Raw genomic sequence first — 72,089 nt, forward strand, 5'->3', positions numbered from 1 at the left:
TGGCTGTTAACCCTTGCTTTGTAACTGGAAAAAAAATATTAAAATGGAAAATCTGCCAAAAAAGTGAAATTTTGAAATTGTATCTCTATTTTCCATTAAATCTTGTGCAACACCTAAAGAGTTAACAAAGTTTGTAAAATCTGTTTTGAATACCTTGAGGGGTGTAGCTTCTTAGATGGGGTCACTTTTATGGAGTTTCTACTCTAGGGGGGCATCAGGGGGGCTTCAAATGAGACATGGTGTAAAAAAACCAGTCCAGCAAAATCTGCCTTCCAAAAACTGTATGGCATTCCTTTCCTTCTGCGCCCTGCCGTGTGCCCGTACAGCGGTTTACGACCACATATGGGGTGTTTCTGTAAACTACAGAATCAGGGCCATAAATAATGAGTTTTGTTTGGCTGTTAACCCTTGCTTTGTAACTGGAAAAAATATATAAAAATGGAAAATCTGCCAAAAAAGTGAAATTTTGAAATTGTATCTCTATTTTCCATTAAATCTTGTGCAACACCTAAAGGGTTAACAAAGTTTGTAAAATCAGTTTTGAATACCTTGAGGGGTGTAGTTTCTTAGATGGGGTCACTTTTATGGAGTTTCTACCAGGGGTGCATCAGGGGTGCATCAGGGGGGCTTCAAATGGGACATGGTGTCAAAAAAACAGTCCAGCAAAATCTGGCTTCCAAAAACCAAACGGCGCACCTTTCACTCTACGCCCTGCTGTGTGGCCGTACAGTAGTTTACGGCCACATATGGGGTGTTTCTGTAAACGGCAGAGTCAGTGCAATAAAGATACAGTCTTGTTTGGCTGTTAACCCTTGCTTTGCTAGTGGAAAAAATGGGTTAAAATGGAAAATTAGGCAAAAAAAGAAATTCTCAAATTTTATCCCCATTTGCCAATAACTCTTGTGCAACACCTAAAGGGTTAACGAAGTTTGTAAAATCAGTTTTGAATACCTTGAGGGGTGTAGTTTATAGAATGGGGTCATTTTTGGGCGGTTTCTATTATGTAAGCCTCGCAAAGTGACTTCAGACCTGTAGTCGTCCCTAAAAATTGTTTTTTTGTAAATTTCTGAAAAATTTCAAGATTTGCTTCTAAACTTGTAACATCCCCAAAAAATAAAATATCATTCCCAAAATGCTACAAACATGAAGTAGACATATGGGGAATGTAAAGTCATCACAATTTTTGGGGGTATTACTATGTATTACAGAAGTAGAGAAACTGAAACTTTGAAATTTGCAAATTTTTCAAAATTTTTGGTAAATATGGTATTTTTTATGCAAAAAAATTTACTTTTTTGACCCAATTTTAGCAGTGTCATGAAGTACAATATGTGACGAAAAAACAGTCTCAGAACGGCCTGGATAAGTCAAAGCGTTTTAAAGTTATCAGCACTTAAAGTGACACATTTGCAAAAAATGGCCAAGTCCTTAAGGTGAAATAGGGCTGAGTCCTTAAGGGGTTAATTTGAGTCTAGGTGTGGCAACGGAAAGAGTGCTAACCTGGGGCTCCAGGACTTCCAATTTCTAGCTATCAGAAGCTTAGCAGTCAATAGTATATGACATATCAATTTTCGGTGAGAGTATGGAATCCTGTCTATCCCTAAAGATAGTAATGCTAAGCCTGGCGATAGTTTGACTTTTATAGCTGTCACAATTTGAAGGAGCTTTTCTATTTCCAACCAGTAAGCTATTTCCAACCAGTAAAAGTTAAGTGTAGCACAGCTCCAGAATATGTGGAGTAAATTACCAGGGGATCTATGACATCTCCAGCATCTGTTTTCTACATTCGGGAAAAATTGGTTTAACCTGGCGGGGGTAAAGTACCATCTAGTCAACAGCTTATGGTACCCTTCCAAGAGGTTTGAGCAAGCCGTGGACTTGAGGGTATTTTTTATTGCTGCCTGCCATTCCGTGTTTGGATATGTCTGCTGAAGATCTCTTTCTCAGTTTAGCATGTGTGTTCTTTTAGTGAAAGAGAGATTGCCCAAAATGCTTCTATATATCTTTCTAGTGGGAGTTTGCATGTTGCCATTCGGCAAATAAAGGAAGGTATACAGGGCAAGTGGGAGAGAAACCTTTCTTGTAGAAAGGCTTTTCAATGCCTGGGAAATACGGAGGTAGTCAAATTGCTTATTTCCAGGGATAGCATAAATGGCTTGTATAGAGGAAAAGGATCTCACCTCATACCCATCATAGAAGTCCTCAAGGAGGCGTATACCTCTATTTTTCCAAATTGTCGTAGATAGGTCTGGTACAAGGTATTCTAATATTTATAAAGGTAGGGGAATCTCTTTTTTAGCCTCTATATGTTGTGTCTTCTTAAGTACAGATAACTATATTTGAATCGAGGCCTTTAATGGGAGGGCTGAAGGCAGAGGGTGTTTCGGATCAATAGCGTGAGTTAAGAGGAGGACTTCAAAGGGCTTATCTGCATTAAGGTCCCTTTCTATTCCAATCCATCCTATGCCATTTTCTCGTCTGCACCAATATCTCAGCTGTTTAAAGAGGATCGTCTCGTAATATGCTTGGAGATTTGGTACCCCTAGTCCACCATTTCCCCTATGTGAAAATAAGATAGAGGCGGCTACCCTATGATTGCTATTACCCTAAATGTAAGAGAGCATTTGTTTCTTAAATTTCTACAGTAATGTATATGGTACAGGGAGTGATAAAGTATGGAAATAGTATAATAGTTTCGGTAGCACAATCATTTTGTAAATCGTTATACGACCTAACCAAGATAGTTCTATTTTGGAGTATTTATCAAGTTCCGACTGCAGGGATTTGAGCAAGATGTCATAGTTGCAGAAGAGGAGCCCAGAGAGAGGGAAACATAATTGTATCCCCAGGTAGGTTACAGAGGGTGTGGCCATTGGAAAGGGAATTCTCCTCTGAGCACCTCCCGCAACGACAACGGGATCTTAATAGCTAGAATCTGGGACTTATTCTCATTTATCTTATAATAAGAGACTTCTCCAAATGATCGGATAATATCCATGGCTGTTCCCAGGGATGTTAGTGGATCCGAAAGAGTCAAAATTACGTTGTCCGCAAAGAGACCTAATTTATGTTGTCTATGACCAATCGGGATGCCTCTAATGTCACTTGACATTCTGATCTTTTCTCCAAAAGGCTCTATCACCAATAGGAATAGAAAAGGGGAAAGAGGACACCCCTGGTGCGTCCCATTAGTATTGGGAAACGGCACGGATAGGGTACCATTAACTAGAAGCCGGGCTGAGAGCTGGGAGTATAGGGCCTGAATAGCATATAGGATAGGGCCCCGAAATCCAAATCTACTCAAGACTGCGAATGCAAAGTCCCAATGAATTCGGTCAAACGCCTTCTCTGCATCCAGGGTAAGGAGCAGAGAAGGCGTCCGTAAGCCACCCGCCTTCTGCATGATCCCTAAAATACGCCTTGTACCATCTGAGGCTTGTCGCCCTTTTGTAAATCCCAACTGGTCACTATGAATTATCAGTGGAAGAACCTGCAAGAGTCTATGAGAAATGATCTTGGCATACAATTTGACATCACTATTTTGTAACGATATAGGGCGGAAGTTAGCAGGGGAGTCCGTCGATTTACCGGGTTTCGGGATGGTGACTATTGTAGCTTGGAGCATATCTGCTGGAAACAGTTGACCGTTTAGGACAGCATTGAACATGTCTACTAAATGGGGAAGCAGCGTTGAAGCATAAATTTGATAATATTCATTTGAGAAGCCATCAGGCCCCGGGGCTTTGTTTAGTTTAAGAGTTTTTATAGCTGCCTGGACTTCCGTTAGTGTGATAGCAGAGTTAAGGGCAGTAAGTTGGCTATCAGTCAAGGAGGGAAGATGGATAGCATCCAAAAAGGATGCTATTTTCTCAGTCGTGGTTTGCGGTGTCAAAGGGTTCCGATTTAAAATTATATAATCTTGTGTAGTATGTGCTAAAAGCATCTGCTATATATTTGGGGTGATAAAGTTTGGTGACGCCATCAACATCTAAGATGTATGGTATGTTAGATTTTTGCACCATTGGTTTCACTTTTCTCGCCATTAATCTGCTAGGTTTATTGTGCGATGGGTAATAGAGCATGTGTAGGGAGGTAATCTGATGCTCGTAATCCATTTGTAGAATAGAGTGAATATCGTGTCTGAGAGTGTGTGGGTAAGTCTGTGTAAGTCTAATATGGGATTGTCCTGTAGCATGCCTTCTAATTTGGTGACTTCTAGCAATAGTGAAGTTAGTTTGGCTTCCTTACGTTTTTTAAAATGTGAACTTTGTTTTAGGAGAATTCCTCTTATAGTAGCCCTGTGAGCTTGCCAGAGAAGGAAAGGGCTAATATTTAATATCTTGTTAAAGTGAAAATAATCAGTTAAGCAAGACTCCGTTTGACCTTTGTAGTTGTGATGTCTGAGCAAGTATACATTATTTCTCCAAGACCTCTGAGGTGAGGAGGCCGGAGATATAGAAACAGTACAGAAGATCGGAGCATGGTCAGACCAAGAAGTTATTCCTATCTTTGCCGAGCATACTCTAGAGAGCAGAAGTCTATCCACAACAGCTAAGACAATACGAGAAAAAGATCTATGGCGTGGGGAATAGTAAGTAAACTCTCGTGAGCATGCATTCAGACAGCGGAAAGTATCATATAAGCCGGAATCTCCCAACCATTTACTAATGGTAGGGGAAGGAGTCTTGCCACTTCCTGTGGAATCAATCATTCTGTCAGGGATGATATTAAAGTCTCCACATAGAAGTAAATAACCTTTTTGGACACTCCTGATCTTTTTCAGTATTTTGTTCAGGAAACGTATCTGAGATTTATTTGGAGCGTAAATATTTGCCAATGTCAGAGTAGCTGTTCCTATCCTGGCTATTAGTATGATATATCTGCCTCTCTCATCTATTTCCTTGTCTATCTGAATCCTTAGGGAGTCCCTCACCACAATAGCCATGCCAGCTTTCTTTTTGTCTGAATTAGCTAGCAATACTTTAGAAAAACCTTTTTGTGAAAATGCTGGATGGTTTAGTTTGTCAAAATGGGTCTCTTGTACGCACACTATGTCAGCCTGGTTAAGACGAGCCTCCCTCCATAATGAAGCCCTCTTGTAAGGGGAGTTCAGACCTTTAACATAAATTTACATAATTTTAACCGCCATACCAAACCCATCTTAAAAATGCTCTAATTAGTATAAAAGCACCTGATACTGTGAACTGCCAATAGTAAAAATAGATATTTGGAGATCCAAGGAGCTAAAGAAGACAAAACAGAACGATGTAGATCAAACACATAATATAGAACATTATTTTCTAACAGGGACCCAGGTGTTGTGGATCCTAAGAACTTCACGGGGTTCAGTTAGTTCACTATGGAGCTTCCCCCCTTAAGACTAATAAAAGTCTGTAGTACCATCCCAATTCACCTACACATGGAGAAATCAATCTCCCACAGTAGACCAATCTGGTGGCAGACGAGAAGGATTCTTCGCATTACGGTGATCCCTAATGGAGGAAACCGGGATGTTCCACTCCTTCAAAAGGCTTACCCCTTCGTCCATGTTTTTGATAACATGGATTTTGCTATCTTTGTAAATCAATAGCTTGAGCGGGAAACCCCATCTGTAGACAATTTTCTTCTCTCTCAGGACACTGGTTACAGGAGAGATGTTTTTCCTTGCTTGTAGTGTAGCATGAGAAAGGTCAGAATAAACTAGTTTTTTCTGGTATGGATGTGGTAGACCCTTATTTCTTCTTACCACAGAGATTAGGTCCTCCTTGATATGATAAAAGTGAATTCTAGCATTCACATCTTTAGGGAGAGCTTCAGCTACATGCCTCGGTTTGGGGAGACGATGTGCGCGATCAATGACGAAAAACGGAGGATCTGAATCTGGTAAGGCAGCATGTAGAAGGTTTTGCAGGTATCTATTGAGGTCCGGAGAAGGCACCGAATCTGGAATACCTCAGGATTTCAGGTTATTACGCCTATTCCTGTCCTCCAGGTCAGCCATTTTAGTTTTCAAAAGAGTTGAAAACTTTGGTGCCCGCCCCAATCACCATCACGTAATAGTACTGCAAAATGCGGCAAGTCACTTGCTGCCATGACGTACTATTACGTCATATGTCGCGAAGGGGTTAAAATGTATTTGCTCCGTGGAGCTAAACTTCGTCTCGTCCGACGTTGCGCAAGACTTCAGTGAATTACCACTGTATTCATATCTGGGTATTTAAAAACAATTTAAAATAGGAATCTGATGTGGACTTTGGCACCGAGGTACCAGCAAGTACCAAAACCAACTTCAGATTTCTATTTTAAATTAAATACAGTAGTAATTCACTGAAGTCTTATGCGAGACGAAGTTTAGCTCCACAGAGACAATACATTTTAATGCTGCTCGGAAACAGCAATAACATTGAAGTATTTGAACAAATAAACATCGCATCTATGATCCAAAGGTTGATTCACTCAAGCCTAACTCTAACCACTGAGCCATAGAGCTCAATGCTAGAAAATTTTAAAGGCTATGTACACGATTGGGGGCATTTTTTTTATTATTGCATTGTACTCATTCTGAGCTAAAAATCACCTTTTCAATTGGTCTTTATTAAAAAATATGGAACCCTTTTTTCTGTACAGAGTTGACATGCTATAGTAGCATCCTTTGGATTTTCTTTCTTTTCCGTCAGACCAGGAGCAGATGGACTCCTTATCTCTACTCTCTGACCTTATAAACACTCATTATAGCCCAGATCTTATCTTACTGATAAGAATGTGGCTTAAATAAGTGTTTATGACCTCTCAGTAGTTTAGGGATAAGGGTAATTAGATGAGTGGCATAAAGTGAGAGTACCAGTCAGACGGCTAGAAAAACAGTTAACCCTTTCTGACAGAATGGCTCAATATTTTTAATAGGGGCCAGTTGAAAATGTGATTTTTAGCTAAAAATAAGTTAAATGCAACAATATAAAAATTGCCTCCAAAGGTGTACATAACCTTTAAAGGGGTTGTGTCACTTTAGTACGTGGCATTTATTATGTAGAGAAAGTTAAAGGGGTTGTCTGGGTTCAGAGCTGAACCCGGACATACCTCCAGTTTCACCCAGACAGCCCCCCTGACATGAGCATCGGAGCAGTTCATGCTCCGAAGCTCTCCTTTGCCCTGCGCTAAATCGCGCAGGGCAAAGGCATTTTTTGGAGATCCGGTGACGTACCGGGGCTATCCATGGGGCTGCCAGGAACCCCGGTGACGTCACCGGCACTGATGGGCGGGATTTAGCGCTGCCCTAGCTAGTAAAATGGCTAGGGCAGCGCTAAAACACGCCCATCAGAGCCGATGACGTCACCGAACACACTGCTGGGTGGAAGTTTCCGCCCGGCAGTGTGTTATTGAAAACAAAGAGACCTTGCCCTGCGCGATCTAGCGCAGGGCAAGGGAGCGCATTGGAGCATGAGATGCTCCGATGCTAGCCTCAGGGGGGCTGCCTGGGTAAAAATAAGGGTATGTCCGGGTTCAGCTCTGAACCCAGACAACCCCTTTAATACAAGTGTTAAAGGAAATATTAATTATTGATAGCTCGCCAATCTTAAAGGAAATATTAATTATTGATATTTTGTGTTAATCTCAATAATTTATATTCATAAATACGCGTGAGTCGTCTATTGATGACTCCGCCTATTTATGCTATAAATAATAATTACTTCTATTACCTCAATCTACACTGAACTACGTGCGAATTACTACTACGATATACTACGGCGGTGACTACTACAATAAATGACTATACAATGTATGTTGAACAATAAAGTATTTATTAAAACAAATATAAGTCTACTATTATGATATATATATATATATATATATATCAATGGTTATAAATATATATACATATAGACGCATGCACCACAGTACAGTAATAGTACTACAAAAACAACACTACACAATACAATTCCACCCCACAAACTAACTAAATAACACACTTACATACAGGTTATTTAGCAGCCCACCTTACCTGGCTACACACTGTCCCTATGGTATGGCACTGCAAGGGTTAACACAATGCAGGCCAGGGACATTTACAGGGAGTGGCATGGCAAGGGTTAACCCAAGATTGGTGGGTTAACACAGGGTCAGGGCTGGTATAGGGGTTCAGCAGAAATAGAGCAGAAGTGAAGGCGTTAAACACTGAGGGTTTAATGCAGTAGCCTAGAAGGGGTTACTGCTGCAGGGGTAAAGGAGGAGGCAGGGCAGGGAAAGCGATACTTAGCCAGCTGGCTGCGGGATCCTGCACTCTCCTCTGTGGGCTTACTGAGCGCAGTGTCGCCTGCCTTCTTCCTCTTCTGGGGGGATCTTCTCTGAGCACTGCCTGCGCTCTTCTTCTATGACGGGCTGTCGGGATGTTGACTGGGCTGAGCGCTGGCTGCATTCTCCTCTCCTGTTATTTAAACCCGGTGCACTCGCTTCCACCTTCCCGCGCTGCAGGCGTGCACGCCTGCAGACAAAGACACGTGGGCTGGCGCGGAGAAATGACGTCACCGCACCACCCGTGCGTCCCTGCACGCGCATCTAAGCACCGCTTCCAGGCGGGGATCTCTTTGATCCTCCCGCCTGTGAAGCGCCTGCATATCCCAGGTGCTGTAATTACCGCATCGGGGATATGCAACAAACAGAGGGAGGGGAACTTTTGTTCCCCTATCTCTGTTATGTTAACCATCTCCAGCCCTGCTGGGGATGTTTAACAAAAGGCACCGGAATCTATTGATCCCTTGCCTTTTGAAGTCACCAGAGACTGGACATAATTGTCCGGCCATCTGATACCATCTCCACCTCCTGCAGGAATGCAGGAGGAGGCAAGCATATATAGCCTGGGGCACATCTACATACATATATATACTCAATATAAACCTGGGGCATAAATGGGCAGCTATAAGCCCATATACCTATACATATATACTGTATATTTACACTGCTCAAAAAAGGGAACACTTAAACAACACAATGTAACTCCAAGTCAATCACACTTCTGTGAAATCAAACTGTCCACTTAGGAAGCAACACTGAGTGACAATCAATTTTACATGCTGTTGTGCAAATGGGATAGACAACAGGTGGAAATTATATGCAATTAGCAAGACACCCCCAATAAAAGGAGTGGTTCTGCAGGTGGTGACCACAGACCACTTCTCAGTTCCTATGCTTCCTGACTGATGTTTTGGTCACTTTTGAATGCTGGCGGGGCTTTCACTCTAGTGGTAGCATGAGCATGAGACGGAGTCTACAACCCACACAAGTGGCTCAGGTAGTGCAGCTTATCCAGCGTGAGCTGTGGCAAGAAGGTTTGCTGTGTCTGTCAGCGTAGTGTCCAGAGCATGGAGGCGCTACCAGGAGACAGGCCAGTACATCAGGAGACGTGGAGGAGGCCGTAGGAGGGCAACAACCCAGCAGCAGGACCGCTACCTCCGCCTTTGTGCAAGGAGGAACAGGAGGAGCACTGCCAGAGCCCTGCAAAATGACCTCCAGCAGGCCACAAATGTGCATGTGTCTGCTCAAACGGTCAGAAACAGACTCCATGAGGGTGATATGAGGGCCCGACATCCACAGGTGGGGGTTGTGCTTACAGCCCAACACCGTGCAGGAAGTTTGGCATTTGCCAGAGAACACCAAGATTGGCAAATTCGCCACTGGCACCCTGTGCTCTTCACGGATGAAAGCAGGTTCACACTGAGCACATGTGACAGACGTGACAGAGTCTGGAGACGCTGTGGAGAACGTTCTGCTGCCTGCAACATCCTCCAGCATGACTGGTTTGGCATTGGGTCAGTAATGGTGTGGGGTGGCATTTCTTTGGAGGGCCGCACAGCCCTCCATGTGCTTGCCAGAGGTAGCCTGACTGCCATTAGGTACCAAGATCCTCAGACCCCTTGTGAGACCATATGCTGGTGCGGTTGGCCCTGGGTTCCTCCTAATGCAAGAAAATGCTAGACCTCATGTGGCTGGAGTGTGTCAGCAGTTCCTGCTAGACGAAGGCATTGATGCTATGGACTGGCCCGCCCGTTCCCTAGACCTGAATCCAATTGAGCACATCTGGGACATCATGTCTCGCTCTATCCACCAATGTCACGTTGCACCACAGACTGTCCAGGAGTTGGCAGATGCTTTAGTCCAGGTCTGGGAGGAGATCCCTCAGGAGACTCTCCGCCACCTCATCAGGAGCATGCACAGACGTTGGAGGGAGGTCATACAGGCACGTCGAGGCCACACACACTACTGAGCCTCATTTTGACTTGTTTTAAGGACATTACATCAAAGTTGGATCAGCCTGTAGTGTGTTTTTCCACTTTAATTTTGAGTGTGACTCCAAATCCAGACCTCCATGGGTTGAAAAATTTGATTTCCATTTTTTTTATTTTTGTGTGATTTTGTTGTCAGCACATTCAACTATGTAAAGAACAAAGTATTTCAGAAGAATATTTAATTAATTCAGATCTAGGACGTGTTATTTTTGTGTTCCCTTTATTTTTTTGAGCAGTGTATATTGTGGTAAGGTGAACAGAAAAGTGTATGGTAAAGTCCTGGAAGGGGTGTATATCCCACCCAGCTTCCTCAACTGGGTGAGGTAAATAAAATCCAGAAGGTTAAAATGGTCTCAGCAATGTGTAGGTTGCTGAGACAGTTTTGTTAAGTTTATGGGCTGGATTTTATTGGACTGGGAGAAGGTAGGATTGGTAGAGGGACCTCCCCAGTCCACCCCATTCTGGGACAGGTTTTCCCCTAGCCTGAGGGATTCCAGCTGAAGCCAGCTGGGATCATCAAGGGGAAATAAAGCACAGTCCAGGCTGTCAGTCTGGAGAGAGTAATGCCTGGAGAAAGTCTGGGAAGCTGGCTGCCCTGCTGGCTAGAGAAGCCGAGTTCTCTGTGTGACCTGTGTTCAATAGGTGAGCTAGGATCCTTACTGTATTAGCCAGGGCCCAGACGGGCAGGTGTCTATTTCAGTTTGGTTTATGTTTTGTGGTGCTGGACCTTCACCTTACCCAGTGAATTATAACTGGGGTGCCTGTATTGCCGGATTCTAGTGAAAACAGGGCGGCACTACCTTCTTGAATTCGCGGTGCACGTGTCCGTGGAATGGCGTCCAGACAAACGTTTTAAAGAAGAAGACCGGCACTTCGCAGATGTAGATCACAATGTAGATTTATTCAGTCACATATTCAAGTGGCATAGTGACGCGTTTCAGCACAAGTGTGCTTTCATCAGACTGCAATGAAACATCTTACACTCCAGCTATTTATACATAAATGAGACACTAAGGAACTGACATCATCAGAGGAGCTCCGCCTCCCTCATTAAATAAAAATTCGCATATCAAATAATCGCAATGAAAAATTCACATTAGAAAATTCGCAAAAAAAATTCACAAAAACATATCCACTCTGTACTGGCGAAGATTTTCAGTCATATAGTCCATTTTTGCAGTGATTAATCACGCTGAAGAAAGAAAGAAATATATTTATCTGATTGCATAAAGCCGAATGCCTTATAGGAAGCAGGACACATTGTACTCACGATTGAGGCCCCTGGGCTCCATTGTCTGAAGACGATGGATCCAGTAAGCCTCTCTTTTCAATAACAATTTATTTCTATCACCCCCTCGATGGGGTAATGATACACCTTCAATGATCTGATACCTCAACTGCGAGATATTATGTTTTTTATCATGAAAATGAAGGGGTATTGGAAGTAATAAATTCTGTTTGCGGATAGTAGATTTGTGTTTACTTAGTCTGTCCTTCATTCTCATCGAGGTTTCCCCCACATATAATAATCCACATGGACATTTAAGAATGTAAACCACAAATCTACTATCACAGGTGAACATGCCCCTTATTGGAATATTTTCACCTGAGTGAGGGTGGGAAAAACATGAACCCTTTATGACGCTGGAACAATTGACACAATTTAAACAAGGAAAAGTGCCCCGTCTAGGTGTAGATAAAAAACTCTGTCCTCTTTCTATTTTATATGAGGATGAGGCACGAGACATTGTGTCGAAAATTATCGCTCCCTCTGATTTTCTGAAAATCCCTCCTACTGAGCTAAAGAGCAGGAGCCTGATTAAGGAGGCGAGACACCTTGTTTCACTTGAATTACATGCGGCAACATTGGCTGAATATCACCGCACTCAAAAGATACCACGGGGTCTGCGAGTCAATTTAAGACCAACTCTTTTCTGTGATAAAGTGGACTATTGTACCCGTTTTGCGAATATTCTTAATAAATGTTCGCTGGACCTTATAGTCCTTACGCTTGAACATTTATCCATCTCCATTACTGAATGCAACGCTAATATTGCGACTATAAAAGAACAGTTGAGAGATAATCTAAAATCCGACGAATATACTACCTTACAAGAAAACTTGGAGAAACAATGTACCGAGTTAAAAAGCAAGATCGAACAGACCAAGAGATCGAAATATCTGCGAGATACAGAGGATTATACATCCCATCGGGTCTACAGATGGCAGGACGCTTCCGGTACTGCAACTCCAACGTCACGTCCGAGATTTCGTCAAACCGGTTCTTTTTCATCGGGGTCCGGCAGCGAAACTTCAGGTGGCTCTCGGGGGCCTTTTTTAGGCCAACGCCGTACAAGAAGACCAAGATTAATACCCGGCGAGCCGGCCGTCATCATCGGCGAGGCAGACGCACCGAGGAAAACGCGGTCACAGGTACGGGAGAAAACTTAGTGTTAAACTTATCATCCAAGAGCCTCAGTCCTGCCCAGATGAACTTATTGAAAAAGGGCTTATCTTTCAGCCCGACCGGGAACTTTGATACGTTCACCTTGGACACTGACTTACATCGTTTTTTTCGCAATCTGCGTCTAAAAGTTCAATTTGGTGGTAATGAAACTACTGGTGATGTGGAACAGGTGGAGGATAGCTCTGTTACTACTATGTTAACTGTTAAACAGTTTAATTTGAGAGTAAAAAGTAATTATACACCTCCCAGGACATATCATCCAGTTGAGACATTTGTTAAATTGGTGCAAAATGATGTCGATAAATTGTTGCAACAATGTAAACAAGGAAAGTTACATGTACATTATAATTTACCTGTGGAGGAGAAACATGCCCTTGACTCCTTATTAAAGGAGAAATCCTTAATAATAAAACCTGCAGATAAGGGGGGGGCCATCGTTATCTTAGACAAAGAATATTACGTTAGTGAAATTTTACAACAATTACAGGATAGTAGTACTTATAAAATACTAAATAGTGATCCAGTCTACCATATCAAAGAAACTTTACAGCGATTGGTAGATAAAGCCAAAGAGAATGGAGTGGTGGACGCCAAATTGGGGGACTTTCTTATAAATCAACATCCGATTACCCCGGTGTTTTATACTCTACCAAAAGTGCATAAGTCACTAATTAATCCACCAGGTCGCCCGATAGTGGCGTCCACCGACTCCATACTTTCAAATCCAGCTATTTTTTTGGAGAGGGTATTAACCCCTCTAACTAAACTAGCACCATCGTATATCCGAGATACTGGCCACTTTCTATCTGAAATTAGCTCTCTCCAGGTGGATGAAGGCTGCATATTCGTCACTTTAGACGTGTGCAGTCTTTATACATCTATTATTCATGAAAAAGGAATCAATGCAGTCGCGGGTCTCTTAGGCACAAGCACATACAAAAAGGCAGAAAAGGAATTTTTTCTGGAACTTTTGAAAATAGTCCTTGAGCAAAATTATTTTTTGTTTCAAGATTCTTTTTACCAGCAGTGCCGTGGGACCGCGATGGGATCGAACGTCGCGCCGCCATACGCAAATACATATATGGCTTCTTTTGAGTGTCAATTTGTTTACTCTAGCCCTCTATATCATCAACATTGTATATTTTGGCGTCGATTCATCGACGATATTTTTTGCGTATGGCGAGGCGACGTCCGATCCCTTACGGAATTTACCACGTATTTAAATTCCATCTGGGATGAACTTAAATTCACTGTACACCATAGTTCTGATAAAATTTCCTTTTTGGATACCTGGGTGACTAGGGACAAAGAAGGTAAGATACAGACGGATTTATTTGTGAAATCAACTGATAGGAACAGTTTGCTGTCCTTTTCAAGTAGTCACCCAGCAACCATCAAGGAATCTATCCCATATTCACAATACCAGAGGGTTAGACGGATCGTTAGTGATAGGGATATGTGCCAAACAAGATTAGACGATATGACCAATAAATTTAGAGAGCGAGGCTACCCCTCTGATCTACTGAAAATACAGCGTAATAAAGCTCAGACTACACCACCGGATGGAACTAAGAAAGAAACAAGGATCCCCTTAGTGATTAAATACCATCCCTGGTCCCAGCGCCTGAGGACTATTGTCAATCAACATTGGCACATATTATCCAAGTCCTATCCACGGATAGGAGAGTTCCAGAGGCCACCCATGATATGCTATAAACGGGCAGAAAATATTAGGGATAAAATAGTCCAGGCAGATGTGGGAAGTAATAAAATAGAAAGAGGACAGAGTTTTTTATCTACACCTAGACGGGGCACTTTTCCTTGTTTAAATTGTGTCAATTGTTCCAGCGTCATAAAGGGTTCATGTTTTTCCCACCCTCACTCAGGTGAAAATATTCCAATAAGGGGCATGTTCACCTGTGATAGTAGATTTGTGGTTTACATTCTTAAATGTCCATGTGGATTATTATATGTGGGGGAAACCTCGATGAGAATGAAGGACAGACTAAGTAAACACAAATCTACTATCCGCAAACAGAATTTATTACTTCCAATACCCCTTCATTTTCATGATAAAAAACATAATATCTCGCAGTTGAGGTATCAGATCATTGAAGGTGTATCATTACCCCATCGAGGGGGTGATAGAAATAAATTGTTATTGAAAAGAGAGGCTTACTGGATCCATCGTCTTCAGATAATGGAGCCCAGGGGCCTCAATCGTGAGTACAATGTGTCCTGCTTCCTATAAGGCATTCGGCTTTATGCAATCAGATAAATATATTTCTTTCTTTCTTCAGCGTGATTAATCACTGCAAAAATGGACTATATGACTGAAAATCTTCGCCAGTACAGAGTGGATATGTTTTTGCGAATTTTCTAATGCGAATTTTTCATTGCGATTATTTGATATGCAAATTTTTATTTAATGAGGGAGGCGGAGCTCCTCTGATGATGTCAGTTCCTTAGTGTCTCATTTATGTATAAATAGCTGGAGTGTAAGATGTTTCATTGCAGTCTGATGAAAGCACACTTGTGCTGAAACGCGTCACTATGCCACTTGAATATGTGACTGAATAAATCTACATTGTGATCTACATCTGCGAAGTGCCGGTCTTCTTCTTTGAAATGTATTGCCGGATTGTGATAAATAAAGCAGCATTTGGACTTTAACCCTGTGGTCTGCAAGAGAATCTGTCATCGCCACCCAGCCTGAAAGTGTAACCCCTTACAATTGGTCTCGGATGCGGGCAAGCGTTCCTGCTGAAAAGGCAATAGCAGGTTGCTAAGGGCAACGGCTGACAGTTGATGATTTAATATCCTGGGTGAAAGCTGCTGCAGCTTTGCAAAGTTCACCGAATACCATGGAGGAAATGATGAAGATCTTTTTACAGGCCAATCTGGAGGAAAGAAAAAGACATGCTGAGGATAAAAAGGACACGAGGAGGCCCAGGCCCGGCAGCAGGAAACCAATCGTTTACTGGTGGAGCAGATTGCTGTATTGAGAGAGACTGTTGTATCTCCAACCCTGCGTGTGGAGGTAAGCCCCCCAGAGACTTTAAATGTGAGGAGGGCTGTGCAGCGGGCTTTACAAAAACTGACACTTGATGATGATATCGAGGCCTACCTGACCGTATTTGAGAGGGTGGCGGAAAGAGAAAGGCTGCCAGTAGCAGAGTGGGCAAAGGTCCTTGCGCCCTTTTTGTCCGGCAGACCACAAAAGGCCTATGTCAAATTAAAAATGGAGATCCTGGCTCGTTTGGGCGGTTCGTGCCCGGAGGGTCCACACGTGGAGCTACACCATGGACAAGCCTGCCCGATCTCAGATGTTTGACCTCCTCCATCTTGTACGGAAGTGGCTGGAACCTCAGACTTCTACACCAGACCAGATTGTGGAGAAAGTAATGGTGGATCACTACTTCAGAGCCCTCCTAGCGGAGCTGCAACGGTGGGTCGGACATGGAGACCCCAAAACTGCGGATCAGCTCGTAAACATGGTGGAAAGGTTCCTGTCAACTGAGGACTACCTCCATGATGTCCCTACCGCACAAACACCTCCCCGGAGTGCCCAACCTGTGTCCTCTGTGGGTAAGAGAGTTCCAACTGTTGGGGGTGTGTGGAAGGGTGCAAGAGGGAATAAGGCTCTAGAGGTTGGGCGTGGGCATAAGGCTGAGTCTCCCGGGCAGTTCGGACCCGGAGAGGTCTTCTCACCTAGGAGACCCGGGGTGCCCCAGTGCTGGAGGTGCCGTGAGTGGGGACACGTTGCTGCCTATTGCCCTCTGACCTCAGAGCCCATGGAGTGTGTCGGGGGCCGGAGACAGTCACTGTATGTGGTGCCAGTGTGTGCGGCCTCCCCAGGACTAGAGACTGAGCCGCAGATGTGTACCCTGGTGATAAATGACTGCTCCGTCAGGGCTCTGTTTGACTCCGGTAGTCTGGTCACCTTAGTGCATGCCAGCTTCGTGGCTGGTAATTATGTGCCGGACAAAAGAGTAAGTGTGCTGTGCATCCATGGGGATGCAAAATCATACCCGGTGGCTTGCATTAAGCTGGAGACTCCGGCTGGGACTGTATCCTATGAAGTCGGGGTCATAAAAAGACTTATGCATGATATGATATTGGGCCGGGACTTCCCCTTGTTTTGGAAGTTGTGGGAGAAGAGAAACATTCCTGCAGAATCTGTGCCGTCTCCTGTAAATAATCATTGCTATGAGGGGCCATTTGAATCCAATGGTTTAAAAGAAAAGACCATTGAAAACAATGGTGCCGATAAGGTGCAAAATGAAGATGTCATGGTAACTGAAATGTCTGATGAAAATGTGGGGTTATGTGACGTACCTGATAATGACATTTTTCCATTGCAGGTGTTAGCTGGCGAAGATGAAGCTTCCCCAACTGGGGAAAATGTGTTGGATATAGGAGTGTCTCAGGGTAACTTTGGTACAGAGCAATTGAGAGACCCCACTCTCATGAGTGCTCACGGAAATGTTACTGTGATAGATGGTGTACCAGAAGCTGACCAGAAATTTCCGCATTTTGCCATGAATGGAAACCTGCTGCATCGAGTTATTAAATGCAACAATGAAATTGTGGAGCAGCTTCTGGTGCCAAAACCCTATAGACGGATGGTACTAGATCTCGCACATAACCACGTACTTGGGGGTCATTTGGGTGTTAGCAAAACACAGGAGAGGGTACTAAAAAGATTTTTCTGGCCTGGAATATACAAGGAAGTGGAAATATACTGCGAGTCGTGCCCAACCTGCCAGATAAGTGCCCCGACCTCACATTTCGAGTCCTTTGGTGCCTCTTCCCATCATTGAGGTACCTTTTTAAAAGAATTGCCATGGACTTGGTGGGTCCCATTGTTAAGTCAGCTAGGGGGCGCCAGTATATCTTGGTTGTGTTGGACTATGCCACACAATACCCGGAAGCGGTACCCTTGCGAAACATGGCGTCCAAAAATATTGCCTGGGAATTATTTTTCATGTTCTCCCGCACGGGGATCCCTAAAGAAATTCTCACGGACCAGGGTACCCCCTTTATGTCGAAGGTCATGAAAGAGTTGTGCAAGTTGTTCAAAATCACCCAGATACGTACCTCGGTGTACCACCCACAGACAGATGGGTTGGTCGAAAGGTTTAACAAGATGCTGAAAAAGATGTTAAAAAAAGTAGTAGAAAAGGATGGTTGCGACTTGGACTGTCTCCTGCCATACCTTATGTTCTCTGTTAGGGAGGTGCCTACCAGATTTACCACGTAAATCTGATCAGTGGTGGCCGCACAGACCATGAGTAAGGAGGTGTCACCACCAATTCGTCCGGTAAAAATTAGTGAGGCATTGTCAGTACCCCAAAAACAAGAAGTAAAGGAGTTTCTGCAGAAAAACAGAGGAAGGTTTTCTGACCTACCAGGCCGTACCCACCTGATAGAACATTCCGTGAGAACTGAACCCCACAGTAAGGTGAATCTAAAGCCCTACAGGATACCAGAAGCACGCAGAAAAGCGGTATCCTCTGAGGTCAGGCGCATGCTTGAGTTAGGGGTCATTGAGGAAACTACCAGTGAGTGAGTTTCTTAATCCCGAAGCCTAATGGGACTTGGAGATTTTGTAATTATTTCCGGAAGCTAAATGAGACAGTCACTGTATGTGGTGCCAGTGTGTGCGGCCTCCCCAGGACTAGAGATGAGCCGATGCGTACCCCATGCCCAGAGTAGATGAACTAATTAAGAGGCTTGGGAAAGCAAGGTACATCACGACCCTTGACCTTACAAAAGGGTATTGGCAGATACCATTATCAGATGATGCAAAAGAAAAGACGGCATTTTCCACTCCAGAGGGGCTGTTCCAGTACACAGTGATGCCGTTCGAGTTACATGGAGCCCCTGCTACATTTCAGAGGTTGATGGACCTGGTCTTGAAGCCACATTGTGACTATGCTGCCGCTTACCTTGATGATGTGGTCATTTTTTCATCTGATTGGAGAAGTCACCTCTGGAAGGTACAGGCCGTTATAGACTCCATTAGTGATGCTCGCCTAACCATAAACCCTGAGAAGTGTGCAGTGGGTCTACAGGAAGCAAAATATCTGGGCTACATTATTGGTAAAGGGCTGGTTAAACCCCAGATCAATAAAGTAGAGGCGATACAAGACTGGCCTAGGCCCTTAACGAAGAAACAAGTCAGGGCCTTCCTTGGCATGACAGGGTACTACCGCCGGTTCATACCGAATTTTGCCTCGATGGCAACACCATTGACTGACTTAACGAAAGGCCCTTAGTCAGTAATGGTGAAGTGGACCCCAGAGGCAAAAAAGGCCTTTCAAAGCCTAAAGTCCGCTCTCTGTCAGCAGCCAGTGCTCATTTCCCCGGATTTCAGAAAAGAGTTTCTGGTCCAGACTGATGCATCTGAGACAGGCTTGGGAGCGGTCCTGTCACAGGTGATAAATGGGCAGGAGCACCCAGTGATGTACCTAAGTAGGAAGTTGACCCCAGCAGAGAAAAATTAGGCCATAGTGGAACGAGAGTGTCTAGCCATTAAATGGGTTCTGGAGTCACTTAAATATTACCTGCTGGGTAGGAAATTTCTGTTGGTAACAGATCACGTTCCTTTAACTTGGATGAAACAAAACAGGGAGAAAAACGCAAGAGTGACCAGGTGGTTTCTCTCCCTGCAAAATTTTAATTTCAAGGTTGAACATAGGCCGGGGAAATTACAGGGGAACGCAGATGCTTTGTCCAGGATACACTGCTTGTTGGCTAAAAATATCCAGACCTACGTTTTTTTTTGGGGCTAGTTAAATTAGTTATATAGCAATATATGAAAATATAATTGTGTTACTTACATTGATCCAGCAGTTTATTCAAAAAACGAAGTTTTATCATATGCAAATTCGGTCTCTACCAGCAAGTAGGGCGGCTACTTGCTGGTAGCTGCTGCAGAAATCCGCCCCCTCCTCTTGTTGATTGACAGGGCCAGCCGGGATCTCCTCCTCGGGCCAGCCCTGTCGGCATTTCAAAAATCGCGCGCCTGTGTTGATTCGGCGCAGGCGCTCTGAGATGAGGAGGCTCGTCTCCTCAGAACTCCCTCAGTGCGCCTGCGCCGATGACATCACCGAAATAGAAGACGTCATCGGCGCAGGCGCACTGAGGGAGTTCTGAGGAGACGAGCCTCCTCATCTCAGAGCGCCTGCGCCGAATCAACACAGGCGCGCGATTTTTGAAATGCCGACAGGGCTGGCCGGAGGAGGAGATCCCGGCTGGCCCCGTCAATCAACAAGAGGAGGGGGCGGATTTCTGCAGCAGCTACCAGCAAGTAGCCGCCCTACTTGCTGGTAGAGACCGAATTTGCATATGATAAAACTTCGTTTTTTGAATAAACTGCTGGATCAATGTAAGTAACACAATTATATTTTCATATATCGCTATATAACTAATTTAACTAGCCCCAAAAAAAAAAATCACTTTAGTGGGGTGACAGAAGCCCTTTAACCCTGTGGTCTGCAAGAGAATCTGTCATCGCCACCCAGCCTGAGAGTGTAACCCCTTACAATATATATATATATATATATATATATATATATATAGACATGCATGCTGACAAAGGGGCATACATACATCTCTATATACATATACACACCACCCAGAGGCGGCTCTTCCATTAGGCCACTTAGGCCGCCGCCTAAGGCCTCGCGCTGGTCGGGGCCTCGCGCTGGTCGGGGCCTCGCTCTATCTCCCACCCGACACCACCGCAAGTACAAATTGTACTTGCGGCGGTGTCGGGTGGGAGCGTCCTTAGGTCAAAACATTCGGGGCTTGAGCCCGGATGTTTTGTCCAGTGCCCCGAATGCTATTCCCCACCCACCTTGTACTTGTCTGCTGATCTGCTAGGCTGCTGCACTGCACGGTCATGAATTCAGTCACTTCAGAGCGCAACCCTGTTCTGCGGCGCGTGATCCCGTGAGACCCGCCGCGGGAGGTCACGGGTCCCGCAGGACGGGGTTGCGCTCTGAAGTGACTGAACTCATTATGCCCGCGCAGCAGCCTAGCAGATCAGCGGACAAGTACAAGGTGGGGGGAAAATTACATAATATGAGGCAGTGTGTGGGCAAATTTGTGAGGCAGTGTGTGGGGCAAATTACCTAATGGGGCAGAGTGCCAGACAATTTACTTAATGGGGGCAGTGTGGTGGACAAATTACTTATGGGGGCAGTGTAGGGGGCAAATTACTTAATGGGAGGCAGTGTTGCGGACAAATTACTTATGGGGCAGTGTGGGGGGCAAATTACTTATGGGGGCAGTGTAGGGGGCAAATTACTTAATGGGAGGCAGTGTTGCGGACAAATTACTTATGGGGCAGTGTGGGGGGCAAATTACTTAATGGGGAGCAGTGTGGCGGACAAATTACTTAATGGAGGCAGTGTGGGGGGCAAATTACATAGTGTGGGGGGACAAATTACATAATGGGGGCACTGTAGGGGGCAATATTACTAATGAGAGCATTCTAGAAGGGAATTACTATTGTTGGGACTATGAAGAGCACTATTACTATGGGGGCACTATTATTTCTTCAGGATAGTATTTGGGGGTATTGGGGCCGGGGCACAGCGAGCAACAGGATAACACTGTGGGGACTCCAGGTTGGGGGATGATGATAGAAAAGTGAGGACACTAAGATGTCTGTGTGTCACACGCTGCAGAGACGAGAAGGCTGAGAGAAGTTGTCCGGACCGAATGGAGAAGATGATGACAGAGGAGGAGACGTCACCTGGGAGGCCCTGGATGTGAGAGGTACGTGCTGCTGTATAGCAAGTACAGCAAAATGCGGTGTGTGGGGGGAGGGTCGATTTAGAGAACTGAGCCAGGGTTAATGCAAAGTGTTAATATGCACTGTGAATATAAGCTACTGTAAGGTACTCCGGATATCCTTGTGCCCGGAGTGGTGGTCAACACTCCCCCTCCATGTATCTATGGGAGAGCCGTAGATACAGCACTTGTGTATCTCCGAGTCCTCCATAGAGATACATGGAGGGGGAGTATTGACCACACCACCGCTCCGCGCGGTGGTTGACACAGCTTACTTCTTGAGGATTGAGCCGGGGCGCCGTACGGGAGATCACGAGCATCCCAACGATCTTCGTGGGGGCCTCATGTTCGAGTTTTGCCTAAGGCTTCACAAAGTCTAGAGCCGCCTCTGACACCACCTGGATAGGCCCATGTACTGGGCTCACACTGTATATAAAAGGGTTAATACATATGCATATATAAGTAGGGATATATACATATATATTTAAATCTAACACTTCCCTCCACAACAAAGCACTCACTAATGTATTATTACTTAAATTGCTTCTTTTTCTATCACATTATACACTGCTCGTTTCCATGGTTACAGACCACCCTGCAATCCATCAGTGGTGGTCGTGCTTGCATAATATAGGAAAAAGACCAGCCTATGTGCACTCCCACGGTCCCGACCACCAGAGAGGCTAACGCTTTTTCCTATAGTGTACAAGCACGACCACCAATGCTGAATAGCAAGGTAAACATGGACACGAGCAGTCCATGAAATGAAAGACACCAGCAAAGGAGGCAATATGGACACTAACAATACATTAGTAAGTGTCTTGTATTAACTTTCTCTACATGATAAATGCCACTTACTGAAGTGAGACAACCCCTTTAAGTTTAAAAACCTCAGTAGTATTTTCTCATGTATTATATATTCATATATACAGTGTACTGGAATCTAAAAAACCTATGGGGGTCATTTATCAAACCGGTGTAAGTTAGAACTGCCTTAGTTGCCCATAGCAACCAGTCAGATTCCGCCTTTCATTTTCCAAAGGAGCTGTCCAAAATGAAACGAGGAATCTGGTTGGTTGCTATTGGCAACAAAGCCAGTTCTACTTTACACCAGTTTGATAAATGACCCCATTAAAGGGGCTCTGCAGTTCTTTTCCGACACCCCCGCCGATCAGCTGTTTGAAAAGGAAGCAGAGCTGGTAGTAGCACCGCGACCTTCTCGCTGTTTACTGCAGGCCCAGTGACGTCACAACTAGTATCACTGTCCTGGGCGCGGCTAAGCTCTGTTCACTTACTGCCAGTGCCGCTGCCTTCTCAAACAGCTGATCGGTGGGGGTCCCAGACCCCCACCGATCAGATGCTGATGATCTATCCACAGGATAGATCATCAGTTTAAAAGAACTGCAGAACCCCTTTAAATGTTTCCCTGTTGGGGACACCCCTGTGTAATTAACATTTATTTTAAAAAAAGAGAGAATGAGTGAAAAATTCACAGGGGGGGTCTCCAGACATACTGACAGCACAGCGTGATACTAGACACAGACATGCGTTATATGGAGTCAGAGCAGAGACTCCCAAGCAGCGCAGCGAAAATGCCTGCAAGTCAATGGGCCGTAAAATACCAGCCAGACCATAAGTTATAGTCCATGGTAGTGGAATCCATAGCGGAATTCTTAGATAACCCGAACCTTGTACGCGGGTTCACTCATCCCTAGAGGGTACTTGCTATAGTGATGGGGGCATTCTATTGAGTGTGGGGCACTATACTGCATCATGGGAGGCTGTAAGGGGTCATCATACTATGTTGAGGGCACTAAATGGGCACAATACTGTTACAGGGATCTCAAGTCTCCCGGACGTTCAGGGAGTCTTCCGCTATTAGATAGCGGCTCCCTGACATCCACATGTGAAACAATATATCCTGGAAAGGTTCACTGATAGCAGAGCAGAGAGATAAGAGAAGTGACAGGACACAGAGTTTAGATTACAGGTTGAATTAACCCTTTAGGGTCAAATTGGCTTCTCAAGGAGATATATATGTTAAAGGCATCCCTTCTTCTGTCTCATTCAGTAGCTATATAACTATTGAGAGAGACGTATTTTTTTTTTTTTTAACACATTTACACATTTAAGGCCTCTTTCACACTTGCGTTGTCCGGATCCGGCGTGTACTCCACTTGCCGGAATTACACGCCGGATCCGGAAAAACGCAAGTGTAGTGAAAGCATTTGAAGACGGAACCGTCTTCCAAATGCGTTCAGTGTTACTATGGCACCCAGGACGCTATTAAAGTCCTGGTTGCCATAGTGGGAGCGGGGAGCGGTATACTTACAGTCCGTGCGGCTCCCCGGGCGCTCCAGAATGATGTCAGAGCGCCCCATGCGCATGGATGACGTGATCCATGCAATCACATGATCCATGCGCTTGGGGCGCCCTGACGTCACTCTGGAGCGCCTGGGGAGCCGCACGGACGGTAAGTATACTGCTCCCCCGCTCCCCACTACACTTTACCATGGCTGCCAGGACTTTAGCGTGCCGGCAGCCATGGTAACCATTCAGAAAAAGCTAAATGTCGGGTCCGGCAATGCGCCGAAACGACGTTTAGCTTAAGGCCGGATCCGGATTAATGCCTTCCAATGGGCATTAATTCCGGATCCGGCCTTGCGGCAAGTGTTCCGGATTTTTGGCCGGAGCAAAAAGCGCAGCATGCTGCGGTATTTTCTCCAGCCAAAAAACGTTCCGTTCCGGAACTGAAGACATCCTGATGCATCCTGAACGGATTTCTCTCCATTCAGAATGCATTAGGATAATCCTGATCAGGATTCTTCCGGCATAGAGCCCCGACGACGGAACTCTATGCCGGAAGACAAGAACGCAGGTGTGAAAGAGCCCTAACCCTCCATTTTAATTATATTATTTACCCCAGTGTTAAATTAACACCCCCTGGATGCTTGTTTATTTCCTACAGTGGGGTAGATGATTACACACAGGGTTTTAAAGAATAAACTTCCTGACTCAGACCAAGAGCCGACTCAGCGAGTCAGCAAGTGAATCGAAGCATCCGCGCATGCGTATTGTGCAACCTAAGCTTCGGTTCATTTGCTTCTTGTCAGCTCAGCGAATGAACCGAAGATTCGATTCATGAATCGGTTCATTTGAATGAACTTCCCATCTCTAGTTTACTCGCAGTAAACCTTTCCGGCAACCTGTAGCAGTGTCCCCTTCTCGGCGCGTGCGCACAGTGCAAGAAGAAGCCGATGCCAGTAGTCCGCAACGGCGCATCAGACTGAGCCTGTGCGCACGCGCGGGATCTCAAAGCGGGAGGAGGGGGAGGGAGGGAGGCGGCACTGAGGAGTAGAAGGCGGCGCTGGGCACGAACGGCGATGCGTGCGGCCGGGCACCATGCATCCACAGACCTCCCCCTGCTTGGGCACCTTAATTCAATGATTGACAGGTTAGTAAAACCTGTTTTTCCGCAGAATAAAGCCACAAATAGCTTTTATAAGGCTACAAATAGCTTTTATAAGGCCACCTTAGAAATCAGAATGACACCCTGGACATGAGCATATGTTTAGCTCACAGGGCTTATAGGTGGTGACAGAATCCCTTTAATCATATACATAAATATGATAATTTGGGGCAGGGTAATGAACCCGGTCCTCCACACCATAGAGCAAAGTGTGCAGATAATGCATATGTTTGGAAAATGTAATAAAAAGTTTGTGAAAGAAAAAAAAAGAAAACCTCCCTGAAATGAGAAGTGCACCTCCCTGAAATGAGTTTTTGCAGGTTGGGATGTCTGCTGTTAAGAGGGCATACTAGGTGTGCCCTGGGCACTAAGTGCATCATTAGTGTCAGACACTACAAGGATACACATGGCACCCTATAGCTGACGTGGTGCCCCTGTGAGTTTTGCAACACTTGGATGCAGAATGTGTATTTCAATCTTTAGGGGTTAATGCGGCCATCTCAAAATCTCTGACTGAAACAAAAACAAAAAGAAGTTCACCATACAGCAGCCTCATAGACTCATACAGGAAGCTCCCCCGGTCATGTGACACATGACGCCTCCGCTGTCACAAAAGGTCCTTGCAGGGTGCAGGAACCAGCAGCTAGTATTCATCCTCTGAACGGCACTTGTTTTACACAGCTGCCAGGACCTGGCTTGGGCATTTTAAAGATGGCGGCGCCCTTGGAGGTAAGCACGAGAATGGCGCTAGTGCAGTGATCGGTGCAGCCGGAAGCGGCACTGAATATCTGATCACGATGCCGGGACTCTGCCTAAGCTAAGGAAACCGCATGTCAGGGATGGTCTGAATAGGACTCTTCACGTCACTTTATTAGTTCCCCAGTGAGAGTGTGCAGTGTCTTCTCTGTGATCGAAAGCTCTATTCTGCTACCTGTTTCTCGCCAGTTGTGGGGACGCAGTCTACTTAAAAAAAAAAAAAAAAAAGTATATCTTTATGGCATTTTTTATCTGTAGTGAAAACGCAGTGAATTGGCGGGCGGCCGGCAAATCTGCAGTGTTTTAGGGCAAGTGGAATTATGGCACAGAAACTGCAACAAAATTCCTGCGGTCGCTGCATGGTGTCTGCCTCACATTCTTTTCAGTGGGAAGCAGCGCTTCAGTTCCCTGGTTTAAAGGGAACCTTTCATCAGCTTTAGGGTCCATTCACACATCCGTGTGTGTTTTGCGGATCTGCAAAACACGGACAGCGGCAATGTGCGTTCCGCATTTTGCGGACCGCACATTGCCGGCACTAAGAGAATATGCCTATTCTTGTCCGCTATTGCGGACAAGAATAGGACATGTTCTATTTTTTTCAGGATCGGAAGTGCGGGTCCGCAATTCCGGATCGGGGCCGCACGTCGCGCGGCCCCATAGAAATGTATGGGTCCGCAATTCCATTCCGCAAAATGCGGAATGGAATTGCGGATGTGTGAATGGAGCCTTATGCTGCCCATACTAACGGCAGAATAAAGTAGACAGGTGAGTTGATTTCAGCGGTCTGTCATTTACCAACATCACAATCCTTACAGACTGGGCCTGGAAAAGAGTCACAACCACCTGAGAAGAGTCCTGGTTATTCATAAATCCCTGCTCTCCTGCCCACCTGCTGATGACTGACAGTCTCCTACCTAGTTTTCTCCCTTTCTCTCTAGGAGAGAACTGCCAATCATCAGCAGATGGGTGAGAGTGCAGGAGATTTAGGAATAACCAGGACTCTTCTCAGGTAGATTTGACTCTTTTCCAGGCCTGTGCTGCAATCATTATGGTGCTGGTTCTCAGCAACCACTATCTTTTAGCTCATGAGTGGCACACCGCTGAAATCAGCATGTCTGTCACTATTTTATGCTGCCCTCAGTGAGATCAGCATAAAGTTGATGACAGGTTCCCTTTAATGACAGTGTCCGGAAGGACGTCTCTTGAAGCATTGGCAGGTGGTCCGCTTGAGGTTTAGCTCCATTCAGTAGAGCTAAGCGGGTCCACAGCAGTCACAGTGAACAACCACAGCAGAATCTGAAGCCCCCAACAAACATAAGTCAGACTGTACCTAACAGTACAATACAAGCAATCACAAAAATAAGATTGATAATATATGATACAGGCAGGTGCTAAAGGTAACACACTACAGGGCACGCTTTACAACCCCTACATAACCGCAGCCGCAAGGCTCTTGCGCATTTCACCAACAGCTTTGTCTTGTATTCTGTAAGCAGGCGCACCCTCCTTATCTTTTATCTGTATTGTATGTGGCTCTATTATGTTTTAATATGAATTTTCAATAAAGATGTTAGTTTTATCATGGGATTTGGGGTCTAGTACCTTTTTTGTTTCGTAATAATGCTGTCAGTGTTATCCAATACATTCCAGAACTGTAAGGGTTACACAGCATCATAAATCGATATAATGCTATGCAAACATTTCAGTACTACATAGGTCAGGACAGGAGCTGTCTCATACTCGCGCTGCGAGTCCGGAGCGTTGAACTCACTCATCTGAAAGGGGCCTAAGCCATGTGACCGATGACGTGATATCACAGTGAGTGCTGATAGGTGGGGGTCTCAGGAGTCCGATATTGATGGCCTATCCTGAGTATAGAAGACCCAGAAAAACCCTTTAAATAGTGTAAGTTTAGACAAGGTAGTCTAAAGATGTGGCAAAGTTATCACAGTGGCTCCCTCTGTATGTTTAGCATGATACATCTTAAAGGGGTTGTATAGAAGTTTTTATATCTGAAAACCGCCAGGGACATAAAAAATAATAATTATTATAATACTGTTTATGAATAAAAATATGTTCACAGTCCTGAACTCCACTCCAGCACTACAACGAATCTGACATGTCTCCCAGGAACAACATCATAATTGTCCGTGGGTTGTGTTAGTGGTATTGCAGTTGATGAGACTGGGGCTTAGCAGCTGCTATACCACATACAACCTGTGGACAGGTGTGGCGCTGTTTTTGGAAGAAAGGAATCGTGTCCCTCTAGTTCTGGTCAACCCTTTTAGAGTTCCATTAAAGCTTCTTTTTGGAAACCCAGCCTGGAATATATTAAAGGGGTTGTTTGGGTTCAGCTCATATCCAGGAAGCCCCTCTGACATGAGAATCGGAGCATTTTATGCTTAGATACTCTCCTTTGTCCTGCACTGAATTAGGCTTTTTCTGGTGATCCAGTGACGTAACGGGCACTTCATGGGTAAAGCTAGGCGGAGGCTTCCACCTAGCAGTGAGCCTGGGGATGTCACTGGCACTAATGGGTGGGCTTTAGCCTAAAGCCCGTCCATCAGTGTCGGTGACATCTCCGGCAACACTGCTAGGTGGTTCAGCTCTGAACCTGGACAACCCCTTTAAGTTCCTCTCTTACAACATATATTAAGTCTGAGTTGTCACTTGCCTTATGTGTCTCTTCTTATTCTGTTCTTGTAGACTGTGCCAATCAGTAAAGACTTGGATGCAAACAATGAAGAAAGCCAGCAGGTCAGTACTATTGTACATGACGCGTTTCCATTGCTGCTTGGTTCCTTTCATTCCTTTATTCTGCTCCCTCCTAAGAAGCAGATGTACCAGAATCGGAAGCCGAGGCGGCGCCCATTGAGTATAATAGGTTCCGTGGAATTTAAGCTGCATGCAGGACTTTTTTTTTTCTTCGGCCTTTCAAATGGATTCTGCGACAGACCTAGGTTCCCTAGTGGAACCTCTGACAAATCTGTGAACTTAGCCTAAACAAGAATCTGTCAGAAATGATCAACGTAAGGCCCCTTTCACACGGGCGAGTATTCCGCGCGGATGCGATGCATGAGTTGAACGCATTGCACCCGCACTGAATACCGACCCATTCATTTCTATGAGGCTGTTCACATGAGCGGTGATTTTCACGCATCACTTGTGCGTTGCGTGCAAATCGCAGCATGCTCTATATTCTGCGTTTTTCACGCAACGCAGGCCCCATAGAAGTGAATGGTGTTGCGTGAAAATCGCAAGCATCCGCAAGCAAGTGCGGATGCGGTGCGATTTTCACGCACGGTTGCTAGGAGACGATCGAGGTGGAGACCCGATCATTATTATTTTCCCTTATAACATGGTTATAAGGGAAAATAATAGCATTCTGAATACAGAATGCGTAGTAAAATAGCGCTGGAGGGGTTAAAAAAATAATAATAATTTAACTCCCCTTAGTCCACTTGATCGCGCAGTACGGCATCTCCTTCTGTCTCCCTTGCTGAACAGGACCTGTGGTGAGCATTCATTACAGGTAAAGGACCTGTGGTGACGTCACTCCGGTCATCGCATGATCTTTTACCATGGTGATGGATCATGTGATGACCGGAGTGACGTCACCAAAGGTCCTTTTCCTGTAATGAATGCTCACCACAGGTCCTGTTCAGCAAAGGAGACAGAAGGAGATGCCGTACTGTGCGATCAAGTGGACTAAGGTGAGTTAAATTATTTTTTGTTTTTTTTTAACCCCTCCAGCGCTATTTTACTATGCATTCTGTATTCAGAATGCTATTATTTTCCCTTATAAGGGAAAATAATACAATCTACAGAACACCGATTCTTCTGTGAAGAAGTTTGGGTACCAAACATGCGCGATTTTTCTCACGCGAGTGCAAAACGCATTACAATGTTTTGCACTCGCGCTGAAAAATCACGGGTGTTCCCGTAACGCACCCGCACATTTTCCCGCAACGCCCGTCTGAAAGAGGCCTAACCATGAAAAGAGAGCTGCTGTGACTCCCACCCATGCACAGTGCCTCTAGAGGAAAACTTGGTCCCATATATGGATAGGCTGGTATGTAGGGTCCCATTGCAATGCAGTACCACCTTATTAGGGATCTGTGTGATATGGATCCCAAACATATTCTTAGGGCTCCTGCACACGGCCGTTGCCATTTTTGCGGCCTGAAAATTGCGGATCCGCAAAACACGCATACTGGCCATGTGCGTTCCGTGTTTTACAGAACGTCCGGCCCCTAATGGAACACTCCTGTCCTTGTCTGTAATGCAGACAAGAATAGGACATGTTCTGTGCTTTTGCAGATGCCACAGAACGGACATACAGATGCGGACAGCACATGGTGTGCTGTATGCATCTTTTGCAGCCTCTTTTAAGTTAATGGGTCCGCACCTGATCCGCAAAGAATGCAGATCGGATGCAGACTAAAACAATGGCGGTGTGCATGAGCCCTTATGCCTGAGACATAACCCACATTTTAAATAGAATAAGAGGGGCACACCTACATCTAGTTCACATCGACCACTACACAGTATTATGTTAAAACAATTTATTAAATATACATACGGTACCTGATAAATTAATAATACACCTAAAATACGTCAATCTATACTGTGAATAAATAAATGAATAAATATATATCAATGAATAAATATATATCAATATAGATAGAATGTGATAATACTAAGGGTTATTGACGTCATGCATCAGATGGTTAATAGTGAATGTCTCTAGTAAGATCGCTGAAATACAGGATAAGGAAACAGTCACTATATTGGTCCGCAATATGCGATTCATCCAAGCAGGAAAAAATATAAATGAATGCGTTAGTCCTTCAATATAGGAACAATGGACTGTCCTTAGCGTATAAGTACAAGCATTCCTTTTTGTAGAGGTAACTTCGTTCACAGTTATAGCTCCACTATTGCACTGTGATACAATATGGCAAGTACTCACTGTTTGTAGAGGTGGTAAAGTGTTCGGATAGTTGCGCTTAGCGTGGTGTCCCACGAGTTATCAGCGCAGATGATTATAACTCCAATCTACTTTATCGTGAGTTGTACACTTGCATTGAAATAAGCTTGCACAAAAGGGGAGAAACAGTCCGTTTGGTGAACTAGGGTCAATGTGAATATGGCCCTTCTTGAGATTCGCCTTTGCTTTGTGTCTTTTTCGCACGGCAGGACTTTAGTTTCTTTCCAAATTGGCTGCAAACTTGTAGTTGAGATGCGCAAATAATATTGCGGTTTCCTTTCTTATGTTACGGTTTCTTTCCTTTTGTTGAGACTTGTCTGCACCATACGCGTTTCGGAGTTAGCACGACTCCTTCCTCAGTGGTCCATTGAGGACCACTGAGGAAGGAGTCGTGCTAACTCCGAAACGCGTATGGTGCAGACAAGTCTCAACAAAAGGAAAGAAACCGTAACATAAGAAAGGAAACCGCAATATTATTTGCGCATCTCAACTACAAGTTTGCAGCCAATTTGGAAAGAAACTAAAGTCCTGCCGTGCGAAAAAAGACACAAAGCAAAGGCGAATCTCAAGAAGGGCCATATTCACATTGACCCTAGTTCACCAAACGGACTGTTTCTCCCCTTTTGTGCAAGCTTATTTCAATGCAAGTGTACAACTCACGATAAAGTAGATTGGAGTTATAATCATCTGCGCTGATAACTCGTGGGACGCCACGCTAAGCGCAACTATCCGAACACTTTACCACCTCTACAAACAGTGAGTACTTGCCATATTGTATCACAGTGCAATAGTGGAGCTATAACTGTGAGACGAAGTTACCTCTACAAAAAGGAATGCTTGTACTTATACGCTAAGGACAGTCCATTGTTCCTATATTGAAGGACTAACGCATTCATTTATATTTTTTCCTGCTTGGAAGAATCGCATATTGCGGACCAATATAGTGACTGTTTCCTTATCCTGTATTTCAGCGATCTTACTAGAGACATTCACTATTAACCATCTGATGCATGACGTCAATAACCCTTAGTATTATCACATTCTATCTATATTGATATATATTTATTCATTGATATATATTTATTCATTTATTTATTCACAGTATAGATTGACGTATTTTAGGTGTATTATTAATTGATCAGGTACCATATGTATATTTAATAAATTGTTTTAACATAATACTGTGTAGTGGTCGATGTGAACTAGATGTAGGTGTGCCCCTCTTATTCTATTTAATATTTTATCTCCTTTTAAGGTTTGGGGTAACCTTTTTAGGGGGAGCACCCTTTTTCATAGCAACTTGGAGGGTGAGCCATTCCGATATATCCTACATATTTTATATAACCCACATTTTATGTGTGTTTTTTTTTCTTAATTTATTTCCCAGCTATTGTAATGTAGTTGTGGCAGAAAAGTTTGGCTACGTTAATAACCTACAGCAGATAATGGCTGCACATGTATGGGTACTACTCAGCTAAGACCTAGGATTTCAGCAGTTGCACCTTTATGATTTAATTATCAATATCCCATAAAATTATTTATCATATTTTTTGGACTATAAGAAGCACTGGACTATAAGACTCACATAGGATTTAGAGGAGGAAGATGAGAAAAACCCCTCTAGCCTCCATTAACCTCAGATCAGATCCCCCACCCCCATCAGCCTCAAATCAGCTCCCCATCAGACCCCCCCCCCCCCAGCCTCCATCAGTCTCAGAACAGCTCCCCATCAGATCTCAGATCAGATGTTACAAAAAAAACTTACCTTGCTTGCTGCGGCAGGTATCGCAGATCCAGGACTCGCCACTTCCCACATCGCTTCTTATGGGTCCTGCTGTGTACTGTGACCTGACGGACCCTGAAGAAGACCGGGGAAGGTGAGTACAGCCAGCGCAGTGCTGCCCTCACCTTCCCGTGTCTCCTGCATGCTGATGGAAACAGTCATTAGCATTCGGACTATAAGACGCACTGCCACTTTTCCTCCACTTTTGGCGGGGAAAGTGTGTCTTATAGTCTGAAAAATACAGTAATAGGAAAATTATAATAAAGTATAGTTATATAGTGATGTTTATAAAAAAAAATCAGCATTTTCTGTAATATCTATATACTCCAGGAGGAGTCTGAAGAGCTTGATGATACTCCAGGCCCAGCAGAACCCCGGGTGAGGGACACTCCTATGGACATATCATTTGAGGCTGCTGTGAATACCATTGCATTCCACCCAAGTCAGGACATCCTCGCACTTGGAGATTTAGATGGAGATGTGTTTGTGTAAGTCTTCTGGATAATTCAAGTGCATCAGATTCTAAATGTGTATGAAACGTGTTTCAGTTGAATTCCCAGAATGGCGGAATAGGATAAGAATGCATCCAATGAGATCCACTAAGGCCACCATCACATATGTCTGGTTATCCAGCTCACTTCCCCTCCGAAGTGATGCAGAATACGCAGGAGGGGCCAGAACTGACACCATAGTTTTCTATGGGATCATGCACATACATGCTGGATGTCAAATAATGCCTGAAAGAAAACCGCTGCTTGCGTAGTTATTATGTCCAGTGCAATTAGCAGAAAGACACTGGATCTGTGCACTATAGTTAAGTACACCTATATCAGTTATGTCTGGCTCCTGGCCTGAAGTAGCTGGCCAGACAACTGATATATGGGAACGTAGTACCTGAGGGTGTCAATCTGTCGAAATGTCATGAATCTATGTTCTGTTTTCAGATATTCGTATTCCTGTCTAGAGGATGGGAACAAAGAGCTCTGGTCCTCTGGACATCACCTGAAGTCATGTCGGGATGTTGCATTTTCCAGTGATGGCCTGCGTAAGAAACTCTGACATCTTTTATTTCTCTAGGATTTTCTATGGACTTGAAAGAAAATAACTTAAGGGGGTTGTGTCACAAAAAATATTCAACATTTTTCAAGCCATCACCTTGATCTGAATACTTTTGTAATGGCATGTAATTAAAAATTTAGTATAGCCAGTGAGCTATTCAATGAAATCTATCTGTATAGCGCCACCTGCTGTTTGTTCTTTTCCTTATTTCTTGTCCACCTCACTGAGATGGTTGCACAATCTCAGTTTAAATCTTCAAGTGTCTCCAGCCATATCTTTTTTTAGAAGCTGTGTCAGTGACAGGGAAAGAGCTACAGCAGAAAGGACACGTCCCCTGAGCTGAAATAAATCTAGCAGAACAATTGGAGCAGTGAATGTGGAGATTTCTGGATCCATGTGAGGTACAGGGCTGGTTCTAGCTTTGTTAGCAAGAGATTGTCATGTACTATATGATAATTTCTTACGTCAATCATGGCATAACCCCTTTAAATAAGCCGACATATAAAACCACACGGAATGAATGGGGGTCTTATTTAATGGCTTTGTAAAACTCGTACTTGTGACCATGTGCATGAGGCTATATTTTCATGTGAAGTAGATCACATCTCCCACACTGCTGTTCACCAGGGTCCATTGGATTATATGAACTCTGTAAAGTCTGTGGACAGTCATTCACATGCAAACATCCTTGACCCTGTTCACATCCACACCAGGTTCGCCCAAGATGTGTTTTCATGACTTATGTTGTTTTTTTATTTTTTTATTTCGGTGCCATGTTATATAGTATTTCACCATTCCTTTTACTTTTTTGTTTTTAGAACTTTTCACAGTTTCCAAAGACAAGTCTATTCACATCCTTAATGTGGAGGAAGGAAAGCTAGTGAAACGCATCACCAAAGCCCATGAGTAAGGATACAGATTACAATTTACAAGAAGCTAAACGCAAATCCTTCCACATACACGTTTTGGCTGCATGCAGCTGTTCATATGATCTTGAAATGGGCATGTTCACCCAGTAAGGCTACTTTCACACTAGTGTTTTTGTTTTCCAGTATTGAGTTCCGTCACAGGAGCTCAGTACTGGGGAAAAGAACTGATCAGTTTTATCCTAATGCATTCTGAATGGAGAGCATTCCGTTCAGGATGCATCAGTTCAGTCCCTCTTACGTTTTTTTGGACGGACAAAATACCGCAGCATGCTGCAGTTTTATCTCCGGCCAAAAATACTGATCACTTGCCGGAATGCCGGGTCCGGCATTAATTCACATTGAAGTGTATTAGTGCCGGATCCGGCATTAAGTCTTCCGGCAAAACGGATCCGGCTTTCCGGTCTGAGCATGCGCAGACCTTTAAAAATGCAAAAAAAAATTATACCGGATCCGTTTTTCCTGATGATACCGAAGAAACGGATCCGGTATTTCAATGCATTTGTCAGGCGGATCTGCAGCCCAATCTGTCTGACAAATGCCATCAGTTTGCTTCCGGATTGCCGGATTTGGCAGGCAGTTCCGCCGACGTTGGAACTGATTTATCTGATTCTCTGCACTAAATGTCCTGTTGGAGGCCTCTACGTTGGAGAAACAGGACAGAGACTCAATGCAAGGATGAGGTCCCACCGCCACACAATTAAAGAGAAGAAGCTACACTAAGCATTTCTGTAGCCCAGGACACAATGTAGAACACATGAAAGTTCTCATATTAAAAGGGAACTTCAAATCCCAAAAAGCTAGAAGAATTTAGGAATACAAATTTATAACGCTGACACTTTGAATACTGGACTGAATTTGTCCCCGGGATTTATGACACACTACAAGATCTAAAGAGTCTTCTATAGACCTAGTCAGGGCACCAGGTCTCTGAGAACATCAATTCAGAGACCATAAAACTTTCACACCCCTTATCTGTAAGATAATTAAGGACTCATTCTCAAGATCTTTAATATGTTGTTCTGTTTTTTTTTTTAAATGTCCATTCATTCCCCCATGTCTCTGTTCTTATTGTGTGTGTATATATATATATATATATTGCTGTTTCTTCATATGTTCTTGTAGTATGCCTGATGAAGGGACTGGTGATGTCTCGAAAGTTTGCTATGTAACATCATTACTTCTATTTTTTTTAGTCATTAAAAGGTATCTAACCTGCAATACCCTTATTTTGTTTCTCTTAATGAGAGCACTAAGCTAGTTTTCTATTGGCTAACACGGTACCAGACTTTTTAGATTTTGTCTTGCAAATGTAAAAAAAAAAAAAAAAAAATGCATTTTTGATATTGACCACTAGATGTCAGTATAGTAGTGGTGACACATGACAGCTGGTGATGGGGGTAGTGATGACAGCAGAAGGAAGTGGAGCTAATTTTGTAGATTTATCTATGTAATTAGGAACATTTCATGCCATAATTGCTATTATTTGTTTGAACGTTCATTTCATCAGGCCACCACCACCACGTTTTGATTTGTACCATCTTCAGTATCTGCACCTTGTTCTTCACCAGACATATCTGCTGTCCGAAATGAATTAAGAAAATAATAAATGTGTTTTATAGTAAAATGTACTATTTTCTGCCTCAGCTCTGCACTGAATAGACTGCTCCTAATTGATGAGAACCTCTTTGCCACTGGTGATGACAGTGGGATGTTGAAAGTGTGGGACCTCCGAAGAGGTACAGCTTTCATGGAGATGAAGAATCATGAGGAATACATAAGTGACATGGTCATTGACCAAAACAAAAAGATGCTCCTTACAGCCAGGTACTACATGATACCACTTTGCTTGAGGATAATGGGCATTATACAACCACCCTACACCACATTTCCGTTTCTTTTTCTTACATTTCTTTGCTTGTCTTGACATCCAGATTTTTACTTATCTCCTTTTTACCTCTATCTCCAGTCTTCTTGGAAACTGTGGCAAAGTATAAAATAAACATATAACCCGAATGTTTCATTTCTTGAGCAGACAAATAGCATTTCTTGTACTAAAGCAAAAGGAAAAACTCCAGTATCTAGTAAAAAATCCATCTTATCGCACATTTCAGGCATACATTGCCGCTCATCTTGCACAAACATCTCAGTAATCTTATAGTTTATTTTTTCTTTCAGTGGAGATGGAACGATGGGGGTGTTCAACATAAAGAGACGCAGGTTTGAGTTGCTTTCAGAATACCAGAATGGAGATTTGACATCTGTAGCCATAATGAAGGTTGGTTGTGCATTAAACTTTTCACCCCCTTCCTGACCAGGCACATATTTTTTTTTTCTGATATATAGCACAAGGTACAACTAAAATACTATTTATATGATGTCCCCTTTTCGTAACAGTCATTTTTATTTAAGGGAATGTGTCGTTTAGGTCCCTGGGGTGAGAATAGAAGCTATGGTGTGGTGGCGGTTTCATTTTTTACTTTGTGTCCCCTTTAAGGTCATACAAGACTTTGGAGGGCATTTAACATTGCATTTTATTATTATTGTTGGTTTCTCCTGTAACTGGGGCTGACATATCAAAGGGATATAAAACCCAAAATACAAACGACGAAAAAAAACAACCAACAAAACGTAACTTAATCTCCTAATTTGTCGGTTGTCCTTATAATTATGGATATAGTGTATACAGAATGTAAGTACCAAAAGTGGAATCCATTACATCTCTGCCAAGGTTGTCACCCAGCTTTCCCAGACCGCTGAATTCCACATTTGCCTAGTTATGTAGTGAGGAATCCCTTCATATAGCCAGACCAACTTGCTGTTCAGGGTCTTGGAAAAGCTGTGTGACAAGACTATACAGCAGGATTGGTGACAACAGATGTTGCTCTATAGATGCATATCCCCAGTTAAGTCCATATATATTTGGACACTGACACAATTTTTTTTACTTGTTTACTAAAACATATTCAAGTTATAGTTCTGTAATGGACTTGAACATAAAATCCAGACTTTTAGCTTTCATTTGAGGGTATCCACATTAAAATTGGATGAAGGGTTTTGGCATTTCAGCTCCTTTACATGTGGCACCCTGTTTTTAAAGGGACCAAAAGTAATTGGACAATTGACTCAAAGGCTGTTTCATGGGCAGGTGTGGGCAATTCCTCCATTTTTTTCATTCTCAATTAAGCACATAAAAGGCCTAGAGTTGATTTGAGGTGAGGTGCTTGCATTTTGAAGATTTTGCTGTGAAGTAAACATGCGGTCAAAGGAGCTCTCTATGCAGGTGAAATAAGCCATCCTTCATCTGCGAAAACAGAAAAAACCCATCCGAGAAATTGCTACACTATTAGCAGTGGCAAAATCTACAGTTTGGTAAATCCTGAGAAAGAGCGACCTCAACAATGCAAAAAGACCTGGACGCCTACGGAAGACAACAGTGGTGGATGATCGCAGAATAATTACCATGGTGAAGAGAAACCCCCTCACAACAGCCAACCAAGTGAACAACACTCTCCAGGATATAGGCGTATCAATATCCAAATCTACCGTAAAGAGAAGACTGCATGAAAGTAAATACAGAGGGTTCACTGCACCGTGCAAGCCACTCATAAGCCTCAAGAATAAGAAAAACCAGCACACATCTGGAAGAACATTCTTTGGACAGATGAAACCAAGATCAACCTCTACCAGAATGATGGAAAGAAAAAAGTATGGCGAAGGCACGGTACAGCTCATGATCCAAAGCATACCACATCATCTGTAAAACACAGCGGAGGCAGTGTGATGGCTTGGGCATGCATGACTGCCAGTGGCACTGGGTCCCTAGTGTTTATTGATGATGTGACATAGGACAGAAGCAGCCGGATGAATTCTGGGGTTTTCAGAGACATACTGTGTGCTCAAATCCAGCCAAACTGATTGGTCGGCGTTTCATTATACAGATGGACAATGACCCAAAACATAAAGCCAAAGCAACCCAGGAGTTTATTAAAGCAAAGAAGTGGAATATTTTTGAATGGCCGAGTCAGTCACCTGATCTGAACCCAATAGAGCATTTCATTTGTTAAAGGCCAACAAACAGCAACCGAAAACCGGTGCAGTAAAGGCGTGGCAGAGGATTAAAAAAGGAGGAAACCCAGCGTCTGAGTTCAAGACTTCAGGCAACAAAGGGTTTTCAACCAAGTATTAGAAACGAACATTTTATTTAATTTGTCCAATTACTTTTGAGCCCCTGAAAAGAAGGGATTGAGTTTAAAAAATGCTTTAGTTCCTCACATTTTTATGCAATCATTTTGTTCAACCCACTGAATTAAAGCTGAAAGTCTGAACTTCAACTGAATCTGAATTGTTTTGTTCAAAATCCATTGTGGTAATGTACAGAACAAAATTTGAAAAATGTTGTCTCTGTCCAAATATATATGGACCTAACTGTATAGCATTGTGTGTATTTTATCTAACCAATATGAGCCCATCACCGTCCCACAGAGATTGTTACCCAGCTTTCCCAGACTGCAGAATGCCAGGTCAGTCTATTTATGAATTGATAAATCCCCAGTATTATAGAATACCTAGCTGGATTTGCTATTCAGGGGCATGGAAAAGCTGAGTAAGAATCCGCATGTCAAATCCTCCATCCTCCATCCTGTAGCATAGCTAGACAGATTTGTAATTTAGGGTCCCTGGATAGCTGGGTAAAAAAAAATAATTATGATGATAATTCCTGTAAAGCTCTGTGGAATATGTTGGCGCTAAAAGAGCTACTAAAATAAATTATATAGTAGTGACTGCTAAAAAATTAATCTAACTAAATAAATCCTCCTTACTCACAAATGTTGCCATAGCTAGGCACATTTGCCTTTCAGGAAAGCTGGGTTACAACCAAGTGGAGCTGTAATAAACTGCAGAATCCTAAATCTACCAAGATAAATCCCCGTTCTCACTCCTAAATAGTACCATGATGAGGCAGATTTCAGGATCCTGTGAAATCTGGGTTACAATCATGTGCAGCTGTAATAAACTGCAGAATACTAAAACTACCAAGATAAATCATCTTCCGTACTCCTAAATGGAGCCATAGCAAGGCAGATTTGCCTTTCTGGGTCCTGGGAAAGCTGGGATACCACCATGTAAAGCTGTAATAGAAACCGCAGAATACTAAATCTACCAACATAAAGCCCACTTCTCACTCTTCCTCCTCCTCAATTTTTATTTTTTTATTTTCATCTTTTACATTTTCAAAATAACAAAAAATGAAAAGGGCCCAAAGCAAAAGTTTTCGCACCCACCATGGTTATTACCTAGTAGCACCCCCTGTGACAACTATCACAACTTTTTGTAGCCAGCCAAGAGTCTTTCAATTCTTGTTTGAGGGATTTTCATCCATTCTTCCTTGCAAAAGTTTTCCAGTTCTGTGAAATTCCTGGGCCGTCTTGCATGCACTGCTCTTTTGAGGACTATCCACAGATTTCCAATGATGTTCAGATCAGGAGACTATGCGGGCCATAGTAAAACCTTCCGCTTGCGCCTTTTCAGGTAGTCTATTGTAGGGGTGGGCGATATAAATGATATACGATAATATCGTCATCAATTCGGCCAACGATATAGATTTTAGTTATATCGCCATATCGCGATAGATGACCACGGAGCGGTAGTGAATTGAAGAAGCTTCTCACTCACTGCTTCGTGGCCTCCCGACTCTGCACCGCGCTGCAGGGCCTTGCGTTCACACATTGTCAGCGCGCTGGCTGACGCTGTGTGTGATGTCAGTTCCCTCCCAGTGCATGCTGGGAAGAAGACGCGGCCCGTCTCCTGCGGACTCCAGCAGCCAGCCGTTCAGGAAAGATAAGTAGCAGGGTCCCAAATCTACCGGGGGGGGGTGGGTGGCTATGGCATGGGGCTGATGGCGCTGGCTGGGGGACATGATGATGGTGGCAAAGGCACATGGAGCTGATGGCGCTGGCTGGGGGACATAATGATGGTGGCAATGGCACATGGGGCTGATGGCGCTGGCTGGGGGACATGATGATGGCGATCTATCGTTAATGCTACTTTCACACTCGCGTTTGGTGTAAATCCGTCATGGATCTGCACAGACAGATCAGTTCAGATAATACAACCGTCTGCATCCGTTCAGAACGGATCCGTTTGTATTATCTTTAACATGGCAAAGACAGATCCGCCTTGAACACCACTGAAAGTCAATGGAGGACGGATCAGTTTTCTATTGTGTTAGATTGTGTCAGTGAAGACTGATCCGTCCCCGTTGACTTACATTGTGTGTCAGACGGACACCAAAACGCTGCTTGCAGCCTCCAAGCGGAATAGAGACGGAACGGAGGCAAACTGATGCATTCTGGATCCTTTTCCATTCAGAATGCATTAGGGCAAAACTGATGCGTTTTGGACTGCTTGTGAAAGCCCTGAACGGATCTCACAAACGGAAAGCCAAAACGCCAGTGTGAAAGTAGCCTATATCGCACATGCTTCAAATTATATTGTGATATAGATTTTAGGCCATATCGCCTAGCCCTAGTCTATTGTGGATTTTGAGGTGTGTTTAAGATCATTTCTCGCCCATATTCATTGGGGGACACAGGAACCGTGGGTATAGCTATGTCCTCTAGGAGGCGTTGACACTAGTAAAAGCTGTTAGCTCCTCCCCTGGCAGCTATACCCCCTCCAGCCTGGAGAGAGAGCTTCAGTTTTTTCTAGTGTCAATAGGAGGCAAGACCTCCCTCTGCAGGGTAGCTCATGAAGATTTTTTATTTTAGTTTATTTTTTTCCTTCTTTTTCAGATGGGAAAACAGTGGACGCCTCGCCTCCCTGTTCTCCCGGTGTCGAGTTGCGCCAGTGTCGGTCACCCTTCACTGCTGCCTCCCCCACAGAAGACAAGGTGGACCAGGGCAGCCTCGCTCCCCTGCATCCCGCCAGCCAATGGGTCACCCATCCAAGCCCCCCTTTTCCAGCTTCCTGCCACTACGGTGCCAGTAGCTGAAGGGGTGACCCTGCTGGACCAGAGGAAGGGTGAAGATGGCGATAGGGAAGTGAAGAGAGGTGACTACACGGGACTAGGTAAGTATGTCCCTCCTGGGTCGCCCCCTCCCTTCCTACCTGGAGGCAGTAATGCAGTGGTTAACAAGGCACAGGGCTTCAATATAGCCCAGCACCCTGCAGCCATTCCCTTCTTCCTCCTCTGGCAGTTTTTATTCATTGCCTAGCAGGACGGCACATAGGGGGTTAACATAGGTGGAACCCCCTGGCAGGCATTTTTCTATGGCGGGAGTCCGAACGCACGGCCAGACAGTCTGCGCCTGTGTTGTGCACTTAATGCAGATGATGCGGAGATCGCATATTGGGCTATGGACCTTACCGCCATGACCAGAGATCCGGAGCGGGTGCCGCTCCGGAACGGGTTAAACAGCATCAGGAACAACTCAGCCGTGCACCACATGTTGTTCCGGCTGCCATGTTTTTTTGCCCGGGCCCCCGTCCGTTGCCGGGCGGGCTCATTTTGCGGTGCTTGGTCCCTCTGCGGTCCGGCCGATGCACTAGTCGCCTTGCGGCTTGCTGAAGGGGGAAGGGGATGTGCACTCCGGCGCGAAAACTTCGCGCCCTTCTTCCCCCTCCCCCAGAAACCTGCTAGCTCAGCCCCCGGTCATGAAGATGACCTTAACCCTTCCTGGCCGGCCGTCTGGGGAGGGATAGAGTTCTAAGGGGTGTGGCACTCCCAGTGCAATGTTCCTCATGTGGAGGAATTTAACCCTTCCTGCCTCTTGTCATTGAGGCCCTCATCTTAGTTTAAAAAACAAACAAAAAAAAACCGAGATGTGCGTCCATACGGCCCTCTCCCCACCCCTCATTACCGCAAGACCACCCTGTCTGTGCGGTACCACACTGGGCCCGTGTCCTATCTCTGATAAGGCGCACCTCTCATAGTTCCCAATCCGCCCTCTGAGCCGTTTGGTTGATAATTCTCCTCCTCTGCAAATCCCGTGGAGGACAGCTGATGTTCCCAATCAACCCTCCGGGTCGTTTGGTTGATAATTCCACCTGCGCAATTTAGTGCTGGATCTCTGAAAGATTCCAATCCATCCTCTGGGGCCGTTGATGATTCTCACCTCCGCATTACAGTGGAGAGCCTCTCGAATTCCCAATCCACCCTTCTGGGTCGTTTGGTTGATAATTCTCCACCTGCGCAATTTGCCCCCCCCCCCCTTCATAGGTTGGGTATTCTCCCTACGACTGACTAGTACTTGAGGTATGCATCCACCTTCCTTAGGTAGCTAATTGCACTACCATTGAATACGGTTCCGACTGTCGCACTATCCTTCCATAGGCGGAGTGTTGCACATCACCGTGCTTCTGTTGCATTACCCCCTTCCGCAAGTGATCCAATAGCGGGGAATAACTAAACCTCTTCGGATGCTGCAATTCTGCGGCACTACGGCTCTAGGTGCCTTCGCTTATGTCCAAGGGGGCGTGGCAACAGTCGGTACTCGCAGGTGCCCGGCACTCTTACCCTAGTGCTATATGGGTGTCACCAGTGGACACGGTGGCTATTCCTTCCTTTGGTGCTGGTTTCGCGCATGATTATAACATCCTCTGTCTTCTCAGGGGGTTCCTAGCATCACTTTATGTCCTAGAGACCCCCCATCTCCATGGGCCTCCGTTGTTCCAGTCGGTCATGGTTTTGTCCGCATCAATACGTAGTGCGTACTCCATTGCACATATACAGTTGCAAGAAAAAGTATGTGAACCCTTTGGAATGATAAGGATTTCTGCACAAATTGGTCATAAAATGTGATCTGATCTTCATCTAAGGCTACTTTCACACTTGCGTTTGGGGTTACGCTTGTGAGATCCGTTTGAGGGCTCTCACAAGCGGCCCCGAACTTACCGTTCATTCCCAATGCATTCCGAATGGATAAGGATCCGTTCAGAATGCATCAGTTTGGCTCCATTCCGCCTCCATTCCGCTCTGGAGGCGGACACCAAAACGCAGCTTGTAGCGTTTTGGTGTCCGCCTGGCCGTGCAGAGCCAAACGGATCCGTCCTGACTTACAATGCAAGTCAATGGGGACAGATCAGTTTGACGTTGACACAATATGGTGCTATTGCAAACTGATCCGTCCCCCATTGACTTTCAATGTAAAGTCAGGAGTCCCTATTAATATACCATCGGATCGGAGTTTTCTCCAATCCGATTGGTATATTTTAACTTGAAGTGTCCCCATCACCATGGGAACGCCTCTGTTAGAATATACCATCGGATTTGAGTTAGATCGTGAAAACTCAGATCCGACAGTATATTCTAACACAGAGGCGTTCCCATAGTGATGGGGACGCTTCAAGTTAGAATATACTAAGAACTGTGTACATAACTACCCCTTGCTGCACCTGAGGGGTTAATTGTGCGGATCTCAGCCCCCTGATCGGGTGCTGCCAGGCAGCAGGGGCCAGATCCCCCTCCCTCCCCAGTATTAAAGCATTGGTGGCCAGTGCGGCCCCCCTTCCCTCCCTCCCCAGTATTGGCCTGGCAGCACCTGATCTCTTACAGGGGGCTGTGATCCGCACAATTAACCCCCCCAGTATTAAAAGCATTGGTGGCAGTGGCCACAGGCTAACCACCCCCCCCCCCCCCCCCATCATTGGTGGCAGCGGAGCGGCATTTCCGATTGGAGTCCCAGTTTAATCACTAGGGCTCCGATCGGTTACCATGGCAGCCAGGATGCGACTGCAGTCCTGGCTGCCATGGTTACTTAGCTTATACTTACCTGCGCTGTCTGTGGCCGGCCGGAGCTCCTCCTACTGGTAAGCGACAGGTCTGTGCGGCGCATCGCGCAGACCTGTCACTTACCAGTAAGAGGAGCGCCCGGCCGGCCACAGACAGCGCAGGTAAGTATAAGCTAAGTAACCATGTGAAAGAGTAAACTCCCTCCCCCAAGGCCAAAGTTTCCTCTTCCACATAAGAAGACACCAGAAACAACAGAACATGAGACAGTTATGTACGCTTGGGGGCACATATCACCACTGCGGCCAGTCCTTGGCTACATCGGTACATGCAATCCCTGTCCATGCCGGAAGTTTACAAGCAGGGACAGGAGCGAGACAAATGTAGCAATGGATAGAAGGAGCCAAAACTTTGCAGTGAGGGGCAGAAAAGTGTGCTTCCCTCCACAAATCCGACAGGGAGTAGAGCCAAAAACTGTCAAAAAGCTGGGAACCACAAAAAATATTCTTACCTGCGCTGTCTGTGGCCGGCGGTCCTCCTACTGGTAAGTGACAGGTCTGTGCGATGCGCCGCACAGACCTGTCACTTACCAGTAGGAGGAGCGCCGGCCGGCCACAGACAGCGCAGGTAAGTATAAGCTAAGTAACCATGGCAGCCAGGACTGCAGTAGCGTCCTGACTGCCATGGTAACCGATCGGAGCCCCAGCGATTAAACTGGGACTCCGATCGGAAATGCCGCTCCGCTGCCACCAATGAGGGGGGCGAGGGCGGTTGTTAGCCTGTGGCCACTGCCACCAATGCTTTTAATACTGGGGAGGGAGGGAGGGAGGAAGGGGGGCCGCACTGGCCACCAATGCCTTTAATACTGGGGAGGGAAGGGGGGCCGCACTGGCCACCAATGCTTTAATACTGGGGAGGGAGGGGGATCTGGCCCCTGCTGCCTGGCAGCACCCGATCAGGGGGCTGAGATCCGCACAATTAACCCCTCAGGTGCAGCAGGGGGCAGTTATGTACACAGTTCTTAGTATATTCTAACTTGAAGCGTCCCCATCACCATGGGAACGCCTCTGTGTTAGAATATACTGTCGGATCTGAGTTTTCACGATTGTGAAAACTCAGATCTGAAAAAGCTGTTATGCAGACGAATCCGTTCTGAACGGATGGAAGCGTTTGCATTATAGGTGCGGATCCATCTGTGCAGATACCAGACGGATCCGCACCTAACGCAAGTGTGAAAGTAGCCTAAGCGGGCGAGGTATGGCGTGAAGCTGTACAAACTTTGTGAGAGTACCTCAGGGTACACTTACAATTTTCGTGTGTACGAGGGGCGAGATTCCCGTATTGAACCTCCAGAATGTCCCCCCACTCTGGGTATTAGCGGGAAACTTGTGTGGGACCTTATGCACCCACTGCTAGATAAGGGTTACCACCTGTACGTGGATAACTTTTATACTAGTATCCCCTTGTTCCAGTCCCTCGCCGCCAGATCCACGTCCGCTTGTGGGACCTTGCGGAAAAATCTGTGGCCTCCCTACTCACCCCCTCCAGGTACCTATCCCCAGGGGTGAGACCCGTGCCCTTACCAGTGGAAACCTGTTGCTGGTCAGATATAAAGACAAGAGGGATGTCCTTGTACTGTCCACAATTCACGGTAACGGCATCACCCCTGTCCCTGTGTGAGGTACCGCGGCAACGGTCCTCAAGCCCAATTGTATCATGGACTACAATCGGTATATGGGAGGAGTTGATCTCTTTGATCAAGTCCTCAACCCATACAACGCCATGTGGAAAACCCGGACATGGTACAAAAAAGTTGCTGTGTACTTGGTACAGGTTGCCTTGTACAACTCTTTTGTGCTGTCCAGGAGCGCTGGCAACACAGGGAAATTCCTGCAGTTCTATGAGGCAGTCCTCAAGGCCCTGATCTTTTCTGACCGGGAACTGGAGGCGTCCGGATCGTCTTTGGCCAACACTTTCCAGGTGTGGTCCCCCATACTGGAAAGAAGGGACGGTCTCAAAAAAGTGCAGAGTGTGTCACAGGAGGGAGATATGGAAGGACACCACCACTCAGTGTGACACGTGCCCCGATCATCCAGGCCTCTGCATTGACGGTTGATTCAGGGAGTACCACACTTCCACGGAGTACAAAATTTATAATCCCCTTCCCCAATTTTAATTCTTTTTGGCCACAGACAATCGCCCAGAAAAAAAAAAAAAACTATGGCTCTCAGACTTTGGAAACACTAAAACAATTTATTATTATTTTTTTTATATTATTTTGTAAAACAAAAAAAAAAGTATACATATTAGGTATCGCCACGTCTGTAAGAACCTGAACTATAAAAATACCACATGATCTAATCCCTCAGATGAACACAGCCCAAAAAAAAACGGTGTAAAAAAAATTTTTTTGGTCACCCTACATCACAAAAAGTGTAATAGCAAGCGTTCAAAAAGTCATATGCACCCCAAAATAGTGCCAATAAAACCGTCCTCTCATCCCGCAAAAAATAAACCCCTACCTAAGACAATCAGCTAAAAACCCCCCAAAAAAAATGACTCTCAGACTATGGAGATACTAAATTTATTTATTTTTTTTTTAAAAAGAATATTATAGTGTAAAACCTAAATAAATTTAAAAAAGTAGACATATTGGGTATTTCCGCGTCTGTAAGAATCTGCTATATAAAAATAACACATGACCTGACCCCTCAAATGAACAAATAAAAGAAAAATGGTGCTATTTTTTTGCCAAATTTCCATTTTTATAAATTTTTTCCGTTAACAAAGCAAGGGTTAACAGTCAAACAAAACTATATTTATTGCCCTTATTCTGTAGTTTACAGAAACACCCCATATGTGGTCGTAAAATGCTGTATGGCCAAACGGCAGGGCGCACAAGGAAAGGAACGCCATATGGTTTTTGGAAGGCAGATTTTGCTCCACTTTTTTTGGAGTTTCTACTCTAGGGGTGCACCAGGGGGCTTCAAATCTGACATGGTGCAAATAAACCAGTCCAGCAAAATCTGCCTTCCAGAAACCATATGGTGTTCCTTTCCTTCTGCGCCCTGCTGTGTCCCCGTACAGTAGTTTACAACCACATATGGGGTGTTTCTATAAACTACAGAATCAGGGCAATAAATATTGAGTTTTGTTTAGCTGTTAACCCTTGCTTTGTTACTGAAATAAATGGATTAAAATGGAATATTTGCCCAAAAATTGAAATTCTGAAATTTCATCTCCATTTGCCAATAACTCTTTTGGAACACCTAAAGGGTTAACAAAGTTTGTCAGATCAGTTTTGAATACCTTGAGGGGTGTAGTTTCAAAAATGGGGTCATTTTTGCGTGGTTTCTATAATGTAAGCCTCACAAAGTGACTTCAGACCTAAACTGGTGCTTAAAAAGTGGGTTTTGGAAAATTTCAGAAAGATTTCAAGATTTGCTTCTAAACTTCTAAGCCTTGTAACGTCCCCAAAAAATAAAATGACATTCCCAAAATGATCCAAACATGAAGTAGACATATGGGGAATGTAAATTAATAACAATTTTTGGAGCTATTACTACGTATTATAGAAGTAGAGAAATTGAAACTTGGAAATTAGCTAATTTTTACACTTTTTTTTGGGGATATTTGGTATTTTTTTTTTATAATTAAAAATGAATTTTTTGGACTCCGTTTTACCAGTGTCATGAAGTACAATATGTGACAAAAAAACTGTCTCAGAATGGCCTGGATAAGTAAAAGTGTTTTAAAGTTATTCACACATAAAGTGACACTGGTCAGATTTGCAAAAAATGGCCTGGTCCTTAAGGTGAAAATGAGCCCGGTCCTTAAGGGGTTAATATTTTTTTGGAGCCATCACTGGGCTGTCCATGCACAAGAAAAGTAAATCTACAGCTGCTGTAAGCAGAATTAAATTTCCGCAAGCTTTCCACTACATCATGGGACCGTCAGCCATAGAAGTAAATTAGCGTAAGCTTCCCACTACATCATATGTAATGTAATGGTGTCAATAGGAAGAAACAATAGGAAGTAATGTAATGGTGCCAATAGGAAGTACAATTTATCCCACAAAAAGCAAGTCCTCATATGTCTATATGAATGGAAAAATAATTTTATAGCTTTGGGAAGGCAGGGAGTAAAAAACTAAAAAATAGAAAGATCATTCGGTAATGAAATGGTTATCCGTGCATCCATTCGGCAAAGGATAGAACACATCCTATGTTGTCCCCAAAGTGCGGACCAAGGCCCCATTGAAGTCAATGGGTAGGCAAAAAAATTCTGTTATACACCCGAACCGCATCCGTATTTTGAAGATCCATGGTTTGCAGACCTCGGACACAGTCATGTGCATTATAACCTAATGCGTGACAACGATAACAAATTAGCTGTATGACATATCGCCTCTGCCACAGTATTTCAGTATTTTCCATGCCAACATTTAAATATTCGGAAGGGTTAATTGAGTTTGTGCGAGCTAGACCCTGCTATATGTGAGGGATATTCGATTGTGCCTCATTAAGACAGAGATTGATATTAATGATTGTAACTTGTGTACAGTAAATTCTCATTTACTACACCAAGTGGTAAGTGGGGAATACAGAATTTACTTCTGCCTGATCTCTTTATATGTAATACATTATTTCTTTCCCTTTCTTCAGAGAGGCAAAAAAGTGGTTTGTGGTTCAAGCGAGGGGACGATCTATCTGTTCAACTGGAATGGATTTGGAGCAACAAGTGATCGTTTTGCTGTGAAGGCAGAGTCCATTGACTGTATGATCCCTATTAACGATAACATTGTGTGCACAGGGTCCATGGATGGCATCGTTAGGTCAGTGGGCACAATTTTCATATTTATCTGTTATTGAAGACAAAAAAACATTAGCGGTAGACAATGGCTTTCTTGACAAGTTTTAATGAAATATGTTACCCATATGTGAATAACCGGTTAGGCGCTCCCATTGAAGTCCATATGAATTTCATTTGTTTGCCATGGCAGATTATTAGTCTTAGGCCTCATGCACACGACCGTGCCGTTTTTTTGCGGTCCGCAAACCGCGGATCCGCAAAAAACGGAAGCCGCCCGTGTTGCCTTCCGCAATTTGCGGAACTGAACGGGCGCCGGCAATTTAAATGCCTATTCTTGTCCGCAAAGCGCAGACAAGAATAGGACATGTTATATTTTTTTAGCGGAGCCGTGGAATGGAGCCACGGATGCATCTTTTGCGGCCTCATTGAAATGAATGGGTCCGCATCCAAGCTCGGATGCGGACCCAAACAACGGCCGTTTGTATGAGGCCTTAGTCTCACAAGATTTACTGGAGGCAGGACTCTCAGGACTTCTGCCTTAGGGCATCATGCACACGAACGTATTTTCTTTCCGTGTCTGTTCCATTTTTTATTTAATTTTTTTGCGGACTGTATGCAGAACCATTCATTTCAATGGGTCCTCAAAAAAAACGGAAGGTACTCCGTGTGCATTCTGTTTCCGTATGTCCGTATTTCCATTCCGCAGAAAAATAGAACATGTCCTCTTATTGTCCGCATTATGGACTAGGATAGTACTGTTCTATTAGGGGCCAGCTGTTCCGTTCCGCAAAATACGGAATGAACACGGACGTCATCAGTATTTTTTGTGGACCGCAAAATACATATGGTCGTGTGCATGAGGCCTTACATGTATAGCGGAAGTCCGGTCTTTTAAGATGGTGCCCGCTTGTGCGTGCAGTGGGCGCCATAACTGCCATGTTTCTGCTGTTTTACACAGCAGAGGCCAGGGGGTAATGTCTGCGATCATCGGTAATGCTGATTGTGGACATTTAGTCCCTCATGTGCCGTGGTCAAATGTGACCATGACATCTGGGATAGCTAAAATCGGGAGCCACGTGCTTCTCAGCCCAGGCCGCCTTCCCCTGGAAGGCGGCCTGTACTAGTAATAGGCCTAAGCCTGTACAAGGCTTACAGGCTAATTACTAGTATATTCCAATGCAGGCCTCTAGGTGGTAGCACTGCATTTGAGTATACTGAATGCTTAGAGAATACAAAATAGTCACTTAGGGTGACTTAAAAAAAGTTAAAAAAATAAATAAATATTTAAATATCAAAAAAATCATTCTAATCACCCCCTTTCCCTAGAATAAATCCATAAACAATAAAAAGTAAAAATCATGGGCATCACCAACAAGGTAACGGAAAAAAAATCTAAATGTCCGATTCAGTTGACTGAAATGGAAGCTGTAATATTACTGTATGCCAAAAAAGTGTATACCTTTTATTGTATTAAATTTTTTTTTATGGAACTCTATATGCAGACAGTTGCCATATGTAAGGAGATGAAATAGGTCATGTATAGGAAAATCAGGCTGATGTGTTTTACATGTATTTTTTTGTATAACATTATTATGAAGGTGATTTACTACAATAACATTGTCAATGGTATCATTCATTTTTCTAGGGCCATTAACATTTTGCCCAATAGAGTAATTGGAACAGTGGGCCAGCATCCAGGAGAGCCCATAGAACAGCTGGCAAAGTCAAGAGATGGTAAATTCTTAGCCAGCTGTGCTCATGACCAGAAAGTGAAGTTCTGGGATGTATCAAACCTTGGCTCCATTGTAGTGGATGTTTACAGGAAGCGGAAGAAGAACAAGCAGCTACAAGCTTTGAGCAAGAAAGCATTTGGAGGAGCGGATGACTTTTTTGCTGACTTGAAGGAAGACAGAGCAGAGAATAAGGAAAAAGAGGAGGAGGAGGCAGATGAAGAAGAAAGTGACAGCGAGGACTCGGACAGTGATTAAAGTGAATGACACTGTGAAACAAACTTCACTGGACATATGGTGAACACTGGAGTCACTGCCATCTTCCAGGGACAGTAATGTTACCAATTTTTGTTCACCCAGCAGGACAGTAATAAATATTTTATGTTTTGGGTATTTTTGAAATTATACAGAGTTTATTTCTGTACCACCTCTGTACTTTTTTAACACAGCCCAGTGAGTGGCACATCAGCAGTGTTCATTTATGTCCTTCTAACTACAAGGTCTATTTTGTATCGAAAAGATCTTTCCAAATTCTCTGCCCACTGGTTCCTGGAGGAGTATGATAGTGGCAGTAGTATCTTATTCTATTAAGAACTTGTACAGTGCATAGAAATAATATTTAATTAAAGGTTTTACATACAAAACATGGATGGAGGAGGTAGAAGTGACGCTATGTATTAGAACAGGGATCAGCAACCTTCAGCACGCCAGCTGCTGTGAAACTAATACTCCCAGCATGCACACTTATTCGGCTGTTTTTGTAACTCCCATAGAAGTAAAAGGAGGATTATGGGAGTTGTAGTTTCAGAACAGCTGGAGTGACGGAGGGTGCTGATCTTTGTACTAGAATCTTAAAGTGATACCAGGTGGGCCATGAAAAAGTAGCCTTTCTCCAGCGATAGTATGACAAGATGAACGTGCAAGTGGGTAATTAAAAAAAATTAAAAATCCACAAGGCAGAAAAGATGCTAAAAGTGGTCCCCATTCACTTCTCTGCATCTTTGGGCACGTGGGATTATGTTGGCTAATGCTGCTTGTGATGCTGCGGATGGTGTTTGTGATGTTTTCTTTGAGTTCATCCAGGGGATGTGGATTGTTGGCGGACACTTTCTGTTTTAAATTTCCCCACAGATAAAAGTCGCATGTGGACAAGTCTGGGGAACGTGGTGGCCATAACCTCTTGCTCACAGTTCGCTCCTCCATAAACCGTTCATGAACCCGTGCCAGTGAATCCCGTGAGGTGTGGCATGTTGCCCCATCTTGTTGGAAAAAGCTGGAAATTTTTTCTTCTGCAGCATCACTGTTGAAGAGCTGTAAGCTGTATCAGCAAATATCCCACGTGCCCAAAGATCCATAGACGTGAACAGCAACCACTTTCTGCATCTTTTGTGTTGTGTGTGTAATTTAAAAGAAAACGATCCACTTGCTCGTTTATCTCTTCATACTACTTTTTCATGGGCCACCCTTTATTACTACAGTTTTAGCTTACTTTGTATCTAGCACATAGGACATGCAAATTATAAATATTCTACTGCCTAGAAAAACACTGGTGCCTGCTTCTACTCTGCACAGTACTTATCTTGTATTTGTCAGAAAATATTGGAAAGGACCTATTTTTGATTTCTAAATGTTGGTGTTTGCACTGATTTTACCAAGTCCAGACAGTTGCATTGCAGATTTTATTTTAGCCCCAGGGATTTGTGGTCAAATAGTTTTTATTGAACCAGTCTGCATGAACAATATTGCACTAAGTACAAGTACATAGAACAGTAAAAGTAAAACAAAAGAATGCTGTCAGTACATACAATTTAAAATATAAATATAAAATAGGGCAACAAAACAAATATAGAGAACATACAGTACAGACCAAAAGTTTGGACACACCTTCTCATTCAAAGAGTTTTCTTTATTTTCATGACTCTGAAAATTGTAGATTCACACTGAAGGCATCAAAACTGTGAATTAACACATGTGGAATTATATCCATAACAAACAAGTGTGAAACAACTGAAAATGTCATATTCTAGGTTCTTCAAAGTAGCCACCTTTTGCTTTGATAACTGCTTTGCACACTCTTGGCATTCTCTTGATGAGCTTCAAGAGGTAGTCCCCTGAAATGGTTTTCACTTCACAGGTGTGCCCTGTCAGGTTTAATAAGTGGGATTTCTTGCCTTATAAATGGGATTGGGACCATCAGTTGCGTTGAGGAGAAGTCAGGTGGATACACAGCTGATAGTCCTACTGAATAGACTGTTAGAATTTGTATTATGGCAAGAAAATGCAGCTAAGTAAAGAAAAACGAGTGGCCATCATTACTTTAAGAAATGAAGGTCAGTCAGTCAGCCGAAAAAAATTGGGAAAACTTTGAAAGTAAGGGCTATTTGACCATGAAGAAGAGTGATGGGGTGCTGCGCCAGATGACCTGGCCTCCACAGTCACCAGACCTGAACCCAATCGAGATGGTTTGGGGTGAGCTGGACCGCAGAGTGAAGGCAAAAGGGCCAACAAGTGCTAAGCATCTCTGGGAACTCCTTCAAGACTGTTGGAAGACCATTTTAGGGGACTACCTCTTGAAGCTCATCAAGAGAATGCCAAGAGTGTGCAAAGCAGTAATCAAAGCAAAAGGTGGCTACTTTGAAGACCTTAGAATATGACATATTTTCAGTTGTTTCACACTTGTTTGTTATGTATATAATTCCACATGTGTTAATTCATAGTTTTGATGCCTTCATAGTCATGAAAATAAAAAAAACTCTTTGAATGAGAAGGTGTGTCCAAACTTTTGGTCTGTACTGTATGAACACATACATTAGGAAATACATGGGGAAGAAGCCGGGGGGTAAAAGATATTTTGCAACCTACAACCCCTTCAACAGTATTACATTCATAAGTCCTGAAAACTATGGTGTGCCACCCATCACCCAGCTGGTGTAACCAGTAGAGGACGGGAAATCAGACCACATCTTCCATCTCTTAATACAAGTCTCTCCTGAGATTTGGGAGTCTTCAGCTCTAAGTTCCTCAATTTTCATGATCTGATTAAGGGCCTCAGTCAAGCCTAGTCAGAGGAGCGTTAGATTTCCAAACTCTAGGAATTAACCTTTGTGTTGCCATGAGAAAGAACCTCAGGAAGCCTTTGCGTATCCTACTAAGCTGACCAGGGAATATAGACAAGAGAACCATAGGAGGTGTGAGGGCCACGGAATCTCTGTAAAGATGATTGTAGAGAAAGGAAACATCATTCCATAGAGAAGTCAGCACAGGGCATGACCACCAAATGTGTAGCATGGAGCCCTGTGCTGATCCACATCTCCAGCATAAAAGGGAGATTTGCTGAAAGATCAATTGGAGGCTTACAGGTGTCGGGTACCAACGAGATAGGATCTTGTAGTTGGTTTCTTGAAATCTACATGATATGGACATTTTGTGGGTAAAATCAAAGGCCATCTTTCATTTATCTTTTTTAGCCCCAGGGATTTAAAGAGGACCTGTCACCGCTCCTGACATGCCTGTTTTAATAGCTTCATGCATTCCCCATGTAATAACAATTCTGGAGCATCTATTCTTATGACTATGTTGTGCCATTTCTTTATTATTTCTACTAGAAGTTATGAATGAATTGCTAGCAGTGTGCATTAAGGGTACAGAGGGGTGGTAACTAGTTGGGGCGGTGTCCCTGCTCAGTCTGAAAATGGCAGCACTGATTGGATAGAGTGAGTCTGTTCAGGTACAAGCCCCCCAACTGGTTACCACACCCTCTGTACCCTTACTGCAGACTTCTAGCAATTAATCTATAACTTCTAGTAGAAATAATACAGGAATGTCACAACATAGACCTCATGCACATGGCCGTGGCCCGTATTGCGGCCCCCAAACAGTGGGTCCGCAATACGCAGGCACCAGCCGACCCATTCACTTGTGCTATTTTTTTACGGTGCGGATGGATCACGCACCCATTTACGTTGAATTGGTCTGGATCTGTTGCGGCTGCCACACAGATGCAAAATGGCCGTGTGCAAAAGGCCTAAAAAGGAGTTTGTACTCTAAAACCTTGCAAACGCATAAGTCTGCATAGGAGCTGTAGACCCAGAATCAAACATTTTTAATCAACACATTTTCTGAATTATTTTATATTAGTTGCATTTAAATGATAAATAAGTACAGTGTGTTAGAGCTTGTGTGCCTTAGGCCAAATTCAAGTTACATATGTGAAACTTTTTTTTTTTTAAAGTACATTGACACAGTGCATGCTGTATGATTTATCGTGGCAGCGGTTATTGCCACTGTCATTTTATTTTATGTATTCACATAGATCCAGAGTTATGTGCTTAATATCCATTTAATTTTGTTTTATAGTGGTCAGAGCTTTCCCAAAGTCTTAATAAGACAAAGATAAGATGAGACCAAATAACTGCATAAATTTAAAGTGTAACTGCCATTTCACTACCAAAAATTACATTTCCTAACATACAGTGCCTTGCAAAAGTATTCACCCCCCTAGACTTTTTTACTATTTTGTTACATTACAGCCTTAAGTTCAATGTTTTGCTAATCTGAATTTTATGATGGATCAGAACACAATAGTCTAAGTTGGTGAAGTGAAATGAGAAAAATATATAAATAAAAACAATTGTTTAGAAATAGAAAACAGAAACATGACATGTGCGTATGTATTCACCCCCTTTGTTAGGAAGCCCATAAAAAGCTCTGGTGCAACCGATTACCTTCAGAAGGCACATAATTAGTGAAATGATGTCCGCCTGTGTGCAATCTAAGTGTCACATGATCTGTCATTAGATATACACACCTTTTTTGAAAGGCCCTAGAGGCTGCAACACCTAAGCAAGAGGCATCACTACCCAAACATTGCCATGAAGACCAAGGAACTCTCCAAACAAGTAAGGGACAATGTTGTGGAGAAGTACAAGTCAGGGTTAGGTTATAAAAAAAAACATGGCACAACAGCAAACCTGCCAAGAGACGGCCGCCCACCAAAACTCACAGACCGGGCAAGGAGGGCATTAATCAGAGAGGCAGCACAGAGACCTAAGGTAACCCTGGAGGAGCTGCAGAGTTCCACAGCAGAGACTGGAGTATCTGTACATAGGACAACAATAAGCCGTACGCTCCATAGTTAGGCTTTATGGCAGAGTGGCCAGAAGAAAGCCATTACTTTCAGCTAAAAAAAAAAAGGCACCTTGTAAGTTTGCTAAAAGGCATGTGGGAGACTCCCGAAATGTATGGAGTAAGGTGCTCTGGTCTGATGAGACTAAAATTTCACTTTTCGGCCATCAAAGAAAATGCTATGTCTGGCGCAAACCCAACACATCACCCAAAGAACACCATCCCCACAGTGAAACATGGTGGTGGCAGCATCATGCTGTAGGGATGTTTTTCAGCAGCCGGGACTGGGAAACTGGTCAGAGTTGAGGCAGAGATGGATGGTGCTAAATACAGGGATATTCTTTTGCAAAACCTGTACCACTCTGTGCGTGATTTAAGGCTAGGATGGAGGTTCACCTTCCAGCAGGACAATGACCCCAAACACACGGCTATAGCAACACTTGAGTGGTTTAAGGGGAAGCATGTAAATGTGTTGGAATGGCCTAGTCAAAGCCCAGATCTCAATCAAATAGAAAATCTGTGGTCAGACTTAAAGATTGCTGTTCACAAGCTCAAACCATCCAACTTGAAGGAGCTGGAGCAGTTTTGCAAGGAGGAATGGGCAAAAATCCCAGTGGTAAGATGTGGCAAGTTCATAGAGACTTATCCAAAGCGATTTGGAGCTGTGATTGCCGCAAAAGGTGGCTCTACAAAGTATTGACTTTAGGGGGGTGAATAGTTATGCACATTGACTTTTTCTGTTATTTTGTCCTATTTGTTGTTTGCTTCACAATAAAAAAAAATAATAATCTTCAAAGTTGTGGGCATGTTCTGTAAATTAAATGATGCAAATCCTCCAACAATACATGTTAATTCCAGGTTGTGAGGCACCAAAATACAAAAAAAGGGGGTGAATACTTTTGCAAGGCACTGTATGTGATGTGAAGGGAAGATATTCATGTTTTCAGTTAATTGTACCTTTCTGATGTCTGTATTCAGCCCTTAGCAACCCTATTTCTCTGTGCCTCTATTTCAGCATCTTCCTAAGGCTACTTTCACACTAGCGTTTTGGCTTTCCGTTTTTGGGATCCGTCATGGGCTTTCACAAGCGGTCCAAAATGGATCAGTTTTGCACTAATGCATTCTGAATGGAAAAGGATCAGCCCAGAATGCATTAGTTTGCCTCCGATAAGTCTCCATTCCGCTCTGGAGGCGGACATCAAAACGCTGCCTGCAGCGTCCTGGGATGCGGAGTGAGATGTTTTCTCTGACACAATAAAAAACGGATCCATCCCCCATTGACTTTCAATGGAGTTTATGACTGATCCGTCTTGGCTATAGAAGACATAATACAACCGGATTCACGACGGATGCATGCAGTTGTATTATTGTAATAGAAGCATTTTTGCAGATCCATGATGGATCCGCAAAAAACACCAGTGTGAAAGTAGCCTCAGATGGCGTCTGCTGCACTTCCTGTGGTGATCTTTGCCCTGTCCTTGAGGCCATCCTGTATTTCCCTTACTTCCCATAAGCCCTTGCTCTCCTTACATGAGCTATCAGGACCAATCAGAATGCATATAACTTCCCCCACTACCCCAGAGCAGTGTGTATCCTCTCACAGCTAACCAGAGACAGACAAGACCAATCAGAATGCAGATAACTTCCCCCACTACCCCAGAGCAGTGTGTATCCTCTCACAGCTAACCAGAGACAGACAAGACCAATCAGAATGCAGATAACTTCCCCCACTACCCCAGAGCAGTGTGTATCCTCTCACATACAGCTAAACAGAGACAAGTCCTGCAATTACATGAAATCAGTAAGCATTTGTTATAGTCTCTTAAGTGACATTAACCATTTTGGGGTATATATAGTGTATTAAATAACTTTTATTAATTTATTTTTAGGGGGAAAGATAAAAAAAACTTCAATTTTTACATTATTTGTGGAATTTTCTAATGACGTTCACTGTGTGGTAAAAATAACGTAATTTTATTATGTGGGCCACTATATTGATAATGTCACACACATTTCCATATATTTTTCTCAACTTCTGCAGCCTGTCAGCTCTGCAGCTGCTTCCTCATTTTCCTCCACACTGATGGGGGGGGGGGGGCTTTAACTGCTCATATCTCTAGGAGTATGCATAGGCAAGCATGCACAGCAGCTCCTGTCCCAAGCACCTCGTATCTGCGGTGGCCGTGTGTAATGCAATGGAAAAATGAATAAAGCCAGCATAGGAGGCAATATGGACAATCACGACACATTACTAAGTGCCTTGTATTATTATAAATGTATAAATTACAAGTTTTACTGAATGTTTCCCACAAAACTAATATGCATTTGTAAAGTCTTCAGACCCTTTCATTTTTTCACATTTTGTTATGTTGCAGCCTTGTGCTAAGCTGGAAAAAAAAATATTTCCCCCATCAGTCTGCACTGAACACCCCATAATGAGTAAATGAAAACAGAATTTTAGACATTTATGCTATTTTATTTAAAAAGAAAAACTAAAAAGTATTCATACTCTTTGCTATGACACTTGCAATTTAGCTCTTAAGCTCTCTAGCTGTAGAGATCAGAAACAGGATTGTGTGGAATCACGCCGAAAGGGTACAAAACATTTCTGCTGCACTGAAAGAGAACAGTGGCTTCATTATTCTCAAATGGAAGACGTTTGGAACAACCAGGACTTCCTAGAGTTAGATACCTCACCAAACCAAGTAATCAAGGGAGAAGGGCCTTGGTAAGGGCTGTTTATAGATGGATAGCATTGAAATCTGGTACGCCAGTTTTCGGGTGAAATGTCGCAAGTGCTAGTGCATTTAAATTATTGTGACTTTTGGCCTCCTGCTCTACCCTGTGCCACTTTAAAAAGTTGGCTGGAATAAGCTAGTAAGCAGATTAGATCACTTTTAAAGGGAACCTGTCATGTGGATATTTGATTATAATCTAATTATATACAATCATTAACTTCTAAAAAGTACCTTAGATGTATTCACTTACTGGTGTGACAGATGGTTACCTCATAATATACACACAAAGATACCACATGCCGCATGCTAATGAGCTGATTTGAGTCCAGCGTGATGTCAGTGAGTCCAGCGTTTTTTTAATTCAGATATATAGCCACTCCCCTGCCCACCTGCTGCTGATTCATATGGAAAAAAACTGTCAATCAGCAGCAGGTAGGCGGGGAGAGTCAGGCGCTCATGAATATTCAGGACTCATCATTATCAGCTACAGCTTTTCAATACAAGATGTTGGCAGATTGACTGGGTCAATTAAAGAAAATGACCCAGCATTTTGCTAAGAGAATCAGTCACTTATTTATGTTGCCCTTAGTTAGGACACCATAAAACTGGTGACAGGTTCCCTTTAAGTCTCATTTATCTTCTGTGACAATCACAAAAGTTCTAAGAATGTCACAACTCCACACCTGGCAAGCCCCAGGCGTATTTTAAAGGGATATTCTGGTTTTTATTTTATTAATTTATTTGTTTATATAATAGGAAATTATACAATTTTCAAATATACATTTACGGTATTTTGCTCACATACCTTTCTTATATCAGAATAAACTGTACACAAACCAATAACAATACTAATATATTCCATATAAATTATGATTTTCAGGCCAAAAAAATAACAGTGCCTATGGCTGCAGGAATATATACCATAACCTATAAGAAAAAGCTAGCCCGCTCACAAAATACACACAGGGACATTTATCAAATCAGATATGTCAGTTTTGTGGCTTAAAATAGTCAAAAGTCATGGCAATTTTATGCCATTTTCTGCGACATTTGGTGTTTGCTGCTCTACGTTTAACCCTTTCAGCTCCAAAGTTTTTTAGTTTTTTTTCAGCGTTTTCATTTTTCGCTCCCTGCCTTTCCGGGGTCATAACTTTTTTATTTTTTCAAAAATATAATTCCAAATAGGGTGAAATTGGAAAAAAAAGCAATTCCGCAACAGTTTTATGGGTTTTGTTTTTACGGCGTTCCCTATGCAGTAAAACTGACTTGCTACTTTCATTCTCCAGGTCAGTACAATTATGGCGATACCAAATACAATCCTGATCAAAAGTTTAAGACCACTTGAAAAATGGCAAAAAATCATATTTAGCATGGCTGGATCTTAACAAGGTTCCAAGTAGAGCTTCAACATGCAACAAGAAGAAATGGGAGTGAGACAAAACATTTTTTGAGCATTCAATTTAATGAAAACAACGAATAAACTGAAACAGGCTGTTTTTCAGCTGATCAAAAGTTTAGGACCACACCTCCAAAAAAATATGAAACCCCCCAAAACAGAAATCCAACTTCCAAACATGAGCTCAGTAATGAGTAGCTCCGCCGTTATTGTTTATCACTTCAAAAATTTGTTTCGGCATGCTTGATGCAAGCGTTTCCATGAGGTGAGTGGGAACATTTCTCCAAGTGGTGAAGACGACCGCACGAAGGCCATCTACTGTCTGGAACTGTTGTCCATTTTTGTAAACTTCCCTTGCCATCCATCCCCAAAGGTTCTTAATTGGATTTAGATCAGGGGAACACGCAGGATGGGCCAAAAGAGTGATTTATTCTCCTGGAAGAAGTCCCTTGTCCTGCGGGCATTGTGTACTGTAGCGTTGTCCTGTTGAAAAACCCAGTCACTACCACACAGACGAGGGCCCTCAGTCATGAGGAATGCTCTTCAACATCTGGACATAGCCAGCGGCCGTTTGACGCCCCGGCACTTCCTGAAGCTCCATTGTTCCACTGAAGGAAAATGCACCCCAGACCATTATGGCGCCCCCTCCACTGAGGCACGTAGAAAACATCTTAGGTGGGATCTGCTTGTCATGCCAGTAACGTTGGAAACCATCAGGACCATCAAGGTTAAATTTTTTCTCATCAGAGAATAAAACTTTCTTCCACCTTTGAATGTCCCATGTTTGGTGATCTCTTGCAAAGTCCAAACGAGCAGTTCTGTGGCGTTCAAGGAGACGAGGTCTTTAAAGACGTTTTTTGTTTTTGAAGCCCTTCAGTCTCAGATGCCGTATGATGGTTATGGGGCTGCAGTCAGCACCAGTAAGGGCCTTAATTTGGGTCGAGGATCGTCCAGTGTCTTGATGGACAGCCAATTGGATCCTCCGGCTCACTGCTGATGACATTTTTTGGGGTCTTCCACTTGACTTTTTTGTTCCATAACCCTCAGGATCATTTAAGAAGTTCCTAATGACTGTCTTACTGCGTCCCACCTCAGCAGCGATGGCGCGCTGTAAGAGACCATGCTTATGCAGTTCAACAACCCGACCAAGTTCAAAATGGGAGAGTTTTTTTGCTTTTGCCATCACAACGTGTGACTACCTAACAGAAAATGACAATCTTTGCACAGATTTGGCCTTTTAAAGGCATGTGGTCCTAAAATTTTGATCAGCTGAAAAACAGCTTGTTTCAGTTTATTCGTTGTTTTCATTAAATTGAATGCTCAAAAAATGTTTTGTCTCACTCCCATTTCTTCTTGTTGCATGTTGAAGCTCTACTTGGAACCTTGTTAAAATCCAGCCATGCTAAATATGATTTTTGCCATTTTTCAAGTGGTCTTAACCGCTTGCCGCCACGCTAACGCCGAAAGGCGTCATTGCGGCGGCTCCCCCAGGCTACGCTAACGCCAATAGGCGTCATCTCGCGAGACGCGAGATTTCCTGTGAACGCGCGCACACAGGCGCGCGCGCTCACAGGAACGGAAGGTAAGAGAGTTGATCTCCAGCCTGCCAGCGGCGATCGTTCGCTGGCAGGCTGGAGATGTGTTTTTTTTAACCCCTAACAGGTATATTAGACGCTGTTTTGATAACAGCGTCTAATATACCTGCTACCTGGTCCTCTGGTGGTCCCCTTTGTTTGGATCGACCACCAGAGGACACAGGTAGCTCAGTAAAGTAGCACCAAGCACCACTACACTACACTACACCCCCCCCCCCGTCACTTATTAACCCCTTATTAGCCCCTGATCACCCCATATAGACTCCCTGATCACCCCCCTGTCATTGATTACCCCCCTGTGAAGCTCCATTCAGACGTCCGCATGATTTTTACGGATCCACTGATAGATGGATCGGATCCGCAAAACGCATCCGGACGTCTGAATGAAGCCTTACAGGGGCGTGATCAATGACTGTGGTGATCACCCCATATAGACTCCCTGATCACCCCCCTGTCATTGATTACCCCCCTGTCATTGATTACCCCCCTGTAAAGCTCCATTCAGACGTCCGCATGATTTTTACGGATCCACTGATAGATGGATCGGATCCGCAAAACGCATCCGGACGTCTGAATGAAGCCTTACAGGGGCATGATCAATGACTGTGGTGATCACCCCATATAGACTCCCTGATCACCCCCCTGTAAAGCTCCATTCAGATGTCCGCATGATTTTTACGGATGCACTGATAGATGGATCGGATCCGCAAAACGCATCCGGACGTCTGAATGAAGCCTTACAGGGGCATGATCAATGACTGTGGTGATCACCCCCCTGTCATTGATTACCCCCCTGTAAAGCTCCATTCAGATGTCCGCATGATTTTTACAGATGCACTGATAGATGGATCGGATCCGCAAAACGCATACGGACGTCTGAATGAAGCCTTACACGGGCGTGATCAATGACTGTGGTTATCACCCCATATAGACTCCCTGATCACCCCCCTGTCATTGATCACCCCCCTGTCATTGATCACCCCCCTGTCATTGATCACCCCCCTGTAAGGCTCCATTCAGACATTTTTTTGGCCCAAGTTAGCGGAATTATTTTTTTTTTTTTTCTTACAAAGTCTCATATTCCACTAACTTGTGTCAAAAAATTAAATCTCACATGAACTCCCCATACCCCTCACGGAAACCAAATGCGTAAAATTTTTTAGACATTTATATTCCAGACTTCTTCTCACGCTTTAGGGCCCCTAGAATGCCAGGGCAGTATAAATACCCCACATGTGACCCCATTTCGGAAAGAAGACACCCCCAGGTATTCCGTGAGGGGCATATTGAGTCCATGAAAGATTGAAATTTTTGTCCCAAGTTAGCGGAACGGGAGACTTTGTGAGAAAAAAATTAAAAATATCAATTTCCGCTAACTTGTGCCAAAAAAAAAAAAATTCTATGAACTCGCCATGCCCCTCATTGAATACCTTGGGGTGTCTTCCTTCCAAAATGGGGTCACATGTGGGGTATTTATACTGCCCTGGCATTCTAGGGGCCCCAAAGCGTGAGAAGAAGTCTGGTATCCAAATGTCTAAAAATGCCCTCCTAAAAGGAATTTGGGCACCTTTGCGCATCTAGGCTGCAAAAAAGTGTCACACATCTGGTATCGCCGTACTCAGGAGAAGTTGGGGAATGTGTTTTGGGGTGTCATTTTACATATACCCATGCTGGGTGAGAGAAATATCTTGGTCAAATGCCAACTTTGTATAAAAAAAATGGGAAAAGTTGTCTTTTGCCAAGATATTTCTCTCACCCAGCAAGGGTATATGTAAAATGACACCCCAAAACACATTCCCCAACTTCTCCTGAATACGGCGATACCACATGTGTGACACTTTTTTGCAGCCTAGGTGGGCAAAGGGGCCCATATTCCAAAGAGCACCTTTAGGATTTCACAGGTCATTTACCTACTTACCACACATTAGGGCCCCTGGAAAATGCCAGGGCAGTATAACTACCCCACAAGTGACCCCATTTTGGAAAGAAGACACCCCAAGGTATTCCGTGAGGGGCATGGCGAGTTCCTAGAATTTTTTATTTTTTGTCACAAGTTAGTAGAAAATGCTGATTTTTTTTTTTTTTTTTTCATACAAAGTCTCATATTCCACTAACTTGTGACAAAAAATAAAAACTTCCATGAACTCACTATGCCCATCAGCGAATACCTTGGGGTCTCTTCTTTCCAAAATGGGGTCACTTGTGGGGTAGTTATACTGCCCTGGCATTCTAGGGGCCCAAATGTGTGGTAAGGAGTTTGAAATCAAATTCTGTAAAAAATGATGAGTGAAATCCGAAAGGTGCTCTTTGGAATATGGGCCCCTTTGCCCACCTAGGCTGCAAAAAAGTGTCACACATCTGGTATCCCCGTACTCAGGAGAAGGTGGGGAATGTGTTTTGGGGTGTCATTTTACATATACCCCTGCTGGGTGAGAGAAATATCTTGGCAAAAGACAACTTTTCCCATTTTTTTATACAAAGTTGGCATTTGACCAAGATATTTATCTCACCCAGCATGGGTATATGTGAAAAGACACCCCAAAACACATTCCTCAACTTCTCCTGAATACATAGATACCAGATGTGTGACACTTTTTTGCAGCCTAGGTGGGCAAAGGGGCCCATATTCCAAAGAGCACCTTTCGGATTTCACAGGTCATTTTTTACAGAATTTGATTTCAAACTCCTTACCACACATTCGGGCCCCTAGAATGCCAGGGCAGTATAACTACCCCACAAGTGACCCCATTTTGGAAAGAAGAGACCCCAAGGTATTCGCTGATGGGCATAGTGAGTTCATGGAAGTTTTTATTTTTTGTCACAAGTTAGTGGAATATGAGACTTTGTATGAAATAAATAAATAAAAAAAAATCATCATTTTCCACTAACTTGTGACAAAAAATAAAAAATTCTAGGAACTTGCCATGCCCCTCACGGAATACCTTGGGGTGTCTTCTTTCCAAAATGGGGTCACTTGTGGGGTAGTTATACTGCCCTGGCATTCTAGGGGCCCAAATGTGTGGTAAGGAGTTTGAAATCAAATTCTGTAAAAAATGACCTGTGAAATCCGAAAGGTGCTCTTTGGAATATGGGCCCCTTTGCCCACCTAGGCTGCAAAAAAGTGTCACACATCTGGTATTGCCGTACTCAGGAGAAGGTGGGGAATGTGTTTTGGGGTGTCATTTTACATATACCCATGCTGGGTGAGAGAAATATCTTGGCAAAAGACAACTTTTCCCATTTTTTTATACAAAGTTGGCATTTGACCAAGATATTTATTTCACCCAGCATGGGTATATGTAAAAAGACACCCCAAAACACATTCCTCAACTTGTCCTGAATACAGAGATACCAGATGTGTGACACTTTTTTGCAGCCTAGGTGGGCAAAGGGGCCCATATTCCAAAGAGCACCTTTCGGATTTCACAGGTCATTTTTTACAGAATTTGATTTCAAACTCCTTACCACACATTTGGGCCCCTAGAATGCCAGGGCAATATAACTACCCCACAAGTGACCCCATTTTGGAAAGAAGAGACCCCAAGGTATTTCGTGATGGGCATAGTGAGTTCATAGAAGTTTTTATTTTTTGTCACAAGTTAGTGGAATATGAGACTTTGTAAGAAAAAAAAATAAATCATCATTTTCCGCTAACTTGTGACAAAAAATAAAAAGTTCTATGAACTCACTATGCCCATCAGCGAATACCTTAGGGTGTGTACTTTCCGAAATGGGGTCATTTGTGGGGTGTTTGTACTGTCAGGGCATTGTAGAGCCTCAGGAAACATGACAGGTGCTCAGAAAGTCAGAGCTGCTTCAAAAAGCGGAAATTCACATTTTTGTACCATAGTTTGTAAACGCTATAACTTTTACCCAAACCATTTTTTTTTTACCCAAACATTTTTTTTTTATCAAAGACATGTAGAACTATAAATTTAGAGCAAAATTTCTATATGGATCTCGTTTTTTTTGCAAAATTTTACAACTGAAAGTGAAAAATGTCATTTTTTTTGCAAAAAAATTGTTAAATTTCGATTAATAACAAAAAAAGTAAAAATGTCAGCAGCAATGAAATACCACCAAATGAAAGCTCTATTAGTGAGAAGAAAAGGAGGTAAAATTCATTTGGGTGGTAAGTTGCATGACCGAGCAATAAACGGTGAAAGTAGTGTAGTGCCGATTTGGAAAAAGGGCCTGGTCTTTAGGGGGGTATAAACCTGTGGTCCTTAATTGGTTAAACTTTTGATCAGGACTGTATGTATAGTTTTTCTTTTTAATAATGAGAAAAAATAAAAACCTTGACATTGTTTTTCTTTTCGTCGTCATATTCTGAACCCTATAACTTTTTTGTGGTTTTGTGTACGGAACTGTGTGAGGGCCCTTTTTCTGCAGGACGATCTGTACTTCGGTTTGATACCATTTATTTTGGGGTTTGTATACTTTTTGATCACTTTTTGTTTCATATTTTGTGGAAGGTGAATTGACCAAAAAACGGCAAATCAGTTTTTGCGTATGGGATACATATTTTTATATTTTAATAGTACAGGTGTTTTCGCACACTGTTTATTTTCTTTATTGTTTATGTATTTTTATTTTTGGGAAAGGGGGTGATTTGAATTGTTATATTTTTTTAATTGTTTATTTTTAAAACCATTATAGGGAACTATAACAAGCAATCATCAGATTGCATTAGCATTGGAGTATATGAGGATTTTACTATGTTCCTATGGAGCCCTGCCACGGCAGGGGCTCCATAGGAACTAACTTACAGAAGCCTTGTATCATTCAGGAATACAGAGGATGCTGCACACACTCTGGCTCCCCTGATCTTCGATATGGGGAACCGGTACACCCCTGGATGCATGCGCTTCCGGGTTTTTTCACTCGCAGATGCTGTGGTCACAATTGACCACAAGAGTTTAAAAGTATGCAATCAAGGTTATCGTCGATCACATACATTAGTCCCTGCTGTTTAAGAAAGACACCTGGTGGCTTTGGAACCTGCTGCACTCACGAGCACACACCATCTTTAAAGTCCCGGGAACCCCTGGTCGGGAAGGGGTTAACAGCTAAAAGTGAGATTAGACCTGGATTATTGCTCATTACTATGTAAAGTTGCAATCTACGCCAGGCAACCCCCTGTTGTACTCTGGAACAGGCACATAAAGTAAAGAAAGACTTAAAGGGGTTGTCCGGGTTCAGAGCTGAACCCGGATATACCTCCATTTTCACCCAGGCAGCCCCCCTGACTTGAGCATCGGAGCAGTTCATGCTCCGATGCTCTCCTTTGCCCTGTGCTAAATCGCGCAGGGCAAAGGCATTTTTTTGAGATCCGGTGACATACTGGGCTCTCCAAGGGGCTGCCAGGAAGCCGGTGACGTCACCAGCACTGATAGTCAGGCTTTAGCGGCTAAAGCACACTCATCACAGACGGTGACGTCACCAAACACACTGCACTGTGTGATTGTAAACAAAAGAGCCCTTGCCCTGCGCGATTTAGTGCAGGGCAAAGGAGAGCATCGGAGCATGAACTGCTCTGATGCTCAAGTCAGGGGGGCTGCCGGGTGAAATTATGGGTATGTCCGGGTTCAGCTCTGAACCCGGACAACCCCTTTAAAACTGGCACAAAAACAACCGTAACTGATAAATGTCTCCCATAACCTTTATTGTATCACATAATTAAAAATAGCTTTGAAAAATTGCAACCACTGGAGAGGGGACACATCTACAGGAATGGCGGTAGCAAGTAAAATTATATATATGAGCTCCACAATGCAAGGAAAAGATCCAATGTAAAATGTATAAAGAACAATAACTCAGCCCAACTAATGTTGGCAAAGTACTGTAGAACATACAGGTGAAACTCGAAAAATTTGAATATCGTGCAAAGTTCATTTATTTCATCAATGCAACTTAAGAGGTGAAACTAACATATGAGATAGACTCATTACATGCAAAGCGAGATATTTCAAGCCTTTGTTATAATTTGGATGATTATGGCTTACAGTTTATGAAACCCCAAAGTCACAATCTCAGGTACCCTTTGCTCAGGGGGTATGGATTAATTAGCTGACTAGATTATGACACTTTGAGCCTAGAATATTGAACCTTTTCACAAAATTCAAATTTTAAGCTGCATTAATACAATTCCTTTTAATTTGCATTACTAAAATAAATGGACTTTTGCACGATATTCAAATTTTTTGAGTTTCCCCTGTACACATGTAAAATCAAAAGAAACCATTAACCATGATATGTCCTACAGTCTATGATGATGCCCACCCCGACTTGCGTTTCAGTGTGCCTTCATCAGTTCCGCAAGATAGGGATACCGTCCATGTGCCATCTGCATTTTTTCTCGGATCCATTAACTTCAATGGATCTATAGACCGCAAATTACAGGCCAGAATAGGACATGGTCTATAATTTGCAGAACGGACATACAGATGCGGATCCGTGGTTTGTAGACTGCAAAACAGATAGTCGTACATTGTACATCTGAATACATGGGAAAATACTAATGAGGATTTTAGCCATAGAAAATCTTCCATTTGCTGACATTGTTGTGTGTTTGAATCCCTGCAGAGACAATTTACAAATTATCCAGGAGTTATCCAGGAATTGATAATGATGACTTATCCTCAGGATAGGTCATAATTATCACATTAGCGGGGTCCGAGTCCCGACACCCCCGGCGATCAACTGTTTCCGGATGCCACTGCGCGCACCCGCTTTCCAAATGTGGCGCCAAACATCAGATAGCTGCCGTGCTTGGTATTGCAGCTCAGCCCCTTTGACTTGCGCTGCAAGTAGACCATGTGATGATATACTGTGACATCAAATGGACTAGAAAGAGAAGTCTCTTCTAACAGGTGATCAGTGGGGTTCCTGGGTGTCAGACCCCTGCTGATCTGATATTGATGACCAATCCAGAGTATAAATTTGACTCACTAGCACAAGCCAGAGACAGAGAGTTTGTCTTTTAAGCTTTTCTGATTAAGCCAAAAGCAACCTGAACTCAACATCTGACATCAGTTCAAATGAGAAACTTTTATTAATAATTTAGGGTAATTGTAGACAGGATCACTGGCAGCTTTCTCTCACAGCAAGATGGACATCGGACAGGTAGGAGCTTTCTCCAGTGTGTATTGGTTGAATATGAGAAATTCATATGTTTTCATAGTAAATTTTACCTTGTATAGATTAAGGTAGATTATAAAAATACATCAGAGTTTTGGAGGTTAGCCTGGCCAAACAAGTATTTTATACATTACATTAGTAGGCCCCTTCTGGCCATGGAAAAGGCATTGAACTAATGCCTGAATAGTAAGACCTCTAGGTGCCACCGTTTTTTTCTACATGGGTGATGTTGGCAGCAAGGTACGTTATCCCTTATATATTAGAATTGGGCATAATCCATTAAAATATGTAAATTCCAGCTCTGAATTGGCAATGTCTTATTCCTGTAATATTCTACCCATCCATATCACTTTCAAAAGACAAGAGTGTGCTGTGGTAGCCCAAGACCTCCAGTGCTTCCAGACCCATACAGATGACACTGAATCATTAAGATAGCAGTCTCTAAACTGTGTGATTTTAATAAATCAGATATGTTTTATTGATCCATGTACAAAAACATCAAAAAGTCTCTAAACTGATTCCTTTACAGATTGGACAAGAAGTGTGTGTGAAGGCTGTTGTAGGACTCTGGCAGACAGAAGGTAACCCGCACATCATGATTTCCGACAGAGGGGTTGGATTAAAATGAAACAATAGGGACAGTATATCCCTTCCATCACCATATCCCGTCCTCACCCTGTTCACCCCAAAACAACACATACATGCCAGTTCACAAATAATGTTACTATGGAGAGGAACCCTTAATTAGATTATCAAATATTCTGGATTATTGGATGGGCATAGAATAGTAATAATAATATAGTATAGCATAGCAACTGAATTATTACACCACCACTTAAAGGGGAAAAATCGTTATGTAGCTGACTGACATTAGCGATGTGCTAATGTCAGCAGTACATAACAGTATGCTTTATTACTCCCTGCCTGCCGCCGTTCTCTTAAAATAAAGACTTTTATAATATGCTAATTAAGCCTCTAGGTGCTATGAGGGCGTTGCTGCAGCACCTAGAGGCTCGGTCTACTCGCCTTTTGGCATGCCCAGGTCCACTTGATTGACGTCGTCCTTCTCCGCATCGTCCTCATAATCCCGCACCTGCGCCGTCCCGTTTAGTATTCGGCGCAGGCGCAGTGAGTGAAGGACGCTCGGCTGCTGCCAGCTTCCTCACTGCGCCTGCGCCGATTACGTCACAGGCCTGCCGGGGAGGCCTGCCTGGCAGCAGATGAGCGTCCTTCATTCACTGCGCCTGCGCCGAATACTAAACGGGACAGCGCAGGCGCGGGAGGACGATGCGGAGAAGAATTACATCAATCAGGTGGACCTGGGCGTGCCAAAAGGCGAGTAGACCGAGCCTCTAGGTGCTGCAGCAACGCCCTCATAGCACCTAGAGGCTTCATTAGCATATTATAAAAGTCTTTATTTTAAGAGAACGGCGGCAGGAAGGGAGTTATAAATCATACTGTTATGTACTGCTGACATTAGCACATCGCTAATGTCAGTCATCTACATAACGATTTTTCCCATGACAGAAACCGTTTAATTTTTTATTCCCCTATTTGGTCCTTCTGTTCAGTCCCCTGGTTCTGGTCTTGTGAAAGCATACCTATAGTTTCAGGAGACTATTCAGATTGTGTACATAAGCAATACAATTTTATTTTACCAGTTTTTGACTTGTATTCTGCATTTATCACCCGTTTCCGCATCCTCTGCATGCTTTATCTCTTTTTGTAAGTTGTCCATGTACTCACCTTCAGTGGGTAGAAACTAAGAGCTACAATATCTCACACAGTACACAGAGAAGCCCCTGCCTCCTTATCTCTCTGCAGCACACTCTCCGAAGCAGCAGAGGACATTATACAGCAGTGCTGAGCAGTAGCACAGGGCTAGACAGTAAGATACTTAGCAGAGCAACTAAGGCTACTTTCACACTGGCGTTTCTGGGTCCGCTGGTGAGATCCGTTTCAGGGCTCTCACAAGCGGCCCAAAACGGATCAGTTTAGCCCCTAATGCATTCTGAATGGATGCGGATCAGTTCAGAATGCATCAGTTTGCTTGCAGCGTTTTGGTGTCCGCCTGACGATCCGGAGCCAAACGGATCAGTCCTGACTTACAATGTAAGTCAATGGGGATGGATCCGTTTTCACTGACACAATATGGTGCAATTGAGAACGGATCTGTCCCCCATTGACTTTTAATGTAAGTCAGGACGGATCCGTTTTGACTTAGACTTTTTTTTTTTTAAAGAATAATGCAAACGGATCCGTTCTGAATGGATACAAGCGTTTGCATTATCAGTGCGGATCTGCGGCGCAGGTGTAAAAGTAGCCTAAGCCAGTTTTCCTTTACACCAGTTTTGAGAAATCTCTCCCTGTGTGTCTGTGCCTTTCTCACTGAAGGAATGTGGCACCAGGATATTCACTGTTGAACCAGGCAAAATACTTTGTAGTGCTAGTACAGCTGAATGTAATGATACCGTACAACACTTAGTGATTCATTGCTTTATTCTGGAGAAAAAGTACTTTTAATCTATATGCATATGAGCAGTTAAGTGCACTGTGGGCAGGCCCAAGCCAGTCTGTGCACCCTTGCTCCTCCTGTTTTCTGTGCCAGACCCTCCCTCTCCCTTTTGATTGACAGGGCCGGGATAGATGTCCATGCAGGAACTTGGCTCTGTCAAAGGAGAGGGAGGGGCTTGCAGAAAACTACGGTGCACAGAGTGGCATGGGCCCACACTCCTAACTTCTCATTTCCATATGGACTGAAAGCACCTTTTCCTCCTCCACCTTCTCCATAGACAGAAGACTCCTATGCCATCAGCTGTAAACTGATCCCTCAATGAAGCTGAAAATCCATCTCATCTCTGCCTCTCTCAAGATGGATTTAGCAATTACTTGAGTGTGAATTATCAGTGTAGGAGGCAGGTGGAGGGAAGAAGTGGCTAATAAGTGGAATAAGAGGCAAATTTCTGTAATAAGATATCTTACATAGTTTCTTGTCTTCGCTTGACTTTTGATTTCTGCAAAGCTTGCAAGTTTCTGGAGACAATACTTCACACTGTAGTTCTGTACTGGAAGTACCAGAATTTGTAGATTATTAGATCCTAGATTAAAAGGACTTCACTGTGTATTGATTTCTCAAATTATGACACGTATTTGCTTCAGTTGCAGAACAAGAAAAAACGATTTGTGTTCACGAAGACCACAAGAGCGTGATTTTCAGAGATAAAACTGGCAGTGAAACAAAGGTAAATTCTTTGTGGCCTAAATGTATTCAACATATAATTTTTGTCAA

General features: G+C 43.6%; 1 protein-coding gene across 3 annotated transcripts; it reads left to right on the forward strand.

Annotated features, from left to right (window-relative positions):
• Positions 1-25,493: 25,493 nt before the first annotated feature.
• WDR55 (WD repeat domain 55) lies at positions 25,494-51,739 on the forward strand. Of its 3 annotated transcripts, none has more exons than XM_040441878.1 (9): positions 25,494-25,750; positions 28,484-28,534; positions 32,881-33,038; positions 33,495-33,595; positions 34,428-34,515; positions 36,183-36,362; positions 36,714-36,813; positions 48,930-49,099; positions 50,723-51,739. In XM_040441878.1, the coding sequence occupies exons 1-9, from the start codon at positions 25,733-25,735 to the stop codon at positions 51,063-51,065; spliced, it is 1,209 nt and encodes a 402-aa protein (XP_040297812.1). In that variant the 5' UTR covers positions 25,494-25,732; the 3' UTR covers positions 51,066-51,739. The 3 variants fall into 3 exon arrangements, with proteins under 3 accessions (XP_040297812.1, XP_040297828.1, XP_040297821.1); XM_040441894.1 differs by lacking the exon at positions 25,494-25,750 and adding an exon at positions 25,770-25,903; XM_040441887.1 differs by lacking the exon at positions 25,494-25,750 and adding an exon at positions 25,771-25,927.
• The last annotated feature ends 20,350 nt before the right edge of the window (positions 51,740-72,089 follow it).

This window comes from Bufo bufo, chromosome 1, assembly GCF_905171765.1.
Source record: "Bufo bufo chromosome 1, aBufBuf1.1, whole genome shotgun sequence".
Classification (NCBI taxonomy): Eukaryota; Metazoa; Chordata; class Amphibia; order Anura; family Bufonidae; genus Bufo; species Bufo bufo.

What these genes read in the sequence shown, in the direction of transcription:
- WDR55 (XM_040441878.1), top strand. An exon ending in CGCATCACCAAAGCCCATGA is followed by an intron (nt 34,516 to 36,182) that starts GTAAGGATACAG and finishes TTTCTGCCTCAG; the next exon opens with CTCTGCACTGAATAGACTGC. An exon ending in CATCTGTAGCCATAATGAAG is followed by an intron (nt 36,814 to 48,929) that starts GTTGGTTGTGCA and finishes CCCTTTCTTCAG; the next exon opens with AGAGGCAAAAAAGTGGTTTG.